At 37.4% G+C, this 66,064-nt stretch overlaps 1 pseudogene across 1 annotated transcript; it reads left to right on the plus strand.

The window, feature by feature from the left end:
* The first annotated feature begins 40,401 nt into the window (after positions 1 to 40,401).
* On the plus strand, positions 40,402 to 41,034 carry LOC308643475 (mediator of RNA polymerase II transcription subunit 28-like; annotated as a pseudogene). The gene has a single exon. The product of its transcript is annotated as a mediator of RNA polymerase II transcription subunit 28-like (transcript).
* Positions 41,035 to 66,064: the final 25,030 nt, after the last annotated feature.

The following is a 66,064-nucleotide window of genomic DNA, read 5'->3' on the forward strand; positions in this document are numbered from 1 at the left end:
TTATTTGGTGCATAAATATTGATAATTGTTACGTCTTGTTGGTGAATGGTTCCTTTTAACAGTGAATAATGTCCTTCCTTATCCCTTTTGATTAACTTAGTCTTTAAGTCGATTATATTCGATATGAGAATGCCACCCCTGCTTGCTTACGAGGACCGTGTGCGTGGTATATTTTTTCCCAACCTTTTACCTTGAGCCTGTGTATGTCTTTTCCAATCAGATGTGTCTCCTGGAGGCAGCATATTGTTGGATTTGTTTTTTTTTTAAATCCATGTTACCAGCCTATGTCGCTTTATTGGAGAGTTTAAGCCATTAACGTTTAGAGTTACTATTGATATATGGTTTGTACTTCCTGCCATGTTTGATTATTTATCTCTTTTTTTTTTCTAATTTAGTTTGTTTCTCCATGATTAGCTTTCCCCCCGTCCTCTGTCTTTACCAAGGCACTTCCCGCTGATGGTTTTGGTTATTGTTTTTCATTTCTTCCTCGTGTAGAGTTTTGCTCAAGATGCTTTGCAATGCTGGTTTTCTGGCTACAAATTCTTTTAGCTTTTGTTTATCATGAAAGATTTTTATTTCGTTGTCATATCTGAAGCTTAATTTTTCTGGATACAGAATTCTTGGTTGGCATCCATTGTCTTTCAGTGTTTGAAATACGTTGTTCCAGGATCTTCTCGCTTTCAACGTCTGTGATGAAAAATCCATTGTTAACCTTATTGGTTTACCCCTAAATCTAATCTGCCTCTTTTCTCTTGTAGCTTTTAATATTTTCTCTTTGTTCTGTATATTGGATATCTTCATAACAATGTGTCTTGCCGTTGGTCTACTGTGATTTTGTGTGCTCGGTGTCCTGTATGCATCTACAATTTGTATATCTGTTTCCTTTTTTATTTCTGGAAAGTTTTCTGTAATTATTTCATTCAGGAAGTTACTCATTCCCTTGGCATGACTCTCTGTGCCTTCCTCTATCCCGATGACTCGTAAGTTTGGTTTTTTTAAGTTATCCCAAATCTCTTGGATGTTTTTCTCGTGATTTTTTACCAGCCTATCTGAGTTGGCTAGACTCTTTTCAAGATGATATATTTTGTCTTCATTATCTGACGTTCTGGCTTCTATTTGCTCCACTCTGTTAGTGATACTCTTGATTGAGTTTTTAATTTGGTTTATCGTTTCCTTCATTTCTAGAATTATTGTTTGATTTTTTTTTATAATCTCTATCTCCTGATAAAGATGCTTAACTTCTTCTTTTATCTGTTTATGTAATTCATTTTCAATGTGATCTTTAACGTTCCTTTCCATCTGTCTAAGGTGTTCCTTGAGTTCTTTATATGGCCATTTTTCTGATGACTCCAGGTCCTCCTGAATATTTATGCTGTCCTTCATTGTTTGTACTCCTTTTCTTCCTTGCTTTTTTATGCTCATGATACTTCTTGTTTTGTTTGACTGCTGAGTTACTGTTTACTCTTATAAATTTATCTGATGCTTGGGAGGAGAGGTATTAGAAGGGAAGGGAAGAAGTCACAGCTTTGCAAACTCAGGCAGGCAAGTAACTCAACTGCCCTCAAGCTCAGTCTCTTCATCTGCGCTGAGCCGCTCCCGGAGCTCCCGCGTTGCAATCAGCTGCGCGGCAGCCACCACATCTCCCAGCAGCAGGTCCCACCCGACCCTCCCCAGCAGCTGCCGTGTCCTGTGCTCTGGAATACAAATTTTCAAAAGATGAAACTAATCACTATCTCACTCAGATACCCACACCTCTAACCCCCACCTCTCTGTCCCATATAAATTTAATACAGAATGGTTAGTGAAATAACCCCAAGAAATGTTTTTATTAAGTATATCCAGCCTTTCATAGAAAATCCATAAAACTCATTAGACATCATTACTTAAGAATCTTTCCTTGCAAATATCATTAGTTGGTCACTGTATAACCATTGTTAGGTAAGTTTTATTTTGTGAATACCTTAGCTTTTTTGTAGAATACCTTGTAGTATTTAATTTCACCCCTTCCTTTTTCACCCAATTCCTTCCATTAAATGCATACCCATTTAAACTCTTATGAACTCTTACATGTAAATCAGTACTACATTCTACCTTACTAGCCATGAATATGAATTTATTCAAGGAATATTTATTATAATTTATTAGAAATATAAATCCTGTCTCTTTTACAACTTTCTTTAGAAATTGAACTTACTTCAATTTGCTTAATCATACTTTAATTGTTATTTTAAGACTCCAATGGTCAGAAACCTATCAAGATAAAAATTACAAAGTTAAAGCTTTTAAGATTTATTTTCTGGCCAAAAAAAGAAAATAAAGTCTTTACATATTAGCAAGCTCTAATTCAAGACAATAATAATCAACTAAGCATTATTGACAGCCCTCTCCCCAGGGTGGGGTTTCCTCTACATCCAAATATCCACGAAACTAAAGACTAGAGAGTCCAGTTGGTAATTATCTAGATAGTAACACAAAATATTAATCTATTATGATGAAAGAAATATGAGTTTTATTCTGACATTTGCACATTCTAGGCTTTCACCATTAGTCTCAAAGAGGCGATACATGACTGGAATAGGGCTAGCTGGAGGGCAGTGCTGAAAAGTACTTATATTAGCAGTCAGTAGGCTGGATCTACTGCTTAATTTCAGTTTGTTCAAGTAATCAATGTCTTTTGGCCTTCAGCTCTTCATCTGTAAAATGGAGGAAATTACCCTGGATCTCCCTCTCTGTGATGTGAGGAAAAAAAAATGAGTAGAATAAAGTATATGGAAGAACTTTGAATTAAACAAACAAATAAATGGATAATGGTGTCCCTAAAGTAGATGTGGGGCATCTGGATCTGTGACTTTGAAAGAAGTTGATGTAATTAAGAAATATGTAGGTTTGGGGTTGTGGCTCAGAGGTAGAACACTTGCCTAGCATGCATGAGACCCTGGGTTCAATCCTCAGCACCAGATAAAGTAAAATAAAGACATTGTATCTACCTATAACTAAAAAATACGTATTAAAAAAAGAAATATATATTCATTTTTCCTCATCATAGTATTCTTGCCCTCAGGTTTATAGCCATGTTCCATCTAGTTCAGATTGTAGATTGAGCTCTTTTGAAGTCTTTTTAAGCATTAAACATATTTAGTGCCATGTTATTGGCCCTTTTCCACTTATTAAGGAGAAAATATATTCCTTTATTATTTTTCTTTATGGAGTGGCCTACTTACAAGCAAAACATTTCCTGGAGCTGCAAAAGTTCAAGTCATTGGTGGATCATCAATTTGAACAATGTTAGAAAAGGTATTACTGTATTAAATAATAAATTTTATTTAATGACCATTAAGATCCCATTTGTTGTATGATTCTATTATCTATCTCTTGCTTCTGGAAATTCAAAAACTCCTGTTTTTCTCTACATAGGTTGAAATTCTTTTCTCACTCAGGTATTTGTGTTTCACAGCTTTTCACTTTATATTCTTCACTGAACACAGAGCCTAGCTCTTACTACATATACTTTTTCCAACTGTACTTGAATCTCTACTGATATGTTTTGGTCAGTCTTTCTACAAAATGAGAATAGCATTAGATTTTTCTAAGTCCTTAATATTTTTTTCCTTATTTTCTTAGAATTTTTGACTTAGTATAACTCCTTCTCATGAGAACCACATGATAATATGGACATGTTGAGGAGATTTGCTGGGAACTCTGATAAGCTGAAAGGACTAACTGGTTGTTCTGAGAATAACTGGTTAGCAAGTAGTCTAGGTATTCAAAAAGTCACAACAAAATCCAGCTTACTTCTGGCAACATTCACAGGACATTGTCTGGGAGTGAGACTAGAGATACTGTTATGGTTTGGATGTGAGGTATCCCCCAAAAGTTCACATCTGAAACAATGCAAGAAGGTTCAGAGGAGAAATCATGGGGTGGTGAGAGTCTTAACCCAATCAGTGAATTAATCTCTTGATAGGGATTAACTGAGTTGAAACTGAAGCCAGGTAGGATGTGGCTGAAGGAGGTGGGCATTGGGGATGTGGCTTTGGGGTATATATATATTTTGTATCTAGTGAATGGAGTCTTTCTCTGCTTTCGGATCATCATGTGAGCTGCTTCCCTCCACCACAATCTTCCAGACATGACGTTCTGCCTCACCTTTAGCCCCGAGGAATGGAGCCAGCTGTCCAGGGACTGAGACCTCTGAAACCACAAGCCTCCAAATAAACTTTTCCTCCTCTACAATTGTTTCGGTTTGGTTATTTAATTGCAGCAGCAAAAAAGCTGACTAAAACAAATACAAACCAGTAAACAGCATTCAATATAAAGTGAATGTCATTATCTCAATTATGAAACATAAGTTCCTTCTGAGAAAGACCTAGGCCAGGTGCAGAAAGTGAAATGAGCATGATTCATTTCCCTAGCAAGCGTCAAGAAGTTTTTGAGACTGTAGCTAAAAACAAAGGGTTCAGTCAATGGAAGATGAGGCAGGTGCCCCAATGAAGGTGGCAGCCATCAAAGGAGACAGTGAGGTCTGCTAGGCACAGGGCTACACCCCAGTCACACTAGATGCCACAGATAGATCTATCCAAATTCCAATCAAGCATCTCAGGCTTATCATATACTCCTTCCCCTAGTGGAATTTATTCAGGGTCATGTCTGGGTCTGGGATGATGAGCATCTGTGACTATAGCTTTGCAGGATGTTTAAGAAAATGCCCTATAATTTCACATGTTTTCCAAAATCAGCTTTTGGAACACTCATTTTCTTTAGTTTTCAGGATTTTTCTAGGTCTTCTCTCAGAATCCCTGATTCCTGCTATTTGTGGTTGCTTGCATGATGATTATGTTCCCATTTTAAATCCTCAAGCATTTCCCTGTCTGAAAAAAAAAATGAAGAATGACATCTATCCCAGCTGGCATTTTTACAGGGTCTTTGCTGCACCATAGGGACTTACTAACAGGGTTTGTAAACTATGGCATTGATTTTCCACAAACATTCATATGGCAACCAGGCTCTCATCAGCACCAAGTTCTATGCCTAAGAGTTTCCACAAGCTTCTCTGAGAAGGCTGGTTCATTTCCTGCTTCCCCCTTTATAGTTTTCACATTGATTATAGATTACAACTACAAAGTTTCCTTTTTTCTATTCTTTTTCCTACCTAAAGTGGGATGCTCTGAACTTATTTCTTCGGTCTTGATATAAAACACAAATTTGTAAAGGATTAGTAAATTTATAAGTCACTGTTCTATTCCTTGTTTTAATCAAGTATTTCATTATATCTTCTACTCTCATATATTGACAAGACTTTAAATGTACATTGCTTAAATTCTTTACATAAAAATGTACAACCATTCTTCTAAAATTATTAGTGATAGTTTAAGCCACCAGTTTATTTTGCTGGTGAATTTTAACCTGAACATATCTTTGTTTTATTATCTGTAAAATGGGAATTTTATAGTAATGTACCATCTATAATTGCACCTCTCTCCCAGAGATGTCATTAAATGTTTAATAAAATAAAGTATGAAAAAAGGCTTATTAGCTGTCTGTAATCTGTATTATTACAATTAATACTGATTAGTTAGTTACTACTTATTGAACTAGTTTCTTCCATTCTGACCCTCCTCTCCAGTGAAGTATGAGTATGCATTTACCAACACATTGTGACTTTAAGATCCTGGTTTGAGTGTGCAAAGTAGCACTTTGTGAGTGGTATTTGGAAACCTCTCCTCTGGAGCCAAAAACCCAAGATATTTTTACAAGGTTACAAACTCAGTCCCAAACTCAGGCTAAACTATGGAACAGGCCAATATGAAAAGCCAAGAAGGGTATAGCCATGAGATGTTAAAGAAATCTGTTAAGCCAAAGCAGAAGCATATAGTCAGCTTATATAATCACAGCCCCAAAGTGAACATACACCTCAAGCCATCCCTTCTGCCATTACTGAAAGATTATAAATACCTTGGACTTTTTAATCATACAGAGAATAATCATGCAAATTTGTGTGACCTAGAATGGGCTTAGCCAAGGTTACCTTATAAGCTAACCCCAACTTGGAAATAGACACTTTTCATGTTTAATTTTCTATTTCATTTGTGCGAAACTGTTGGAGACTTAAGAAGCACTCAGCAGGCCTGAGGATTGTTGATGGATTTCAAGATTGTGTTGAGTGCTTTAAACTGCAATTAATTATAAGTCACTGTTCAGAAATTGTTGTACCACACCATTTTAGTAATTGATTTGTATAAACATATATCCAAATTTATATTGTGTTTGTTTTTAGTGGACTATAAATTGTTTAATTGCCTAACATTTTTCAAAGATTTCACCTAAGATATTAATATCAACTTACCCATATCAAGATTTATAGTTTAAAATGTGTTGTATACAATTTGATTGTTGTCCTCCTCACCATAACCTATGCACAAATTTATCAAGGTTATTTTAATAATTGGCAGAAGAATCAAGATCAGAACCAGACAAAAATATCCAGTCTTTTTCCTAAAGCCACATTTATTTGCTTATCACATTTTTTTTTTGTACCAGGGATTGAAGTCAGGGGCACTCAACCACTAAGCCAGATCCTCAGCCCTATTTGTATTTTATTTAGAGACAGGGTCTCACTGAGTTGCTTAGCACCTGGCTTTTGCAAAGTCTGGCTTTGAACTAGAGATCCTTCTGCCTCAGCTTCCTGAGCCACTGGCAAGCACCATGGTGCCTGGCTGCTTATCACATTTTTGTTATCCATAATATAAGTAAATTTGGGAAATACATGTACTCAGATACTTATTTATCTCATCATATTATAAATGTCTCTCTTAAATTGTCCCCATTAATCTATGGGATCTTTGAAAAAAGAATCTTAATCTAGGCCTAGTAGCATATCTCACTTAATAATTATTCAACAAATGAATTAGTAAATTTAAAGTGCAATAGGGAAAAATGGTTTCTAAACTATAAAGTATCATTTAAATATTTGGAAGTCTGAAATGGATTTATTATATATATAATATATTATATATAACACATATAATATATAATATATGTGTATTATATATTATATATAAAATATATAATATATATGTATACACACACACACACACACTGGGAATTGAACCCAGGGGCAGTCAACCACTGAGCCACATCTCAGACCGCTTTATTTTTACTTTTTATTAAGAGAGATTCTTGTTAAGTTGTTGAGGGACTCACTAGTTGCCAAGGTTGGCTTTGAGCTTGCAATCCTCCTGCCTCATCCTTCTAAGCCACTGCACACAGTTTATAATCAGAATCTTGAATTGACAGGAAATCAAATTATTTATCTAAGACTTGCGTTGTTTGTATTATATATGCTTAAACATAAAATCAGAAAAAGGTACTTACTGGAAAATATATTTAAAAAAAAAAGACTTTCTTTCAAGTACTTCAAGAAAGTTTTCTTTTCCATACTTTTGCTTGAAATTATTTCTCATAAAAAAGCATCTCAAACAAAACTAGATAGAGAAACACAGAGAATTCAAAGATACTCTTGCTGTTCTCTCAGCTGCGTACAGACAAGGATGCCAAGGAAGATGGAAGAAATAGAATCTTCCTGTTGATATATTAACCCAGTTTCAACGATATCACTAGATAGAGAAATCAATGTTTTTTAGGTGAAAATGTGTTTCACCAGAATTGAATTAGATCGAAATGGAGACTAAAATGCCATAACACAGATTTTCTAGCTCTTAGCACCACATTGGCCATAACATTTGTCTTTTTAAGAGAAAAAAAAATGAGGTCATTTAAAATTAAACAATTATTTTTAAAAAAATTGTTCCTTCGGGAATCTTTTGTGACTGCAAAGGGTGAAGCTGACAGCAGTGCTTCCACATACTGGTCAAGACTGCCTTTTTGAGGTAAGCAGAAACTGCTCCCCTAGGGAGTTCAGCAGGGCCCCTCAGATCCCTCAGGAAAAGCTGACAGCACTGCAGCAGTTCCATCTGTATCACAGTCTTGCCTACCCTCTCTGCCCATCTTGCTTCCCTCTGTCCATGATGGTATGATTCCCAGGGCTCATCCCAGAAGGCTGCAAATAGTTCTCTATTTCTAAGTGTACAGCTGGGAAAATGCTCTTCAACATCAAACAACCCACATGTTCCCATTGGCAATAGAGATCATTCTGTCACTCTAGAAACAACCCATCTACCTTGTGGCAACCTGACAAGACTGGAAAAACTACATTTTCTGGCAAGTGTTAGGCAGATATTAAGAGTTACCTAAGCTTTTTTGGCCAAAACCAATAAAAACATTTCATTAGTATTGACATTGCTGTCTTCATGTCAGGGATTTATAACATTTTGAAATTAAGCAACTTTGGAAAAACTTTGGAGAGTGTCTTTGAAGCAACTAATAAATGCAGAGCAATAGCAAACTCAGGAGATTGTATGTAAACTTGCTGACGATAGTGTTCATCAAACTTGGGAATTACAGGAAGACAACTGCCTAAATACTTGAGAGATTCTTCCTATAGTGTAAATGTGCTCTTTTATTTTCTGTGCTGTTTATAAATCTCCTTTTATTATATGGCATACAGTCTATAACATTAGGTAAAATGCTAGACATTTAGGGTTTAGTTCTCATTATGGATGCATTAAATTTACATACAGATGGAAATAATTTGGCTGTGTCTTCCAGCTATTGCAGGACCCTCTCAGCTCAGCACCAAAAGATTGCAGCATTACAGCCTTTTCCCCAGATAGACCACAGGAGGCAGGATCCTAAGGGAGTATTCTGGGAGGCAGAGAGACCAAGGGCTATTTGAGACCCCTGTCTTTGCCCTGGAGAAATAACAACAACAACAACAAAATGCTCTGGGATACAGCCATTGCCCGCAGTCATGTCAGAAGTCCCATGTATGGCTTAGCTTCCCTCTTTGACAATATCCTCTCTCCACCACAAACATATTTTACCTATATTTATATATGTCTATGTAGCCATTTCTCATTTTCTCTATTATTCTTTTAGCTTTTAATTTTATGGATCTTAGCTTTACTTTGTGGTTTATTGTTTTAAATTTTTATATTAATTGAAGCTTTTTACATTAAAATATCATCATGTATTTTAATATTGTCCTTGTTTGATTAAAATACTTGAAAAGTACATTTCTTCAACTTTTAAATTTTATCTTGCAGTTTTCTACTAATTTTAGCACTTACATAGCTCATTGTCACCCTCATCTACTTTACTTTCTTTACTTCTGTACTTTTACCAGAGCTTTTAGTTTGCCTTCTTTGAAACATGAAATAGTTTCTAATTTTCTTCTTAGTTTTAATATTTAAGTTCATATTAACCTTTAACTGTGATATAGGTTTATCAGTCTTTATTTGCTTTTATAAAAGCGTTCAGTAATTTAGGCTGCATGAATTCCAACTCTGGAAGCCAGGTCAGGAGAAGCTAGAGCATCTCCCATCTACCTAGTGACCCTAAGCAAGCCACTCAGGCTGCCTCTGAAGTAGGATCTTGCCATGTCTCTCACCCAATCAATCACTTGTCCAGTTAAAGGAACTGTTTCCAGATTCCCTCACCTTTGGGCACTTGTAGTCCAGACATATATTTTGCTGTCTAAGTGCTAGGAGCTAGCCAAAAGAGACAAGAAGAACCATCCTACCAGAATATCATTAAGAAAAAAGAAATAAGAGCTTTATCAATAATAGACTGTACTTTTTTCTTCATGTTATTTAATTCAATAATCATCATATATCTGCCATCATTTATTTAAATTCTACCTCTTCCAGCAAACTTCTACTAAATGAGGGCAGGAATCATATTTTTATTTATTACTGATGAATGCCTAGCTCAATGTTTGGCACAAAGAACAGGTGGAAAAATCATTGTTAAATGGGTAAATAAATAAACTGTCAGTTGAGCTAATGATGCAATAATTGAATTTTTCACAGTATTATCTTGGTTTGATAAGTGTTTGCTGCTTACACTAAATTAAGGTTCCCCTTTTTTTTTCTCTTGTTACATTTTCTACTTCCTTTCAGGTTTTACATTGATACCTAGATGGATAAAAAGATATTTTCTTAGTCTAACTTTAGGTGAATAATTAAAATTGTGTCATACTCACTAGCATATATCCCTCCTACAAACACTACTACTATTTTGAGTTTGATGTGTCTTTTCTTTTTGATATAATTTCAGATCAAACTCTAATGGAAAGTAGAGATCCTCATAATAAACACTGTGATATATTTTAACTCAAAACAAAAGTAGGATTTCTGCTTTCAGAACAACTTCAGTCTGAACACCTGAATGTCAAGTGTAAACCAGCATGCTCTTGCATACTATTTTTAATTTACTTTAAGGATTTATTTTTATTTACTTGGAAATATTTATAATACTTATAATAAAACTTTTGGAGGGAACACAAATGGACTATTCTGTAATTTACTTTTTTTGAATCATAGTTGAATAAGGTTGTAGTGCTTCTTGCAAAAAAAAAAAAAAAGTATGGTTCAAAAGATATTTTCCCTAAAAGGAAATTGGTGAGAATTTCTTTTTATATGAAAATAGAGTACCAAATCTTAAACATAGATCATTCTCAATATTAATCGCTAAATTCTAGAACAAATATTATCAATAATATAATAACATTAATAGTCTTTTCCTGGATCCAAGGGCCTAAACATAGATGCCTAAGGCATTCCGGATGCTGGGGCCTAAACATGGACCCATGAGGCATTTCTGGATCCTAGAGCCTAAACATGGATGCCTGAGGAACTTCCAGATCCTAGAGTCTCAACATGGACATGCGCCTGTGGAGCTTCAAGATCTGGGGGCCTAAACATGGACATGCACCTGAGGAACTACTGGATCCAGGGGCTTAAACATGGATGTGCGCCTGAGGAACTTCCAGATCCAAGGGCCTATACATGGATGCCTGAGGCATTCCGGATCCTGGGGCCTAAACATGGACACCTGAGGCATTTCTAGATCCCAGAGCCTAAATATGGATGCCTGAGGAAATTCCAGATCCAGGGGCTTAAACATGAACATGCGCCTGAGGAACTTCCGGATGCTATGGTCTAAACATAGAGGACTGAGGACCTTCCGGATCCTAGAGCCTAAACATGGACGTGAGCCTAAGGAACTTCTGGCTCCAGGGGCCTAAACATGGATGTGCACCTGAGGAACTTCCGGATCCGGGGGCTTAAACATGGACACACGCCTAAGGGAACTTCTGGATCCCAGGGCCTAAACATGGATGCCTGAGGCATTCTGGATGCTGGGGCTTAAACATGGACACCTGAGGCACTTCCGGATCCTAGACCCTAAACATGGATGCCAGAGGAACTTCCGGCCCTGGGGGCTTAAACATGGAAATGCACCTGTTGAACTTCTGGATCCTGCGGCTGTGCGCCTGAGGAAATTCCAGATCCTAGAGCCTAAACATGGATGCCTCAGGAACTTCCGGATCCGGGGGCCTAAACATGGACACCTGAAGCACCTCTGGATTCAGGGGCTTCCACATGGATGTGCGCCTGAGGAACTTCCAGATGCTGTGGCCTAAACATGGACACCTGAGGCACTTCTGGATCCGAGGGCCCAAAGATGGACATGCACCTGAGGAGCTTCCATATCTGGGGGCCTAAACATGAATGCCTGAGGAACTTATGGATCCTAGAGTCTCAACATGGACATGAAACTAAGAAACTTCCAGATCTGGGGGCCTAAACATGGACATGCACCTGAGGAACTTCTGGATGCTATGGTCTAAACATGGAGGACTGAGGAACTTCCGGATACAAGGGCCCAAAGATGGACGTGCACCTGAGGAACTTCCAGATCCTGGGGCCTAAACATGGACATCTGAGGAACTTCCGGATCCTAGAGCCTAAACATGGATGTACACCTTTGGAACTGCCAGATCCGGATCTGGGGGCCTAAACTTGGATGTCTGAGGAACTTCCAGATCCAGGGGCCTAAACATGGACTCTTGCGGCACTTCCAGATCCAGGGGCCTAAACATGGACCTGGAACTTCTGGGTCCTTGTGCCTATAAAGGGCAGGGTGTGACTCTCAGAAGGGACATGGCCCACGAAGCGGAGCTGAGTATGGGGCCTGTTGGGAGGCAGACTGAGCTGTCACACCCTGAACTTGAATGTGACGGTGGCCTCACTTCCCGGCCTTCCCCTGGGTGTCACTTCCTCCCTTCCAGTCAGTGCCGGGGAGGAAGTGAGACCAGACACAGGGGCCATGCCCTGAGGAGGGACACTATCTTTCTCCTCGCTTAGCCAGGCGCCCGGCCTGGCTGGGGACAGGGACGTCTTGTGACACTGGCTGCCTCCTGCATCCCTGCCCTAAGACCTCAGGGACCACAAACGGGGACAGTCGTGGACATGATTCTCCCCTGGCCGCTGACCCTCAGCCCTGGGGTCTGCCCAGGAAGAACACTGTCTCCCAAAGGGTCAGGGGGCCCCTGTGACCTGCTGCTCCTTACCCACTGTCATCCTGGGCGAGCACAGATCAGGACACCAGACACTACTGAGAGTGACATCTCCTGGATGAGCGGCTGTGGACTTTGCCTCTGTCCCCAGGCCTCAGACACCAGATGATCCCTCCCAGAGACAGAAAATAACCCCACACTGCCCAAGACTTATTTTTAAGCTTTGGATTCAGAAATTTTCCTGCTGCCACCTTCTTTGTGAAGCCAGTTTTTCAACAGAGACAATATTCCAGGGGAAAAACAACAACAACAACATGGAGTAAAGCAAACCAAGCTGACATATTTGGTCCTCCAAGAGAAATCTGGATTGGAAAGAGAACAGCCACTCTCAACTGGCGAAATAGTGAAGTTTCCTTGTCCTTATTTTGTGTAAGCAAAATAAATACTCTGATGTTAACTCTTCAAATTATTTTTGATGAGTGCTTGGCTCATAGGAAAACTGATTCTATTTTATGGAATGCAGTGTTACCTGATTTTAAAATTAAAAATGAAGCCAATTTAAAAAAATAATCTTTTCGTTCAAGATGACTATAGTCTTAAAAGTTTAATATGAACTGCTATGGATTGGATATGCGGTATCCCCCAAAAGGTCAGTTCACCCAAAATAAAATGTAGAAACTTTCACAGGTGAAATAATTAGATTAGAAGAGGTATAATATAACTGATGGATCAATCCATTTGATGGATTAATAATTTGAATGGATTAATGAGTATTAACTGTAGGCAAGGAAGTAGGTCACCAGGAATGTGTCTTTGGAATTTATATTTTATTTCTGGTGAGCAGAGCGCTCTCTAGCTCTCTCGCTCTCTCTCGCTCTCTCTCTTTTTCTCTCTCTCTCTCTCCCTCTCTCTCTCTCTCTTCTTCCTAGCTGTCTTGAACTGAGCAGCTTTCCTCCACTATGCCCTTTCACCATTAAGTTCTGCCTCACTTTCTGCACAGAGGAATGGAGTTAGCTGAAAATGTGAGCCACAGTAAGCTTTTTCTCCTTGAAGTTTTTCTTATTGAATACTTTGGTCACAGTTATGCAAAGTTGATCGAAAGGTGAGCAGTTAATAGAAATTACTTTTTTAAAAAATATTTAGTTGTAGTTGGACACAATACTTCTATTTCATTTATTTATTTTTATGTGGTGCTGAGGATCAAACCCAGAGCTCTGCACCTGGGAAGTGAGCACTCTACCACTGAGCCACAACCCCAGCCCCAATAGAAGCTACTTTTATGTAGCTTTTTTTATGTTTGGTAAGCTTTGTCTGTAAAATTTGCAGGTTTTTACCAGAGTTCCTCTATATTTTTCCTAGTTGGATATGGTTAAATATCCAGATTTCCTCAGTAACACTTTCTTTGTTTTGTCACAATGTATTCTCTGGAACTCTGATTATACTGATCAGCAGCTACCCTAGTTTTGTTAACTCAATAATAAGTAATGGCACAGCAGTGCATGCTCATTACCCAGTGAGTTGGGATGGCAAACCAGCAGGATCTCAAGTTCGAGGCCAGCCTGGGCAATTTAGCTAGATCCTGTCTCCAAAAATTAAGATAAAAAAGTGGTAAAGTGCCACTGTGTTTAATCCCCAATACTGTCAAAAGCAAACAAACAAACAAACAAAACAATAATGGCTACAAACTAGAAAGACTTGTGATTTCAGAGAAATGACGGGGGGGGGGGGTAATTGAGCAGTTTCTAAAACACGAGAAATCCAAACAGAACCTCTCTCTAGGACTTTTCACAACTTCCTAAACTTTCTTCAAGAACTGAACCATCTGGACTCTGGTTAGGATATTGCAATCAAATGATTTCTGTTTGAGATAGCAACACAAGCTCTGTGGAGAGGCACAAAAATACAAATGCCACCAGAAAAAAAGGTATCTTTTAAAAGGGGTCCAAGGGTGCTGGGATTGTAGCTCAGTGGTAGAGCATTTGCCTAGCATGTGTTTGGCACTAGGTTCAATTCTCGCACCACATAAAAATAAATAAATAAAATAAAGGTCCATTGACAACTAAAAAATATATATTAAAAAAAGAATGGCTCAAGGGATCCCTAAGAAAGAAAGGGGCCCTCCACTCAGGACTAGCAGGGTTTTTAGCATTCTTGGTAGAAAAGACATGTAGGCAATGACAGAGGTTAATTTAATAAAGCAGGTATATATTCAAGGGAGAATGGGGGCAATCTCAAAAGAGATGCTTTTAGATGTAAAGCAAGGAATATGCATTCAAGAGAGAATGCAAGCCATCTTGACAGTGAAAGATATGTTTTAGGACTTCCTGGCTCTTCTTTTAAAGAAAACTTGGTAAGGGATGGGTATTAAAGGTATGTGGGAATGACATCAGTCCACTGGTCTCAGGGTGGTTTCTGGGGTTCTGGAGAATCTTATATTCCTCAGACTGACATGATCTTTATAATTTGACCAACAGATAACAATGGAAAATCCCCTAAATGATAGGTTCCACAAGATATTATATCTTCAGTCACATCAGTGTTTATAGTAACACAACTCATAATCACCAAGTTATGGAACCAGCCCAGGTACTCATCAACAGATGAATGAATAAAGAAAATATAGTATATATACACAATGGAGTTCTTCTCAGTTATAAGTAAGAATGAATTTATGGAATTTGCTGGTAAACGGATGGAACTGGAGACCATCATGCTGAGTGAAATAAGCCAAATGCAGGAAGTCAAGGGTTGAATATTTTCTCTCATATGTGGAAGCTAGAGCAAAGTAAGAGGAAAAGGGCATTTCATCAAAATAGTGGGAGATCACTGGAGTGGGGAAATGGTATTGAAGGAGAGGGAAAAGCAATGGTAAAAGGCAGGAATTGCTGAATGAAATTGATGAAATATGTACATAAATGAATATACCACAGTGAATTCCATGATTATGTACCTATAAAGCACTAACTAAAGAGATAAATAAATGGAAGAGGAAGGAAAACAGGAAGAGGGAGAAAGAGAAGAAAAGAGGAAGTACTCGGGATTGAAGTGGAGCAAATTATATCCCATGCATGTATGATTATGTAAAAATGAACCCCACTATTATGTATATCTATAATGAACTAATAAAAACATTTAAAAAGAGATTGTCTTTCTATCATTAATTAATTTATTGAGGAATTAATTAATCATTAATTATTTAATCATTAATTAATTCCTCAGTAAATTAATGAATGATGCACAGGCTGATTTTCAGATTTCCCAGGAATTTAGGATTAGCAGATTTAGGAAACAGACTAGCTTGGAGAGTGACAGGCCTGAAAAAGTATACCAAACTTCTGAATTAAAATATTTTTTCCTTGTCCTTCTTTTACATCTTATTTCTACCTATATTTTAATACCTTCTCTTCTCACAAATGACCACTATTTTCTTGTATTCCTAGTGTTCAGGATAGGATTTAAAATGGAAGAGGGAAAAAATAAAACAAAAAGAGGATGGGTGAAAAAGCCCATAGGAAATCAATGGTGACAGTTAACAAAGTGATACCTCTAAATTATCATAGTGGTAACACCATGATGTAAACTACTTCTAGTTCTGATTAACTCAGAATAGTCATAATAATATCTATAGTTCCTATATATGCAAAAAACTGTGTATAATTACTAACATTTTGATAAATGGATTATGCTATCAAAATACAGTTATGCCAAATCTTATGTGATCATAATACAAAATCTTATGTAAATTAATTCACACTTCCCAGATTACTGAATACATGAAAAATATATATTCTATTCTTATAATATTTTGTGGGTCAGAGATCTTTTGCACTGGAGAGGACTAAACAGCAAGAAAGACCTTGTTCAAAACTGTTGCCATAGGGTCAAGACTGTTACAATGAATGAGCCTGAACTCTACTCCTCAAAAACAAAGGTCTGGAGAATTTTTAAACATCGGGATAAGCTGGTAGAAAAGTACTGAAGGACATGAGGTGCAAAGGATGTCAATGTGACTAGGGCATCTGTGTCTGCTAGTTGGCGATTATGGAAATTAGACTCTTCCCCTCCTACAGAGACATGGAGATAGGAGTTCTATCTTCCTTGATGATGACATTTCAAAGGGATGACTTCCTGAGAAAGATACTCCTAGGTTCTAAAACTGGCAAGAGGCTGGGGGAATGTTTACAGATAAAGAATTTACAATTAAAAGTTTTCTAAAGAAAATGCTCTAGGGGAAGTCAAGAACCTATGGTCAGGAAGAAAGCTGTCTAAAGTTAGTTAAGCTGAGGGGAATGTAAAAGTCCATCTTAGTCAGTAGACAGAGGAATGTGGTAAAAGAATCTTTAAGTTATGATAACACATGAAGTAAACATTTGCAAAATGCAAGAATAATATATAGACACTTCACATCAAAATGGCAGGGTCACTTAGCATTATCTTCTCTAACTCTATCCATTTAGTTCTATGTATGTAATAAGAATTATAATACATTCCGTTATCACATATAAATTTTTAAAAAACGACAGGGTCATGTAGAAATTCCTTTAAGAACCACTCAGTAATTTAAATCTTAAATTCCTTTAAGATCAAGCACAGGGCTTTGCAGAATGCTATGAAATTTTCTACCTCAAAATTATACCACTAGTGATTTTTTATAGTGATTTCTGAAAGATGGTTCAGGTGAGCTATTGGAAGAAGGGAAGTCAGAGGTCAGACTTGGTCATTATAGGTTGTATTAGTTGGGTTCAACCAGAGAACTAGAACAAGTAGGAGACACACACACACACACACACACACACACACACACACACATACACACAAACACACACAGAGAGAGAGAGAGAGAGAGAGATTATAAGGATTTATTTGCTTATTTATTACAAGGAGTTGTTTTAAAGGATTATAGGAGCTGACTAGGCAAATATGAAATCTATAGGGCAGACTGCCAGGAAGGGCAGGCTAGCACCTCCAAGACATAAACTGCCATACACAGGAAGAATTTCTTCTTTCCTGTAAACATCATTGTTCTACTCTTAATACCCATCAGCTTAAGGAATCGCCCACCCAGATCTTCTAGAATAATCTCCTTAAAAGCTGTTGATTGGGGGTGTTAATCGCATCTACAAAATACCTTCATGGCAACACCTATGTGTTTGACTAAGCAACTGAAAAGCATAGCCTAGCGCGGTTGAAACTGACCATGACATTGTCGCGACCCCTTGCCCGCAAGGAAGACGCAACAACAGGAATCTTCTTTCAGCCGTTTATTCAGGCCCCTGATGTTTCTTCTTCTTCCCCTCGGATGCCCCTCCCAGCCTTAATAAAGCATCCCAAGCCCCAATGCGAAGCTGCTACGTGGAGCTTTCTCATAGGGTGTTAAAAAACCCTGTGCCAACTCTCCCAAATAAGGAGTTGTTTGTTACAGACCACAGTGGAGCCAGCGCCATCTTGTAATGGCGACCACAGTCCGCAGAAACGGCTCACCACAGTTCCCCCTTTTGTTTTCTAAGAACAACACAGGCGAGAGTAGAGGTCCTATCCCACTGTGCAGAAGTGGCTGCATAGTATGGCTCAGCCCCAAGGAGGCGCCTTCCCCAGATCCGAGGCCATATCAGCCGACGCCTTTTTCCGTGGGACGGGGCGTGGACGCGTCTAACCCGCATGCAATAGGACATGCTCTCCTTGAGGTCCACTTCAAGGATCACTCAAGTGCAGTGCTTTGCCTCGCATCCTGTATCGTGACGATGGTGGACGAAGGGGGATAGCTGAGGCTGAACTGTGGCTGTATAGAAATACAACGATAAACAAATTGGTAACACCCTAAAAGAAAGGCACGGGTCTTAAGGCGATAGAAAAGCACTAGTGTGGAAACCCATCTGCGTGCAATGGCAGTAAAGCCGGCAGAGTGCAAGGGCTTTCCAACACTAAGAGAATAACAAAGAAAGACATGTCGATCCCAGCGCAATGTTCATAAAACTTGGGGTGCAACGACCATGTCAAAGATTTACTGTTTAATCTGCGCAAGCCAGACTTGAGGTGAATTGCCATTACTCATACTAAGCCTTCAACCAGGAACCTTATCAGACCCAAGCAGGTCAGGACGTTCCCACATGACCGTTATTGGCTGAATATGAAAACAGACACCACAAATCTTACAAGGCCCTGTGAGCTGGCTTCCTTGACGTGCATAAAATTCAGGGCTGGATCCAAGCCCTGGGGGCCGGGGGGAAACCACTGCCAGCAGTTTTTTTCTTTTGTTTGTTGCACGTCAAAGGGAATCAAGTAGCCCCTGTCTTAGGTCGTTCACTGTCTTTACATTGCTTACCCGTCTTTGGGGAGGCCCCATTCCCCTGTCTTAGGTTGCAGTGTAAGCGTGAAAGTTGCCCGTCTCTGGGTACTACAAGATCAGCTCGTTGTTGCCAAGGCGTTTAATGGTATCTACTCAGCCAGTCATCATTAGGTCTCTAATTGGTTTCGGTTCAACAAGGCATAAAGTCAGAGGAGAGGAATAATAAAATAAAGAAGAAAGAGGGTGAAAGGAGGAAGGCATGAAGCAGGGATTATTGTAGAAAAATCATCTTCGAATTGGTCGGAGACAAACTTCAGCAAAATCATCCTTGGTTTGTAGGCGTTGATAATGAACCTGTATTGGCTTAGAAGTCAGAATGTTAATTTGATCTTTAATAAATTGTCACTCTCTTACCTAGGCAGGGGCCTACAGCAGCTATAAGGAGGAGACTGAAAAGCGGTCCCATTACAGTGGATATCAAAGGAGTTAACCATGGGGTATTTTTAAACCACTGTTCAAATCATCCTTGTTGTGCTTCAAACTCCTTTTGTCTTTTAGCCAATCTTTCCGTGACCTTTTCTATAGTTTCAGGATTACCCCAGTGTGATCTGCATAAGCATAACACTGTTCCTATAAAGCTATACATAGTTCTCCTTCCCTTACGAACAATAAATCTAGTCCCCTCCTATTTTGTAACACAACTTCTGAGAGGGAGGTGAGGGACTTTTCCAAGGCGGTAATTGATTTGGCCATGGCTGTTAAATCCTCATTCATAGCCATTTGTAGATTTAGTAATTGACCTCCCTGGACATAGGTGGCTGTCCCTGTTCCTATTTCGGTTGCTATTCTGCCTATGCCCAGTAGGAGGGCAATAGTCATAGTTATGGGTTCTCTGGGGAGCCGAGTATGTCCCTCAAGGTGTCCCAGGGTGTAGTCTGACCCATGATAAGATATCCTCGGCCATAATTGTATCAGCACACAGAAATCAGTAGTTGTATTTGGGACTGCCATGGAAACACAGGGAGTTAACCCAGTATTGCAAGCAAATTAGGACCCTTTGGGACCCCACAAATAATCAGATTGGGATTGATTTATAAGTCGGGTGATGTTGCAGAAATGTTGGCGTGAAAGCGGCACCTTTCCCAAGCAAACCCCTTGCCCCATGACCTCCGTGATAGTCAACTTATAGCTGGGCAGAGAATAACATTTAGGATCTGCAGTGGTATTAGAGGATAAATTAGACAGTATCGTTACCCCCTCATAATAGGGCGGCCTGGAGGTCAAGCATAGCCAGCAATCTTGGGTCCTGTTAGGATTAGTGGCATTGAGAGCGAAGAAGGCTCCTTGGACTAAATTAAGAAGGCGATCTCCAGTTCCAGGGTATATGGGCTCAGGGGCATAATCAAAGGTTTGATAGCCCATAGTTTTTGTTTGACCGCTGGGGGAAGGTTTTACTGTTGGGGCTATGGGCTGCTTGGGTCCAGATGGGGCCTTTTGGTCTCCGAGCACCTGATTAGGTCCTATTAGACTTCCAGTAGGCTGTTCTGTGGTCAATTTGAGCCGAAAAAGTAGGCCAGGATTGTACTGTCCGGGGGTGTAAATACTCAGCCCCCAGAGATATCCTTAAGTCCAATCTGGTTGTTGTCTTCCATTGGAAGTAAACTGAATAGTAATATTTGTTTGCCAGAAATGGGCATAGTCATTCCTAGGTGAATTCTTAAGTCAATACCCATTACTAGAGGTTTCACATCCCCAGGAGGCACAATAATAGGCCTTAGGTCCCTGGCAGCATCTATATATTTTCCCCTCCTTTATTTTTTGTAGATAAATTTTTAAATGTTGATGGGCTCGTTCCACAATAGCTTGTCCCTGGGGGTTATAAGGAATACCTGTTTTGTGTTCAATCTCCCATTGGGTGTAGAACCGTTGAATTGTTTGGCTTATATATGTGGGTCCATTGTCTGTTTTGAGACAACGTGGACTGCCCATGCAAGAGAAAGCTTTTAAGAGATGTCCAATAACATCTTTGGCCTTTTCCCCAGTGTGTAATGTAACAAAGATATAGCCAAAGTATGTATCAATAGAAACATGTACAAAAGACAGCTTACCAAAACTAGGGAAGTGGGTAACATCAGTTTGCCAGATATCATTGGGGTGTAAGCCTCTAGGGTTAACACCCAAACTGGGAAAATGAAGAAATGGAGCACATACTGGGCATAGGGAAACAATCTGTAAAGCCTGATCACGCGAGCATCCTGTGCGGAAGCGTAAGGATTGTGCATTTAGATGGAATTTAGCATGGAGTTGTGAGGCCTCATCATACTTGGTTATAGTGTATACTAGGCCCATATTATGAGTGGCGGCATCTGTTTTAGCATTACCTTCCGCCAGAGGCCCAGGAAGCTCCGAGTGTCCTCGGATATGTCCAATGAATAAAGGATCTCGTCTAGCCCAAACAAGGAGTTGAACCGTTTGTAATTGTTCCATGATAGTGGATTGCCTGCCAATATAAGGGGCTGTTTCAATAACTGAGGCTAACTTAGCAACATAGAGACTATCAGTATACACATTAAGTGGGATGGAATTGTATAGTTTAAGGGCCATAATTAGAGCCTCAACTTCTGATCTTTGGGCAGACAGTTTAGGAACAGGGTGTCGAATTACTTGAGATCCATCAAAAACAACAGCAAACCCCCCTTTTTGCTCCGTCTGTATAAACAGTTTGAGCTCCCGAAATAGGCTCTCTTTTAATAATTTTAGGAAAAATGATAGGACATCTCTTAAGGCCTTCTAGAAGTTTATGTCGGGGAAAGTGATTATCAATTTTACCTTTGAAAGTACAAAGAAAAAGACACCAAAGATCATGTTTCTGTTGCAATTTTAAAATCATATCTTGGGTATAAGGTTGAATGAGAATGTCAAGAGTCTTTCCAAATAGTGCATCACCCAAATATTTGGCTTTCCAGAGCAGATTTATCACCAGTTCATAAAAGGGAGTTATCACCCGAGAGTTAGAAGCAGGTAAATGGACCCAATAGATGGGACTAGTCTGCCAAAACACTCCAGTAGGAGTTAATTTTGATGGCAGGATTATAAATGATAGGGGTATAGAATAATCTATCTGGGTAACCTGCATCTCTTGTAAGGCTGTTTCTATTAACCTGAGTGCCTTCAAGGCTTTGGGAGTAGGTTTTCGCAGGGAGGTGGGTGAGGGGCCTCCTCTCAAAAGGTCATACAGGGGTTTAAGTTAGTAGTTTAATATACTTAATGTTTAATCAACAATGTGAATTTATTTACCAAAATTAATCCCTATCTTAAACAGTAAGAATTGTTAGGCAACAAGGATCTTTCTGTAAAGAAATAAACTCACATTCTAATAGGTGTTTGTCATGTCAAAATATGGACAAAATTTTAGCTCACATTAGTATGGTTAAATTAGGAAAATAAACTGAAATATCTTTAAGTTAATTATAGTCAGTTTAGTATATGAAATTCTTTCTCTCTTTTCTGTTTAGATAACAATATAAAAATCTTTTTACTTAGGGAAATGAATAGAAAGACCTTATTTTACCCAAAGATGATTTCTTTCTTCTTCTTAGGATCCATGTGTACTTCTTCTTTGTTGGAACATCTTTTTCTTAAAAAAAAATATACTTTGGAACAATCTTTGAACACCTTAGGATCTATAAACAAATTATTATACTTTGATAAGAAATATCAATGAAAATATAGTTAAAACCCTTAGATATTTTGTAGAAATAATTATAATAATTTATCATCTTATGAGTTTAAATAGTAACTTTGAGAATTAGAAATTATTTGATTGTATTTTTACTTAAAAGCAAATTTATAGTAAACACATTTATCTCAAATATCTGTAACTGAAAAGGCAGAGTATCTGATAAATGTAAATATAAAACATAAATTATGGGTTTCCTGTTGAAGAAAAACAATTAGGCAAATATATATTAATTAATCAATTAGGCATGTGCTAATTAATTTATAGATTAACAAATATAGGTTATTTAAATATCTAAAAAATATATATTAAGAATAAGAACTTAACTTATAATTGTATTAACTTTATGTAACCACGTGGTCTTAAAATATTTGGATCCATTTTAATTTATTTTTAACTAGGAGTGCACTCTTCTATGTGACGTCACTAGATGTACTGAAATAAGATCCTTGAGTATACATTTTTATTTTTATGGTTAGCAATGAAAATAAGGATTTTTTGGTCATCACAGGAACCTTGTCGGCTTGTTCCTGTGGCTAGTAAATGCATCCTCATAATCTCCAAAATTAAAAATATAAAGAAGCATATCTGATATCTCAATAGAACATTATTTAGTAACACAACTACAGAGAAAAGTCAGGTTATTTAACTTAGAACTAGTTTAAATTTAGGACTGTAACATAGAAACACGTGGAATTAAATTTTGTCTGAAAAAGATATCTTTCTGAGCAGCTCCGGTAGAAATCTGAAACACAGCAAAGCAGGTTAGTGGCTGGAAGGCGGGACCAGAAGTCCTGTCTGAGTGACTGTGGAAGAACCAATCGGAAGCCCGCAAAAGTGTGGGAGGTGGGACCAGGAGGCTGCTCTTCCGGCCAGGCACCCCATGGTTACCATGGTGATGTAAACAACATGGAGTCCGCTGCCCGTTCTCGGGGCAAAAGTTCTCCAAGTTTTCCTAGCCGATTGCCTTTTGTATGATTTTGTCTGCATTTTCCCCCGCCTGGCCAAGATCTTACTGCGGTAGCAGCTTGTTTTGTCTTTGGACCGTCCCGTACACTCTGGCATACGGGGCCCGGGGTGGGCCCTTGTTTCCGTTTCCCGGCTGCAGTGGGCGTTCCTGAGTATCAAACTTGGAACGACACTCGCTGCTCCAGGCGTGCCTTCCCGATCCCGTCTATCCCCCTCGGGACAATTTCATTTAATATGTCCCTCTAGCTGATTGGCAGAGAAAGACTCAAAGAGAGTCAATGTAAAGGGATGACACAGCAACAAAACAGACACAGAAAGCAAAAATGAAGGCACACAGAAAACAAAAATGAAAGTACACAGTGCAGCTGCAATAAAATATGAGGCTCTCTCTTTCTTAGTAGAGGAGCTGATTCCGCTTTGGTCGCGGGTCCCGCTCTCCGGGACGATGGGGTCCCGCTCTCCGGGACGATGGGGTCCCACTCTCTGGGACGATGGGGTCTCGCTCTCCGAGACGATGGGGTCCCACTCACCGGGACGATCTGGAGCACCACTCCTGACGACTGAGAGTCCTGGTTTTTCCCGGGTTTCGGCACCACTTGTCGCGACCCCTTGCCCGCAAGGAAGACGCAACAACAGGAATCTTCTTTCAGCCGTTTATTCAGGCCCCTGATGTTTCTTCTTCTTCCCCTCGGATGCCCCTCCCAGCCTTAATAAAGCATCCCAAGCCCCAATGCGAAGCTGCTACGTGGAGCTTTCTCATAGGGTGTTAAAAAACCCTGTGCCAACTCTCCCAAATAAGGAGTTGTTTGTTACAGACCACAGTGGAGCCAGCGCCATCTTGTAATGGCGACCACAGTCCGCAGAAACGGCTCACCACATGACATAAGTCAAATTTAGGCATTACTAGGGAGATGCAACAAAGGAAAAATCAACTCCAGTCAAAACAAAGCAGATCATCTAAAGAGCCCAATTAGTATACATATGTAGAAAATTAGAGTATTTTAATCATTAATTTTACCATTTGGCATACCATGTATGCCAATTGTTTTATTCCAGAGCTTTATTCCTTCAAAAATATATACACATACACCAATATAATATGCAATTTTTAATATATTCTTAATAATATTAAATATTATCATTTTAAATATGCTTTTAATTGTGAAATTCTACAGAATAACCTAAATGTTAAGAATTTTAAAATGTTTATATATTATAAATATATATGTATAAAGGTTTATATATATATGTATATAAAATGTTTATATATGTCCATATATGATATGTGTATATATACAATTTCAAAATGTTTATATATATATATATATATATATATATATATATATATATATATTTACAAAAGATTAGTATGGAATTTGAAACAAAACTTATTATATAAATGAAAAATGAATAGCTGCTATAGCATCCCAGGAAAAATGATATCCACCTTTTACTTTAGAACAGCAATTATAACTGCTGAACAATACAAATATAGATGTTTAAATATTTATTCTCCCATATAAGTAAATCACCTTAATGTCATTTCTCAATCATATTAAATTTTTTTCATGAGAATTTGGCTTAAATATAACCATTTGCATGATTTTATATTTTACTTTTGAGTATCATCTTTTCTTTTAAGATTTTTGAGATGTAAAAATGTGATTGACTTGATATTTTCTTTTACTTTTAGAATGCTTTTAAGTGCTAAAAACAACAATAATAAAAAGCTATCTGTATAATAAAGATTACAAGGAAAAATAATGTCTGTATCCATGAACTGCTCTTTTGTTTTTCCAGTCTGTATTACTTCAATACAATCCAAATACCTCATATTTGCATAGGCAGGTCTGACACCAGTGAGTAGCTAATGACAAGAACTCCACAGAGAGATGCCACTTAATCAAGTGCATCTCTTAGCGCACAAGGTGTGTCATCCAATATTTTCCAGCCTTTCCTGCTTGCTTTGGTGTTCCTATCCAACTCATCCAAAATTGAATATTTTATAAGATGGATTTTAGTGAAACCTATTCTTTCCTGTATGAGAAAATTGCCATTTTCCATGAGCTAAAGTTACGTAGTCAGATTTCTGATAAACAAAATTGGCACTTCTGTTAAGTGGTGCTTCCAGCAAGCTGCTTGCACTTCTATTTTATGTTCTTCAGTCTCAAGCATTGCTAAACTCCCAGATGTGCACATAGTAGGAGGAGAGAAGAGTTGGAAGGAATGAAAACACACACACACACACACACACACACACACACACACACACACTGCACATACTTTAAAGGGGAATAATTAACTCTAGTGACTCAAGGAATAGGGTGAGGAAGAGAGCAAGTTCACATATGATGGAAGTAAACAATCGGTTGCATAAAGGGGATGAAAAAGATGGTTGTAAAGCTGAGGTTGCATTCTTTCTGACACTCATTGGAAAGTTGCCAGTGGAAATGAGGAAATTCATTTGAATCACTTTAAACCTCTCAGAGGAAATGTGCTATAAAAATTCAAGACAGTTTTGCCATTATTAAAGCCATTATTGCTAACATTTCAGATTATGAATACAAAGTCAAGAAAGGGAAAAAGCTGGTAAAGAAATCAGGATGGATAATGGTGAGGAAGGCTGAAAATTAATATCCAGAAGGTAATGAATCTGGTAATGTCTAACCCATATAATACGATTGCTGTTACAATCTTTCTTAGATGGAGAGATGTAACAATTTTTAATATAAATTTAGGCATTTAAAATAAATTACTATCTCTAAGGCTTAGATTTTAAGTTTAGCTCTCTTATGATCTATGCTACAATATAATGTGTACAGTTTCCATTTTAAGAGATTATAGAGGGTGCTTTGTTCTGAATGTACAAATAAGTATAATGAAAATTTTTTTAAATCCCATGTATATGTCCACTGTATTGCACTTGAGTCACAATAGATATGTTTAGCTATTTAAAAAGACTCATATACATATGTAAAGGTCAAGGATGCAAATGTTTTCTTAAAAGATTTCATTTTGAACACCTAATTCAGTATAATTTAAAAGCAAATAAAATATTTAGAGAAAAATAAAATATTTCATAAGTCTAAACACATACATGATGACACTATGAAGACAAGGACAAAAAATAGCTTACTGAAAGAATTTTGTGACTATTCTTACCCAAGTGAAAAAAATCCCTGCTCAATTGCTGCCCTAGCAAGATTTTCTTGTCTGTCAGTCATACTCAACCTCTCTGAAACTGATGGTTTGAAAGAAAAAAGGTCTAATGGGGAAGAAATACATATCACTCTTTTTAGTTATGTTTTTAGTTAACAGTTTGGGGAGTTGAAATCATCAAGTTATCCCTTCACCTTTCTTCCTCTAGAAAAACATTTTCTGACTACAGAGTGAATAAAAGTAACATTACAATCACCCACAGTAAGTTTCCATTTCTAGGTCATTTTATATCTAAGCAGAATGTGCTTGCTCATCAAGGCACATTTTGAAAAGCCTTGTCATATGTAGTAAGACAGCAGTGAATCAAGTGCAGTAGCAGACATTGACAGCATTCTCCTTTCCTGTCTCTCCCATTTGTCTCCATAGCCAACACCTTCTCATTTTGGACACTATGTCCCTCTCCTATCCTGGACCCCATGACTGGGTTAGGACACCTGTCTCTGGGCTTGTGCTTCCCCTTGCCCGCCAAAGCCAATTATTTGTTTGTGCATATTTCCACTAGACTGTAAGTTCTATGCCTTGTCAACCATATGCGGCACTCTATAAGGATATTTTTGATTCATAAACAAGTCTTTCACATTTCATAATGTCTATTTGAATCTATCAAAATATAGATTTTCTACCTACATGCTTAGTTTGTAAACTGCTCCTTCTCCTTTATTCAGTTACATAAGTGGACTATATAATTTCTTGCATATTATTTCATCATATTATCTTAGTTCTCCCATGTTCTTTCAAAATTTTCTGTCCTTTTAAGTGTTAAAATTTGATAAGAAGCCATTTAATATTATGATAAGCAATAACAATGAGTTTCAGGTGACTGAAACTATCATCTGGATTGGAGTGGTTGTTCAACTCTTATTGTTCATGCCTAAAATTGCCTAATTGAGCCAGGCTTAATAGCAGAAAATTAAATTTCTGAAATTTTTGGTTAGTTCTAAATTAGACCAGCTATTTGGGCAAATGATTGTTTGGCAATCAACTGTCTCTGACAGACTTAAAATTTTAATAGAGTAATTGAATGTTCTAGAAATGAGGGATATGAAAAATAACCCTCATTTAAGAAATACAGAAAGACTGAGTCACAGTATATACCACTAATAGCAAAGTTAGATTTCAGGACTTACAATTTTAACTTATGACTTAATGCAGTTTTTATATCTATTAAGATCAAATCCATAGTTAGATTAGTTGCTATACTAGTTCAATTTTTCCTATCAAATTCATGATCTAATTGTTTCTTTCCTATTTCTACCTGTTGTATGGTTATGTCAACATGAATTCCTCTATGGCAGCCAAAATGCTCTATTTTGTACCCTGGTCTATAGTCATTTAGCACATCTTAAACTCTTAGGTGATAAGAGAATGAATAAATGACTATATCTATTAACCTGATTTTTTTTGATCCATCCATTCCCCTACCCAACACAGGCACAGACAAGCCTTCTTAGCACAGAAGGGAACAAAAGAACTTATTCAAATATCTGTTCTTAGGAGCAAACAGACCTTCCAGATCATCCTACCTCATTCCACAGTATAACACCTACGTCTCACAATGCCAGGTGAACAACTAGCCCACCTCTACCACCACCACTTGATAAAAAAAAATCAGTCATTTTCAACTATTAACACAGTCTCTTTAAAAACAGCTAATGAAAATGAAAGTTGTACATATTCAAAGTCAACACTGGGATTATTTGATATATCTATATATTGTATACTGATTACCATAGTCAAATCAATTAACACATCTACCACCACTCATAATTAGCAGTTAACATTTGTGTGTTGGGGTGGGGTTGGTGAAGACACTTAGAATCTGTTTTCCTATTAAAATTCAGGTACATAAAATCCTATTATTAGCTTAATTTACCATTTTATACATTAGATTCCCCTACAGTACCCTGATTCATTTCCAGGTCATTACTCTGATCAAAAATTTAGTTTTCAATGAACCCAACAGTCATATATCAACAAATCCTGGAGATTATGTGTGTGTGTGTGTGTGTGTGTGTGTGTGTGTGTGTGTTTGGAGTTATACATGTATTTGCACAACTTGTTTTGTATGTCTAGTTAAAACTCCATGTTAAACTAGCAAATATTAGAATGTTATTATATATGATCCTGTCAAACTCCTGGTCTTTCTGTATTTTGACATATTAACTGCTTGTCCCAGTTTTATGTGATCTGCAAATTTGATGGGCATGTCATAAATGTCTGCATCAAAGTAATTGATGATAATGTTGAACCAAAAGGAAAAAAAGGAAACTTTAATTTATGTTCTATAAAGTTGCAAGGATAGGTGCTAGTCACTATGGATAGAAGGCAAAAATCATCTGTCACTGATCAAAGAAAATAGTTATTTTTTTTTAAAAAAACCTGCATTTTCTATAAAAAGCTATATTTCTTTACTTCTGGCTGATTAAAACTTTCTTATCAGTCTACATGTAGTAATATAATTTATAATCCCACATCATTCAAAGTAGTCAATGTTATTTTCAATGTCACCTTAAATAAAATATACCTCTCACTGCCTTCAAGGACAGCACACAGAAATTCTGGAGAGCTGCCTACAAATCTGAAGTTCAGAGTGTCAAGATATACTGAATCTGGGCACTCAAAATATCAAAATTTTCAGTCAATCTCTCAGCTAAATCAGAGAACCCTTGGTGCAGGACCCAATATGTACTGATTTCAGAATATAGTGTTTCTTCTACTATTCTTTTTCTTTGAATAAATATACATTTCATTCTTACTAGGTTCTTAGTACAGTAAATGTTCTTGGCCCATAGAATGTGCACTTTTTAAAAATGCCCTAACTACATTGATTATATCTCAGTGTAGTTAGATACATGTAAATAAATAAATTCAATTGAATATTATACATATAAGTATCTGCATGGAAATGTACAAGAGAAAAAATATTTCTTAAGAAAATATTAGAAATACATTTATAGAGACAAAAACACTTTAATCAAGTTCTATATAGTAGCAATAACATCATCAATGGTAGGTTAAGTATATTACACCCTCTGGCTTATTTCATTTAATCTTAACACTTTGTGCTATACAGTGTTATTATCCCAGCCTTACAAGTTAAATATTGATGTATACTCTTACTAGTTAATGGATCTAGGAGCTCCTTGTTAGTAAATTGCAGATTGAGACTTGAATCAAGGGTTTTCTGACTCAGAAGTGTGCTTTCTTAACTGCTGCACTGTCAATAATATTTTAGATGAAACCTGTTGTGGGAGAGGGAAATACAGGATATTGGGGGCAAAAAAAAAAAGTAACATTTGGGAAACTGCAAAAGGTTAAAAAAAAACTACAATATTTTCCAGAACAAAAGTAGATGACCAATAAGAACATCAGGCAGAAACTACACTGTGATTGACCTTTATGGTATGCAATGACTTTCTTTTTTAAAGTCTAGGTGTTACATATTCACCAATGTGGCCAATTGGTTAAAGTGGGGTGAGGAAGAGCAAGGAATTCAAGGTAATGCCAGATTTATAGCTTGGACCTAGTGTTGGTGGTAATATCCTTATCAGAACATGGGAAGAAAAGGAAAACAGTTTTTATTTTTTTTTATTTATTTATTTTTTTATTTTATTTATTTATTTATTTATTTATTATTTTTTTTTTATTTTTTTTATTGATTATTTAAAGCATTACATAGCTCATGATATATCATCTTTCATACATTAGACTCAAATTCTGTTTTGAACTCCCATTTTCACCCCAAATATAGATTGCAGAATCACATCTGTTACATATTCACATTTTTACATAATGCCATATTAGTGTCTGTTGTATTCTGCTACCTTTCCTATCCCCTACTATCCCCTCCCCTCCCCTCTCCTCTTCCCTCTCTACCTCCCCTGCTGTTGTTCAGTTCTCTCCCTTTTTTTCCCTCCCCCTTGCCCCTCATAACCTCTTATAATTTTATGTATCATTGAAGGTCTCCTACTATTTCCATGTGCTGTCCCTTCTCTCTCCGTTTCTCTCCCCCCATTCGTCTTTGTTTACTGTAGTCTTTTCCTCATGCTCCTCCTTCCTGTTCTGTTCTTAGTTGCTCTCTTTATATCAAAGCAGACATTTGGCATTTGTTTTTTAGGGCTTGGCTAGCTTCACTTAGCATAATCTGCTCTAATGCCATCCATTTCCCTGCAAATTCTATGATTTTGTCATTTCTTAGTGCTGCATAATATTCCATTGTGTATAGATGCCACATTTTCTTTATCCATTCATCTATTGAAGGGCATCTAGGTTGGTTCCACAGTCTAGCTATTGTGAATTGTGCCGCTATAATCATTGATGCAGCTGTATCCCTATAGTGAGCTCTTTTAAGGTCCTCAGGGAATAGTCCGAGAAGTGCAATAGCTGGGTCAAATGGTGGTTCCATTCCCAGCTTTCCCAGGAATCTCCATACTGCTTTCCAAATTGGCCTCACCATTTTGCAGCCCCACCAGCAGTGTACAAGTGTACCTTTTTCCCCACATCCCCGCCAACACTTGTTGTTGTTTGACTTCATAATGGCTGCCAATCTTACTGGAGTGAGATGGTATCTTAGGGTGGTTTTGATTTGCATTTCTCTGATTGCTAGAGATGGTGAGCATTTTTTCATGAACTTGTTGATTGATTGTATGTCCTCCTCTGAGAAGTGTCTGTTGAGGTCCTTGGCCCATTTGTTAATTGGGTTATTTGTTATCTTATTATTTAATTTTTTGAGTTCTTTGTACATTCTGGATATTAGGGCTCTATCTGAGGTGTGGGGGGTAAAGATTTGTTCCCAGGATGTAGGCTCTCTATTTACCTCTTTTATTGTTTCTCTTGCTGAGAAAAAACTTTTTAGTTTAAGTAAGTCCCATTTGTTTATTCTGGTTGTTAACTCTTGGGCTATGGGTGTCCTATTAAGGAATTTGGAGCCCGACCCCACAATTTGTAGATCGTAGCCAACTTTTTCTTCTATCAGATGCAGTGTCTCTGGTTTGATATCTAGCTCCCTGATCCATTTTGAGTTAATTTTTGTGGATGGCGAGAGAAAGGGATTCAATTTCATTTTGTTGCATATGGATTTCCAATTTTCCCAGCACCATTTGTTGAAGATGCTATCCTTCCTCCATTGCATGCTTTTAGCCCCTTTATCAAATATAAGATAGTTGTAACTTTGTGGATTAGTCTCTGTGTCTTCTATTCTGTACCATTGGTCCACCTGCCTGTTTTGGTACCAGTACCATGCTGTTTTTGTTACTATTGCTTTGTAGTACAGTTTGACCTCTGGTATCGCTATACCTCCAGATTCACACTTCCTGCTTAGAATTGCTTTTGCTATTCTGGGTCTTTTGTTTTTCCATATGAATTTCATGATTGCTTTGTCTATTTCTACAAGAAATGCCGTTGGTATTTTGATTGGCATCGCATTAAACCTATAGAGAACTTTGGGTAATATCGCCATTTTGATGATGTTAGTTCTGCCTATCCATGAACAGGGTACATTTTTCCATCTTCTGAGATCTTCTTCTATCTCTCTCTTTAGGGTTCTGTAGTTTTCATTGTATAAATCTTTCACCTCTTTTGTTAGGTTGATACCCAAGTATCTTATTTTCTTTGAGGATATTGTGAATGGAGTGGTTTTCCTTATTTCCATTTCAGAAGTTTTGTTGCTGATATATAGGAATGCCTTTGATTTATGCGTGTTGATTTTATAACCTGCCACTTTGCTGAATTCATTTATTAACTCTAGCAGCTTCTTTGTAGACTCTTTTGGGTCTGTTAAGTATATTATCATGTCATCCGCAAATAGCGATAGTTTAATTTCTTCTTTTCCTATTTTTATGCCTTTAATTTCTTTTGTCTGTCTAATTGCTCTGGCTAGTACTTCGAGAACTAAATTGAATAGAAGTGGTGATAGAGGGCATCCCTGTCTTGTTCCAGATTTTAGAGGGAATGCCTTCAATTTTTCTCCATTCAGAATGATGCTAGCCTGAGGCTTAGTATAGATAGCTTTTACAATGTTGAGGTAAGTTCCTGTTATCCCTAGTTTTTCTAGTGTTTTGAACATAAAGGGATGCTGTACTTTGTCAAATGCTTTTTCTGCATCCATCGAGATGATCATGTGGTTCTTGTCTTTAAGTCTATTGATGTGGTGGATAGCATTTATTGATTTCCGTATATTGAACCATCCTTGCATCCCAGGAATGAATCCTACTTGATCATGGTGCACAAGTTTTCTGATATGTTTTTGTATTCGATTCGCCAGAATTTTATTGAGAATTTTTGCATCCAAGTTCATTAGAGATATTGGTCTGTAGTTTTCTTTCTTTGAAGTATCTTTGTCTGGTTTTGGGATCAAAGTGATGTTGGCCTCATAGAATGAATTTGGAAGAGCTCCTTCTTTTTCTATTTCTTGAAATAGCTTGAAAAGTATTGGTATTAATTCTTTGAAGGTTTTGTAGAACTCCGCTGTATACCCATCTGGTCCAGGGCTTTTCTTAGTTGGTAGTCTTTTGATGGCTTCTTCTATTTCTTCTTTTGTTATTGGTCTGTTTAAATTGTGTGTGTCTTCCTGTCTCAATCTGGGCAATTCATATGCCTTAAGAAATTTATCGATATCTTCGTTATCTTCTATTTTATTAGAATATACGGTTTCAAAATACTTTCTAATTATCTTCTGTATTTCTGTAGTGTCTGTTGTGATATTGCCTTTTTCATCCCGTATGTTAGTAATTTGAGTTCTCTCTCTTCTTCTTTTCGTTAGCGTGGCTAAGGGCTTGTCTATCTTATTTATTTTTTCAAAGAACCAACTTTTAGTTTTATCTATTTTTTCAATGGTTTCTTTTGTTTCAATTTCATTGATTTCTGCTCTAATTTTAATTATTTCTTGTCTTCTACTACATTTGCTGTTGTTTTGCTCTTCCTTTTCTAGATTTTTGAGGTGTTGTGTGAGTTCATTTATTTGTTGGTTTTTTCTTTTTTTGAGGTAAGAACTCCAAGAAATGAATTTCCCTCTTAAAACTGCTTTCATTGTGTCCCATAAATTCCGGTACGTTGTGTCTGTGTTATCATTTGACTCTAAGAATTTTTTCATCTCCTCCTTTATGTCTTCTATAACCCATTGATCATTCAATAACATATTGTTCATTTTCCATGTGATGTAGGATTTTTCCTTCCTTCTTTTATCATTGATTTCCAATTTCATTCCATTATGGTCAGATATGGTGCATGGTATTATCTCCATGCCTTTATATTTACTAAGAGTTGTCTTATGGCATAATATATGGTCTATCTTTGAGTAGGATCCATGTGCTGCTGAGAAAAACGTGTATCCACTTGATGATGGTTGATATATTCTATATATGTCGGTTAAGTCTAGATTATTGATTGTGCTGTTGAGTTTTATAGTTTCTTTATTCAGTTTTTGTCTAGAGGATCTGTCTAATGGCAAGAGCGGTGTGTTGAAGTCACCCATAATTATTGTGTTGTGGTCTATTTGACTCTTGAACTTGAGGAGAGTTTGTTTTATGAACGTTGCAGCTCCATTGTTGGGTGCATACAAATTGATGATTGTTATGTCTTGTTGGTGGATGGTTCCTTTTAACAGTATATAGTGACCTTCTTTGTCCTTCTTGATTAACTTAGGTTTGAAGTTGATTTTATTCGATATGAGTATGGCCACTCCTGCTTGCTTCCGAGGGCCATGTGAGTGGTATGATTTTTCCCAACCTTTTACCTTCAGCCTGTGTATGTCTTCTCCTATCATATGAGTCTCTTGAAGGCAGCATATTGTTGGATTTGTTTTTTTGATCCAGTTTACTAGCCTATGTCTCTTGATTGGTGAGTTTAGGCCATTAACATTTAAGGTTACAATTGAGATATGATTTGTATTTCCAGTCATGCTTCTTTATTTATTTATTTTAGTTTGGTTAGTTTTGCTTTTTGGTTATTTTCCTCCCCCTTTACTGAGATACTTCCTGCTGTTAGTTTTGGGCACTATTTTTCACATCCTCTTCTTGTAGTGTTTTGTTCAAAATGCTTTGCAGAGCTGGTTTTCTTGCTGCAAATTCTTTTAGCTTTTGTTTATCGTGAAAGATTTTAATTTCATTGTCAAATTTGAAGCTCAATTTTGCTGGATATAGTATTCTTGGTTGGAATCCATTATTTTTCAGCGTTTGAAATACGTTATTCCAGGATCTTCTCGCTTTCAAAGTTTGTGATGAGAAATCTGTCGTTAACCTAATTGGTTTACCCCTGAAAGTAATCTGCCTCTTTTCTCTCGTAGCTTTTAATATTCTCTCCTTGTTCTGTACGTTGGCTATCTTCATAATTATATGTCTTGGGGTTGGTCTATTATGGTTTTGAATGTTTGGGGTCCTGTAGGCTTCCAGGATTTGGCAATCCATTCCATCTTTCATCTCTGGGAAGTTTTCTAGAATTATTTCATTTAATATGCTGTCCATTCCTTTGGTTTGAATCTCTGTGCCTTCTTCTATCCCTATGACTCTCAGATTTGGTTTTTTTATGACATCCCATATCTCTTGAATAGATTGCTCGTGGGATTTAAGCATCTTTTCTGTGTTGACTATATTCTTTTCAAGTTGATAAACCTTGTCTTCATTATCTGATGTTCTGACTTCTACTTGATCAAGTCTATTTGTAATATTCTCGTTTGAGTTTTTAATTTGGTTTATAGTTTCCTGTAATTCTAGGATTATTGTTTGATTTTTTTTTAATATCTCTATCTCCTGGTAGAGCTCGTTCTTTGCCATTTGAATTTGTTTGTTTAATTCATTTTCAAAATATATTTTTATTTCTTGGACTTGCTGTCTCATGTCTTCTCTAATATTCCTTTCCATTCGAGTTAGGTATGCCTTGAGTTCTTTCCCTATACCTGTTTCTGAAGTTTCTATGTCCTCCTGTAGAATTGAGTAGTCTTGCATTGTTTGTAATCCTTTTTTCCCTTGTTTTCTCATGTTGTCCACGTTACTTTCCAGCTCTTTTTGATTGTCGTGTTTCTGCTCTCCTCTATAGATTTGTTTTGTTTCTGTATTACTCTGATGTCTCTCCTTTGTGTTGTTGAAGTATGACTGCTAACGTGGATTCCGCTGGGAAGGAATTCCGACGTTCGAGCTCCAGTGACGACACTACTCTGCTATGACGGGCCCCAGTCTCCTTGCCGGGGTGCCCTAATGGGGGGGTGTGACTGGACTGTCTCTGTGTGGTTTCAGCTCCCGGTCGTGGCAGGCGGGTAGACTCCAGCCGCCCAGTATCACAGGCCGCGGGCAGGTGATCCGTCACCAAAGGGAGGGCGTTCTCCTACCGCCCAGTTACGCGGGCAGTGGGTGAACTGTCGCCGGTGGGCCTGCAGTTTACAGCTGCCCAGTCGCGAGGGCCTCGCCTCTAGGCTCCTGGTTTCTCCTGCTAGCCTTGGTTTCTCCTGCTAGACCAGATTTCCCCTCAGTGATGATTCTCAGCAGTTCAAACTGTACTCTGTGCCTGTTTTGTTGTTGTAATCTGTCGGACAGTGGCGGTGAATACTTCAGCTGTCCAAGATGGTGGCCGCTGGTTACCTTAGTGGAGTGTCCCTTGTGGGGGGTGGGGCTGTACCGCTTCCGTGCGGGCTTGGGCTTGGCTGGTGGGATACCACCGTGTCGCAGCCACTTAATTCCCTGCTGACTAGTTAACCCCTTCTCTGGGGCGCCACGCCTTCTGTAGCCTCGGGGCAGGCCGCGCGAATCAGACAGCCTGGATCTCCGGGGTCACACCGTTGGCTTTTGGGATCCCCGGCACTCTATGGTTTTGATTTTTTCTGCTTGCCCCTCCCCCAGCGCTGGCTAGACAGGTTTTGTTTTGGCCGCTGATGGGAGTGGGGGGTTGGGGGTCAGGTGCCTCTAGCTCTCCTTTAGTCTTTATGCAGGCTCACTCTGATAGTCCCTCCCCCTGAAAGTCTAGGAGAGATTTTAAGCGAAATCCCCCTATGTATGGGGGCTGAGCTGGGTGACACACACCTGTTTGTTGTTGCAATCTGTCGGCGAGTGGCGGTGGTTACTTCAGCTGTCCAAGATGGTGGCCGCTGGTTACCTTGGTGGAGTGTCCCTTGTGGGGGGTGGGGCTGTACCGCTTCCGTCCCCGCCAACAATCCCGAACTCAGCCCGGGGGTCAGTGCGGGCTTGGGCTTGGCTGGTGGGATACCACCGTGTCGCAGCCACTTAATTCCCTGCTGACTAGTTAACCCCTTCTCTGGGGCGCCACGCCTTCTGTAGCCTCGGGGCAGGCCGCGCGAATCAGACAGCCTGGATCTCCGGGGTCACACCGTTGGCTTTTGGGATCCCCGGCACTCTATGGTTTTGATTTTTTCTGCTTGCCCCTCCCCCAGCGCTGGCTAGACAGGTTTTGTTTTGGCCGCTGATGGGAGTGGGGGGTTGGGGGTCAGGTGCCTCTAGCTCTCCTTTAGTCTTTATGCAGGCTCACTCTGATAGTCCCTCCCCCTGAAAGTCTAGGAGAGATTTTAAGCGAAATCCCCCTATGTATGGGGGCTGAGCTGGGTGACACACACCTGTTTGTTGTTGCAATCTGTCGGCGAGTGGCGGTGGTTACTTCAGCTGTCCAAGATGGTGGCCGCTGGTTACCTTGGTGGAGTGTCCCTTGTGGGGGGTGGGGCTGTACCGCTTCCGTCCCCGCCAACAATCCCGAACTCAGCCCGGGGGTCAGTGCGGGCTTGGGCTTGGCTGGTGGGATACCACCGTGTCGCAGCCACTTAATTCCCTGCTGACTAGTTAACCCCTTCTCTGGGGCGCCACGCCTTCTGTAGCCTCGGGGCAGGCCGCGCGAATCAGACAGCCTGGATCTCCGGGGTCACACCGTTGGCTTTTGGGATCCCCGGCACTCTATGGTTTTGATTTTTTCTGCTTGCCCCTCCCCCAGCGCTGGCTAGACAGGTTTTGTTTTGGCCGCTGATGGGAGTGGGGGGTTGGGGGTCAGGTGCCTCTAGCTCTCCTTTAGTCTTTATGCAGGCTCACTCTGATAGTCCCTCCCCCTGAAAGTCTAGGAGAGATTTTAAGCGAAATCCCCCTATGTATGGGGGCTGAGCTGGGTGACACACACCTGTTTGTTGTTGCAATCTGTCGGCGAGTGGCGGTGGTTACTTCAGCTGTCCAAGATGGTGGCCGCTGGTTACCTTGGTGGAGTGTCCCTTGTGGGGGGTGGGGCTGTACCGCTTCCGTCCCCGCCAACAATCCCGAACTCAGCCCGGGGGTCAGTGCGGGCTTGGGCTTGGCTGGTGGGATACCACCGTGTCGCAGCCACTTGGAAAACAGTTTTTATTGCAAAGAGATGACCATACTGAATTTTAGTGTCTGAGATATTACACAGAAGCAGTGCCAGGAGGCAGAAAGTGTGTCAGAGTTTTGGAAATAACACTAAGCTCAGAGATGGAGTTCACCCTGTGGGTCCTGGCTGTGATTCATCTACAGGTAGACTCAAGAAATGAATATGATTAAACTGTTTTTCCAAGAAGAATGTGTAGTAGAAGAGGAGGAGCAATAGCCAGGCACAGTGGCACACACCTGTAATCCCAGCAGCTCTGGAGGCTGAGACAAGAGGATTTCAGGTTCAAAGCCAGCCTCAGTATCAGTGAGGCACTAAGCAACTCAGTGAGACCCTGTCTCTAAATAAACTACAAATTAGGGCTGGGTATGTGGTTCAGTGGTTAAGTACCCCCCTGAATTCAATCCCTGGTACCAAAAAAAAAAAAAAAAAGGACCAAGAATAGAGATATCTAAATAAATAACATTATTTAGGCTAGGGTAGTAAGTCAAAATTCCCTCTTATGAGCACTTACATTCTCTATATGCTATTCCTTTAATATCTTACTATTAGTGCAAATTTACAACTGTTATATATATATATATATATATATATATATATATATATGTATGACTGTTTTATATATATATTTGAATACATATATTATTGTCAAATTTGACTATATGTATATATTACAAGTACAATAAGAACCAATACAATTTTACTATATGTATATATATTACAAATACAACCAACCAATCTGAGATATATATATATATATATATATATATATCTCATATAATTTTCTGGTGAGAAAAAATCCCAATTTGGAGGCTATGAAGCAGAAATGATGGCTAAAATCGTGCTGAAAAGCTCATCTTATGAAGATACCTTTGTCCCTGCCCTGGGTACAGATGCCAGAACACCCAGTGCCACCACTGTGAATTCCTCTATCTGGATATTCATCAGAGAACAAAGGCCACTGATGCTCCTTGGACAGGGGTACAGCAGTTGCTTTCAGCACCAACTCATAAGTGGCCCCAAGCTTGGCTACATAAAAAAGTAGATTACCCAAGCATAAGAAGTGATTTCAAAATTTAATAAGTGAAAAGTGACCAAGTGCTTCATATTTCTCTTATTACATCTTAAATATATGTATTTGGCAGCTAATTTTGGCCATCTTTTAAATCTCAAAAATGTCCTCTTTTATAATCTCACGTGCCTTTATGAATCAACACTTACTTCCTCTAAATGAATGCCTCTCAAATTTGTGCCTCTGGTTTGGCCCTTATGGGGTAGAACATTGGGTGTTCAAACAAGTCTCAAAGTGGGTTCATTTTCAGATAAAATATTGCTTCTATAAAATACCCATAACCCCTCCTTCTAAAAAATCATTCCTACACAGTTTTATGATGGCTTTTCCTCCACAAAATATCTTGTCTACTTACACACTCATATTCAGAGGGTACAGATCTCCTGTCAAATACAACAGGAATTGCCTGCATTTTGTTCTCATTGGATACCTCTGCCATAGCTAATCTACTATCTCAAAAAACGTGTCTGAGATAGCTAATATTTGACCAAGACATTCTGAAGGATAGACAAATATTCATTCTTCAACATTCCCCAGCCATTCTCCATAAACTACACTAGCTATCATACTCTGGTCTCTTGAAGTAAATGTTCTTAATAGGCTGATTTTTAAATAGAAATAAAAATAATCACATAAGGAAATAATTAAATTGATTCCATGACCCTCACATAAAATTTCTCCAGATAAATTTTTCACAGAATTTCGAGGAATATTGGTTATTTCTTTTAATGACATTTTTGCCCATTACCACAACACCATGAGAGCTCAGAAACCCTGTTTACTCTGTTGGCCCTGTTCTGCATTCATTTTTAAGTTAGACTGGTGTTGCCCACCAGTTATGCTATTTGTGTATCCTGCTCTTCCTTTATTTCATGGTTACTAATGTTAACTTCTTACTCATTTAATCAAAAATATTTACAGAAAATCTACTATAAGCCAAGCATTCTTTTGGTTGTTAAGTATAGAGTGGGGAAGCAAAAATAGACCCAAATTCCTGCCACTATGGACTTTACCTTCTGGTAGGAGAGGATGGAAAATAATTATGTAAGTTATATAATATATGAGGTGGTAGTAATTACTATGGGGAAATATAAAAGCAGGACAAGAGGCTTAAACATGCAAAAATTGAACAAAGTTTAAACATAGTGGTCAAGTTAAATGTGACAGTGGGAAAAGGCTAGTGTGGCAAGAGTGGAGAGAGGGGGAAGGAGTAGCGAGAGATAAGGAAGGACAGCTCACATGAGGTCTTCTACTTTCAGATAGGAATATTATAAAGTGCAGGGTTGAATAGAGAAGTAACAGATAAGACTTGAGCTCTACAATTATCTGCTTGGCTGGATACTGGATTGAAAACCATCAGTGGGACTCCAGACATGGAGGCTCCACTGGGCTGTATGTTCTCCAAGCAGCTGCTGTGGGCCCCGGCCACCTGCTCCAGGACTTCCAGGCCAGGCCTTGCTTCTTCAAGCATCACCTGCTGCACCAAGAACTTCTAGCAGCACCCTGGTAGGCGAGTTGGAGTTATCATTTGAGGCTTGCTTTGCTTCTCTCATGAGTCAGGATTATGCCAATGCAACAGATCAGGAAGAAATTTGAACTAGTGTTGATCACTGTTTCCAGAAGTTTCTGGATATAGCAAGACAGACAGAATGTTTTATTCTACAACAAAGATTGCAGTTGTCTGTCCAGAAACGAGAGCAAGTTATCGAAGAGGACATCTCAGAACTCAGTAATGAATTGCAGTGGAAAGACTCGCTGGTGCAGAAGTACTTGACAAAGCTGAGTATAGGCAGCAGGTGCTGGAGGACATCAATGTGTAGCTCCAAAAGCTGGCCAGAGTCCCTCAGGGTTCATTGGTCTACCTGGAGCAGGCCTCTGCCAATATCCCTATGCCTCTGAAGGAGATCCAGGAGGGGTCTGGCATACAAGGAGGCCCCAGCAGACAGTTTTCCCAAACCTGTCTTTGTGGACATGGCATTTTAGTAGAACTCTTTGCTGAAGAATGAGTTGGTGTTAATTTCGCTTCCACCTAAAAATTTCCCCCAGTTTTTAATGAGGTATTAATTACTTGAGTATTTTATAAAATGCCTATAGCTTGGTAAATGAAGTGAGGTTTTGTTTTGTTTTTGTTTGTTTTTTCTTGGTAGCAAAGTTTAGACTATTAGTTTGATGACACAGATTCTTTCTTGTGTTTTGGCTTGTATTTAAAATTTTGAAATTTTGTATGACTTTGTATATTTTTTTCCAGTTGTTAGTTTGTTATGATCTGAGGGGAAAAATTACAATATTCAGAATCAAGGGAGAAGGAGTTTGGTTTTAGGCTTATTATGATAGCTACCCATCTATGGTAGTGGAGAAAAATATGTAAATTTGCCATCTCAACTCTAAACTACTTCAAGAAGAGGAATCTATGAAATATTTGTAATGCTTCCAGAGCAGAACAGAGTGCAGATATTTTGTAAATGGAGGGTTAAAATATAATAGGTTAGTGTAGTAATAGTACACTAGATCCTCAAGTTGATGCTGCCTTTTATTTGGGTAAATTTATGTTTTGTGTGGTGCTACTGTTTTGAGAGGAGCTTTATTAGGAGCATGATGTGCTAGATGCCTTGCAGTAATGAACCAGTATAAGTCACAAAGCAGAACCTGTCTCTCTATTGTAAAAGCTGGGATACAAGTAAAGTATAAGGGGTCAAAACTTGGTCTGATTCCTTATCTTTTGAATTTTGTTTTGTTTGCTTGTATTTCTTTAACTTTTTGGAGAAAAGGTAGTTTACATGAAGGAAAATTCTTATGCATGGATTTTGATTTCAAGGGACTAGGACCTTGGGGTAAAGAGTGAACTGCTGAGTGATCCTCAGCTATTTTACCTCCACAGAGAGCATGTAGATCCTTTATGGCAGAGGTATTTTGCCCTCTTGTCGGAGGAGGTTTTAGTTTCTCTGTTTTATACATCTCTTAGATTACATCCTTTCAGTCAGTACAAACATTCCACTGTCTTCTGAATAGTCAGTAGGTCTGTGGCTATGTCTTGGTTTATTCTGTCCTCTCCGGTCCTTGAGGTCCCTCCCCACTTGCCTTAATATCACTCATGTTACTGATCTGTCCTGGATGCCATCTGGTCCACAAAGCCTCTGCTCCATTCCAGGGCACAGGACTTTTTATTCCTTCCACTGTCCTTGCAGGTTAGTGAATGGTATCTGTTTCTGTGCTCCTTGCTGCATTGTATACCTGTGGGAATTAGGCATTACTGCACTTAAATATACAGGAACATGTATATGATACTTTGTATATACTTATTACTCATTTTTTGTGTGTTCTGTGAGGATGTTATCTGACTTGTGGACCCATGACCTGTGACGACCAGCTTGAGACCAGCAGATCCCCTCCGTTAGATTGTACAGGTTAAAACTTAAAAGTTATTTTTAACTCATAAGAATTTAACCAGGTCATCTAATGCTAATTAGAAGGTCTGATTGGCAGCTTTATGTTTCTTAAGTAAAATTCTAAATAAACTCAGTTTGAGGCAGTCTTTCAACGATAAAGTTATTTTCAGTGAAAAGATCAGAAACTGTTCTATTGGTGCTTAGCAAAAAATGTTTTGAATTAGTGTTTATACAAGTTATTGTAATTTCTTTATATTAATTCAGAAGTTATCTGTCAAATAAAAATTTTAAAAACTGGAAAAGAAAACAATCAGTGACTGAAGAAGAGAGATTAGCTACTGAGAGTGGTTTGGATCACACAACAAGATAAGATCAAAAGGAGAGCTGGATAAAATTCTAAAAATACTTAATGAGAATTAAGGGGTAATTTAAGGACTAGTAACACTTGATGGAAGAGAAAACATCAGAGAATCATAATGGCATTAGATTTCTCTATAGCACTGGATTCTAGAAGAAAATGAAAAAATGACTTCAGAATTCTGGAGGATTGTTTTTTTCAAACTAATATCAACACAACCTGAAAACAGAATACAAGATGTTAGAACTCTCTTGCCACTTCTCTTGGGAAGCAGCTGTAGAATATACTCGAGGAGCACAAGACATCAAAGCTATAAAGAAGGAGACACACAATTCAGAAAATGATAATTGAACCATAAGAAAGGTAAAGAAGACCTACAATTTAACAGCAGTGCAGTAGGCAGAAAGCAAGGAGGCCAAACTCAAACAAGAGGGAGGTCAAATTTGCAGGAACATATAAACTTGATCAATCAATGTTACGATAAGCAATATTGTGGGATGTGTACAACAATCAATGTGAAACAAATTAGGCAAACAAAAGCATGACAATTATTACTGCAAAAATATTATACTTCTTAACATTGTTTACATTATCATAATGATTACCCACTAAATTAGTGCTAGAACTGCATTAAGCAGATGAGATAAGAAAACTTAGTATCTATTCTCTTAGCAATTTTCAAATATATAACACATTGTGTTAGTTTCAGGCACCATGTTGTACAGGAATCTATTAACTTGTTCCAGGAAAAATATGTGAGGTAATGCATATGTTAGTTTGACTTAGCCATTCCACATGTGTATGTATTTCAAAACATTATGTCCACATCAAAATTACATATAATTTTATTTGTCAATTTAAAAAACAAAACATCATTGTTTTGTTTTTTAAATTGGCAAAGAATAAGAAAGGGGGTAAAAGTACAAAGGAATTAAATAAATAAATAAAAAAGTAATCAACATGTAACAAACAAAACTATAAAGCAGTAGAAACATTTTATATTTTTAAAAAATATGGAAATCATGGGAACAAATAAAGAGCTAAAAGCTATCAACATTGAAATCTAAAATTAGATGGCCAGTCAAAGGAATACACTGATTTTTGTTATAATCACTTTTGGGTATTATTTGATTTATTTAAAACCATGAATCTTAATTAAATAAAACTTATAAATTATATTTTAAGTAGTTTTTAAGAAATCACACTTCTCAGATTTATTAAACTAGGATATGATTTGAAATATGTTTCTTGTGTTAAAAATATTTCATGTTCATACACATACAAATTCATGAAAATATATTTACACACATACAAACCACACATGCACACTCAAGATATGTATGTTAATTAGGCTATCAGTGTAATGGGTGCACCTAGATGGGGTAGTACTATTATGCCCGCCATACACATAGCATAAACTGAACAAATGAATTTGATTGAGGTTTTCCCATTAACCATCTTTCCACAAGAAAATAAGTGCTTTCCTATTCTGAAAACCTGTAAGCTTTTTTTAAATCTCCATATGAATTTCCATTACCCTAGCATGAAATATTGAAAATGGGAGACTATTATAAAAATTCTACATGACTTTCTCCTATCCAGCAGTGATTAGATATTTCAGAAAGATTTTTGAAGAAAGATATTACACTTAGGTCAGCAAACAGAGTCACCTATTAAATGCAAATGCAACTAAAAGTCTTGCTTTCTCCCTTTATTCTGTGAGGAAAAACATTTAGTAAGCCTCTGTAACACATCTGACAATCATTCAATGCAAACTTGCAATATTTCTCCATTTCTATGGAAAATTAATCCCTTCCAAATAGACCCTGTAGGTTTCACACTGTGGTTTTGTAAACGTTAGAACAGCATGGCTGAAAACAACAACAACAGGATGTCTAAGAACAACAAAAACAAATGAGCAACAATAAACAGACTTAAAGAATAAGAAAACATGTGGTTCACATAATTGAAAGCCAAAGATCCACAAGATTCAGAGTAAACCTAATGACTCTAATGCTTTTGCAATTCTCTTTGCCCACCCAACTCTGTGCCTCAACCTCAGCCTAGGGGTGGTAGTGAGATTTGCAGCATTGCAGTTCCAGGTCTCCCAGCTCAAAAGGGAAAGACAGGAGAGTTCTTCCAAAGCATTTGTAGAAGCTCTAGGAAAAAGCTTTCAGACACCTATCATTTCTGATGCTTTGACATTTTAGGGCCTTGCTTACCTGGTAAAACTGCACCTTCCAAGGCTGCCAATTCTGGAGATAATAAAGGTTTCTCCTAAAGTGTGCCTTTGATATGCAAATCGACATGCCCATGACTGCCTCCAGGCTTCTCTCCACCTGTCCTAATCCCCAAGGACCAGGTACCAGATAAATAAGATGGGGAATGGTCAGCCCTTCTACCCAGAACCTATTGAATTTACCCAAAATAGCCAAATCTAATCCACTTACTCTGCCTTGTCCTTTCCTTTCCATGGAAACCACAATAAAGGCTCAACATGTGCTCCTGTGGCCTCTGCCTCCAGACCAGTCCAATATGATGAGACTTCCCCTTTAACATTCATTTTTTAATGAATTGTGACTTTGAACTCTCAAAACTAACATGATTGTTTTACAGTTCCTCTCTATTGATCAGAGAATTAAATTTGGAGTTTTTTGTAATGTAAAAGAAAGAAAATACAACTTCAAGTCAGAATGACCATATTTTTGATCCTATGCTCTCTGTTAAATAAGGTTCTAATTAATTAAACTATACATGCTTCATAAGTAAAACTAGGGATAATACCTACCTTCAAAGATTTTTATGACCATTAAGTAAAACACTCATATTGAGGAACAAGATTGATCAAATTATACTATGTGTATGTATAAATATGGCAAAATGAATCCCAGTATCATGTACACTTACAATGCACCAATGAGGGGGAAAAAACACTCCTAATGCAGTCAGCACCTAGCATTTCCTGGTACTCAGTAATCAGGCCATATAGATATCATGCTTGAATATATTACTGGCACAAATTATGAAATGTTATCAAAAGAAAACATGAAACTTTTGTAAAGTTCAGAAAGGAACATAAAACTAAAGATAGAATTTGTCTGTCTTTAATTTAGTCAAAAATCATTTACTTTGTACAAGGCTGGATGCTAGGAACACATTTTCCAGACTAACCTCAAGGTGAAAATGTAGTTATAGGAAGAAATTTGTGAAGATAAAATAAGAAAATGCAATAAAAATCTCTTTTCATTAAATTGATTAGATACTTTATATTATGTGGGTGTAGACATGGTCATCTTTCTAATTCAAAACTGCTTTATTTATGTGTAGTTTGTGCAGAAAGTTGGTTTTAAAATCCAGCTTCTAAAGAGTCAGTATGTCTCTAGGAAACAGTGGAAAGGAATAACTGTTTGGAGTCTGGTTCCTTCCTTTTCACCTATCCCAATGCAAGCACAAGAGTCCTGATTTTATCATATTTATACAATGTAATTCAAACTAAGAGTTTATTGATAGAAAATGTTGTCCAGAGAAAAAGAATGAAGCTTGAAAGTCACTGATAAAAACAATTATTTCACTAGCAATTTGGTTCAATGAACAATTCAAACTATCCTACTCAAATATCATATAATTATGCACGTAAAATATCTAAATTTTACAAGGGTGCAGGGGACAGATGATTTCTGAGCTGATACCTAGAGAAAGAAAACAAACCAACTATTAAAAGACCTGAAGGAGCAGCATCCAGGTAGAAGGAAAAATCAGTGCACAAGCTTTGAATCGGGATAAAGAGATAATTTCAAGGAAAAAAAAAGGCAAAAAGGATGACTCAAGTATGGTGAATTAAAACGGAGGTTGGACAAGATGATTTGGAAGAAAAGGACAAGTTTGCAATCTTGCAGGGCCTTGTAGTTCATGAAGAATTTGGATTTTATTCTATACATGATGAAGTCACTGAAGAATGTGACTGGGAAGTCTTGTAAAATAACTATTATACATGATGATGGATTCTGCATGATAATGGAAGGGAACAAGCAAAGAAAATAAATCAAGTTTAAAGGCATGTATTAGTAAAGTAAAGAACAGAGGTCGTGGTGTCAGGATCAGGGTAATAGCATTGGTCAGGATCAAGGTAATAGCAATGGAGTTGCAAAAATATAGATATGGTTTGACGGTATAATCTTCATACCTTTGCCAGGAGATTGGATATGGTAGGTAAGGGAAAGAGAGAAATTAGAGATAATGCCCCTAATTTTGTAAGCAACAGGTGGTGCCATTTACTGATACAGTGAAGACTAGAGGAGAGAAAAGTCTGGGGGAAAAACCCAAGGATTCTGTTTTGGATAAGCTTGATAAACTTGTATAACAATGCTGTGTATCCAGTAGGTGGTAGATATTATAATAATAACAACAAAAAAAATCTAAGAACTATTGAGTGTTTGTTTTACAGAGGAGGTACTATACTAAGTGCTTCGCATCTACTAAATAATTTACCCCTTAAAACAACTTATAAAGTATTGTATTATCTTATTTTATCAAAGAGGGAACTTAGGCATAGAGAGAGTAAGTATTTATATCACACAACTGCTAGTTTAGAGCTGAGAGCTAAGTTTCTGGTCTGATGCTCAGGCTCCAGAGCCCAACATCTTAACTTCGACTCTCCATAGCTTCCAGGACCCTGGGGTACAGGAAAGCAGACTCAGTGGTAAATTTACAGTTTTGAGGTATTTGATAATATATAAACCTTGTATAAAAAATATTTTTATGGAGCATCCGCTCTGTGCCTTCAGAAAGTTCACAGTGTGTTGCATGTAATAAATGTTATGAAGAGAACAAGAGTGTGAGGAAAGTAGGAGGGCCTGAAGTTTCAGTGAATATTATTCTACATACATAAAATAACCAGGGTTGGTCTCTATAAGAATGTGGCATTTGAGCAGAAGGAAATTAAGGTGCAAGCTGTGTGTCTGATAGCAAAAGTGTCACAGACAGAATAGTATATTCAAAGACCCTGGAGCAGAAGTATGTAGGGCATGTTTAAATATTAGCAAGGAAGTCAGGGTGGCTGGAGCAGAATAAGATAGGGAAACAATAGGGTGAAGCCAAAAAATTAATCAAAATACTGAGTGATCAGAGAAGTGTAGATATAATTTAGAGGCATCTGATCGGATAAGGTGGTATATGGAGAGTATTTTGAAAAAGAAATCATAGTTCTGACACATTTATCATTTAGAAGTCAGATAAAGGAAGAGAAAGCTGCAAAGAAGACTTAGAGGAAACAGGTAGCAAGCAAGAGAATATCAGAAGAGTTTTATGTCAGAAAAGCGAAGTGCAGAGACTATTTTAAGGACATGGCAAAATGTTCAATACAGCTGAGAAGCAAAAGAAAAATGTGGACAGAGTCAGGTTCACTAAATTTGGCAACAAGGAGGTCATTGGTGACCTTGAAGGATAGTTTCATTGAAATGTGGAACCAGGATGGACTTTAAACTTCATGTACCTTTGACAAGTTCCTTAACTTGAGCCTACTTTGTTATTTGCAAAGTGAGTATAAAATATTCCTTTTACATAGTTGGATGATTAGGATGATGTGTATAAACACAATGTCACACCCTGATCTTAGCCTTTTTGCATCAGCCTTAGTAAGAGGGCTTCCGCTTATTTCCAAGGGCCAATTCTCATCTTAACTAGTAAGAGTGCCTGCTCGCTCCAGTGCTAGGGAATAAACTCAGTATCTTACACATGCTAGGCAGGCACTTTACCACTGAGCACAACCCCATCCCTCTTGTAAATTTTTATTTTAAGACTGGGTTACACTAAGTTGTCCAGACTCTCCTCAAATGTGCAAAGCTCCTGCCTCAGCCTCCTGAGCAGCTAGAAATGCAGATATGCACCATAAGCAGCCAGCTAGTAGGAGTGAAAATATGGTGGTATAAGATTAAAAACCCAGAAATTTCCAAATATCATCATTGGCTAGGATCCTGAGAAAGACATCAAAAAGCATCTTATGAGATGCAGTTCTGAACTCAAACCAAAAAGAGGAGCACAGTGATTTAGATGCCCCTGTTGAGTAAGCTCTATCTCTTAGGCCACACTGACCTGAAGGGCAGTGAATAAAGCATGGGACCATTGATGGTCCCTGTGTTTGTCCAAAGAGAAAGAATTCCAATATACACTCCAGATAGAGATGTAAAGGAGCAGGGGAGAGACAGGAAAGAGTCTCCCTTGTGCCTCCCGATGGCTGACTGGGGCAGCACTGATAAAGGGGAACAGGGAATCCAATTCTCAAAAGGAAGTTTGTTCCAAGCCTGTGACAGAAAAAAAGCATCAGAAGAGGAAAAAAAAATAGCCACAGGTACCTTGAAAAAGCCTATGTTTTGTCATTCTGGAAGGAAGACACATGAGTATCCATATCCACCTGTGTTCTGTTTTCAACCCTTTAGAATGTTCCTTCTTCTAACACTAGGACATAAGTCCATCCCTGACAGCATTCTTCCTTAAGGACAAAATTGAAAGTGGGTATTTGAGTGTGGAGTGTAGGAGATTGGGGGCAGCTGGAAGAATGCAAGAAGAGAAAAAGAGCCATGGGCTCTCCCCAAGAAATAATCTGTATGCCTTTGGCTTAACCAGGTTTCTACCTTGTTCAGGAACTAAGGATCTACTTTAATAATATTCTTAGATCTAGAAGCCTGCCACACTCTTTCCACTCTTTTCCCCTTCTAACAATCTTAGATTAAACTCTCCCTTATAGTGGAGCTATGATGCCATGGCTTGCTCACCTTAAGATTTACTGGCAAATTTCTTGGATGCCAACTATCTACCTCCCTAGAAAATTGAGTTTATTGACATTAAATTATCTCTTGTTGCACATTCTCACTTATTACTGTTAGGCTCTCCAGAAAGGACTGTTTGCTTACTAATTTACAAAGATTCTGGATATCAATTTTCCATCCTTGGCGGGATTTCCTCCCAGCACACTCTCCAATATAATTTCAGATCTCTAAATTGTTTAATCTAATTTCATATTTCTTTTCTTCCTATACAGTGGTGTCCTACTACACTGGATGGACAAAAGTTGGCCATATTATAAGCTGAATCTAGGTCTTTTCTTGAAATTGATTTGAAAATGTTATTTATCTTAAATGAAAATGTAAAGAAATTAGACTTTAGAATATGAAATTATGGAAAACTGTATGTCTTTTTTTAACCATACGATTTATTTTTATTTTTTTAGTCATACATGACAGCAGAATGTATTTTGACATATAATACATACATGGAATGTACATACATCAATCATATTGTCTGTTCTATTCTGCTGCCCTTCCTATTCCCCCTACTCCTCCATTCCTCTCCCATCCTTTCTCTCTATCCAATCTAATGTGACACACTTTTTTTTTCTTTTTCTCATCACAACATCATATATGTATTCTGTATAACAATAAGGTTCTCCTTCCATCTTCCGTGTGTTATGTCTTAATTGTCTTTAACCCCTAGTGCATAGCCTACCACCTGGAAAATAGTAGATATTCAGGAAATGTTATTTTAACAGAATAAATAATGACATGTTCAGGCGTTTATAAACTAACCTGAATGCCACAGAGTTCAGAGTATAGCTCTCATTAGCTGACTTTACTTTTGAAGTAGTTAATGTTAAGCCAACAATATTTCCAAATTTTTGTCCATCAAGATGATTTACTATAGGATTTTGCTAGTGACCTTTCTAAAAAGATAGGCAAGAGTAGCCAATCTATGATTTAGAGGTTCAAGACTAGTAACTAACATCCTCTAAGGATGGGTCATGGGTCAGGAGGCAAAAGGAACTAAATAAAAGTGGGCACTGAATAACAAAATTACTTTCTTCCCAGTGAAACAGAGGCTTTCTTTAGGGTAGTAATGCCTTTGGGATATTCCTCAGGTACTTGAACAATATTTCTCTATGCCCAGGATTTCTCAAAGTGAGTAAAAAAGGTCAATATCAGAGTTTTACCCACTTAGTAATACATAAGTAGAATTTCATATAGGTATTTGTATTTAAAGTGTAATGGTTTAAAAATAATAATTTTAAGGATTAATGTGAGTTCCTGATAGAAAAGTAGACATATGTACTTAGGGTGATTTGTAAATTTATGTCACAAATCATGAGGATAAACATCTTCCCTAAACATGACAAAAATAGCAAAGGAAAATGCATCTACTTAAGAATTACTGTAGGTATTAAACTTCATAATTTACATTAGCCACTTATGATTAAAAGTCATTAAAAGAATGAGTTGTCATGCTTTTAAACAAAAGACAACTGGTCTGATTTTCTTTTTACTCTGCCTTATCCATCAATCACTATTGAGAGACAACCAGTAACAATTATTTGGCTAAGGGCTAATAATACAAAAAGGAGAAAGAGTACTAATCTGAAGAGTACTCATCCAGGTTAAATAGAAAATATTATGATACAATGCAATTTTTATCTTGTATTTTACTAAATTACCAAGGTAACCAGCTAGTTTGGTGTTAAACACAACCGATTTACTTATTCAAAAATTTGTTATACAACTTATGAATTATTTATATAGTTTCTTTCTCCTCTATTTCAGTCCTGCTTCTCAAGTTTGTTGCTTTTTTATAGTAACATACGTACGAGAAAATGAACTGGAAAACTAGAAGAGGTTAGATAAATGATTCTTCAACTGATAGATTTAGAAAAGAGACTTGCATATTTTACTGATAAATATAAATTACAAAATGCTTTTGTATATCCACAACAAAAAGTAACAACCTAAAAGAAATAAAAAGAAAAATGTAAATCAACAATTCACAGAAGAAAAGATGTTCAAGTCTGTGGTTGTGGCTCAGTGGTAGAGTGCTTGCCTAGCATGTGTAAGGTACTGGGTTTGATCCTCAGCACCACATTAAAAAAATAAATAAAATAAAGGTATTATGTCCATCTATAACTAAAAATATTTTTAAAAGAAAAGATGTTCAGCCTCATTAGTAGTAAAACAGATATAATCTTAAACAGTAGCATGTCATGGCTCACTTGTTGCTCTGACACTTTTCAAGATTAATGTCTAGATGGTACAGCAGGAACAAGATCTCATATCCACTATTGTAGAAACCAATAAAATAATGTTTTAGGAACACATTTTGACATTATTTATCAAAATTGTAAGCCCACATACCTTTTACCCAATCATTCGACTTTTAGAAAACAACCCTACACACAATATTTGCACCAGCTCTCAGAGAAGAAAGATGTTCATTTAGGCTTTGTTTCTAAAGGAAAAACTGTAAATACCTTGAATTATAATAAAAGGAGGATGTATAAATAAATTATTGCACATACCATAAGATACTATGTAGTGTTAAAAAGGAATGAGGTTAAATTATGTGTACTGACATGAAATGATACCCATTTATAGCCAAATGTAAATGGGAAGCAAATTGCAAATGTGCAGTATATTCTATCTTTATTGTAAAAAGAAACCAACAAGCCTATGTGTGCAAGTGCTTGTTTATGCTTATAAAATGTTTTGGATGATTCTGACCAACCAAGATGTGCTCCTTCTGTAGAAAGAGAGTGTGAAGTGAATGGGGTAATACCATATATCTGCACTGTTTGAATTTTTAAAAATACTTATTACTTTAATTTTTAAAAATGTTTTAACCACTCCTTTCTCCCCTATTAGAACCTCTGTAAAAATCTCAGTTTCCTTGTCTGTTACAAAGCTAATAATAGTTCCTCCTTTATCCAGCTCTGAAGAGTCCTTGAGAGAATGCAGACCTGGTATATAGTAAATGTATACTAAAGAGCTATAACAACTCCTTCAACCACAAAGTGTAATTGTGCATTAGCTCACACAGCATATTGTATATTAGTTACTCTTGCTCTTGAATAAGAACATATTACTATTACACTAAATGAGAGTTGTTTGGAAAGAAAAAAAAACATCTTCAAATTAGCTGACTGTCTAAATGCTTCAAATTTCTAAATAAATAAATAAGTCTGGATGCTAGCCTCTAAAAGCTTACATTTTGGCAGGAGACAAAGTGATGAATAGCCAGATCTTATAAACTATACAATATCCCCATTCATTCTGACTGATTTACATGAACCAGGTTTTGATATTCTCACTCGCTCCCCACAAAGTCCCCAACTATATTCTCAGTGGATCCAGATTATGAAGAAACAAAACAAAACAGTCAAATGTAAACCAAATCATAGAACAGAGCTTATTTTCTTCTCCAAAACCTAGTAATAAATGGGAGTTTCCCTCCAGCAACAAGCCCAGTGATGTTCACCAAGATAGATTGTTCCATATTTCATGAGCATGGGGTAATTGCTATACTCTCAGAAAGGAGGCCACAGCCAAAGAGCTCCATCATCCATTCAATGCTACCAGAAACGCAGTGAGTAGAAAAATCAAAGATCCCTACTTCTAATCCTTACCAGATTTGAGAGCTTTGCACACAAATGCATTTTTTAACTTAGGGAATTTCCCTATTTGAATCAAATGTATGATATGTCAGGATCATTGTATTGTCTTGAACAACTAATAAAAAATAAATATATAAATAAATAAAACACTATAACTTAATTCCTTTCATGAAGTATTCCTTAGGTTGTTAGATATTTTTCCCTAAAAATAGTTACTTATGAAGGCAAAGATAGGAAAACTGCAAAAATTCTTCCTTTAGCATATTTTCAAAACGTCACATGCATATTTGGCCAAGTTTTGTTAAATTAAATGACATCATCCTTAAAAACCATTATTTGTCAATTATGAGACTATTGTTCCACATTCACCTTCTTCTTGAGAGCAGCATGAATAATCGATATATCTCTTGTAAAGAAAAGTTAAATATCTTCCAGGATTTTCTTGGATGTGTTATAGTAATTATAATGAAAATGGTTATAGTCTTAATATTTATTATGAGATTATTGAACACCAAAACCATCCTAAGGGATTTACATAAATTATTTAATCCTCATAACAAGTCTTACTAAGCAGGCACTGTTACAGTCCTGTTTAACAGAGGAAAGAAATGAGGTCCAAAAAGGTTTAGTAACCTCCCACAATTATACATACAGATGGTATCTTCAGAAGCTAGGATTCAACCCTCAAAAGTCTGGTTCAGCATATGCACTACTAACTTCCAGGCCATGTTGCCTAGATACCCATAAACAAAAAGTGTGTGGAAATAAAAATCATGTGAAATATGCCCACTACAAAACTTACATTTTCTGGATAGTATATACACATTTCTCCCTCCTAAAAACATAGTAGTAGACATATATGGGTTCAATGAAAAAGAAAATTACTTAAAGTTTTATAAAATTCCAAGATATGAAATTTTATCTGATGTATTTTGAAACTGTAAAATAAGAGTAGTGTTTCTTTTTTCAATCTTTTTTATTGGTTGTTTACAACATTACAAAGCTCTTGACATATCATATTTCATACATTAGATTCAAGTGGGTTATGAACTCCCAATATTTACCCCAAATGCAGATTGCAGAATCACGTCAGTTACACAACCACAATTTTACATAATGCCCTATTAGTAACTGTTGTATTCAGATACCTTTCCTATCCTCTACTATCCCCCCTCCCCTTCCCTCACATCTTCTCTCTCTACCCCATCTATTGTAATTCATTTCTCTCCTTGTTTATTTTCCCATTCCCCTCACAACCTCTTATATGTAATTTTGTATAGCAATGAGGGTCTCCCTTCATTTCCATGCAATTTCCCTTTTCTCTCCCTTTCCCTCCCATCTCATATCTCTGTTTAATGTTAATCTTTTCTTCCTGCTCTTCCTCCCTGCTCTGTTCATAGTTGCTCTCATTATATCAAAGAAGACATTTGGTATTTGTTTTTTAGGGATTGGCTAGCTTCACTAAGCATAATCGGCTCTAGTGCCATCCATTTCCCTGCAAATTCCATGATTTTGTCATTTTTTAGTGCTGCGTAATGCTCCATGGTGTATAAATGCCACATTTTTTTTTATCCATTCATCTATTGAAGGGCATCTGTGTTGGTTCCACAGTCTAGCTATTGTGAATTGTGCTTCTATGAACATCGATGTGGCAGTATCCCTGTAGTACGCTCTTTTAAGGTCTTCAGGGAATAGTCCTAGAAGGGCAATAGCTGGGTAAAATGGTGGTTCCATTCCCAGCTTTCCCAGGAATCTCCATACTGCTTTCCAAATTGGCCGCACCAATTTGCAGTCCCACCAGCAATGTACAAGTGTACCCTTTTCTCCACATCCTCGCCAGCACTTGTTGTTGTTTGGCTTCATAGTGGCTACCAATCTTACTGGAGTGAGATGGTATCTTAGGGTGGTTTTGATTTGCATTTCTCTGACTGCTAGAGATGGTGAGCATTTTTTCATGTACTTGTTGATTGATTGTATATCCTCCTCTGAGAAGTGTCTGTTCAGGTCCTTGGCCCATTTGTTGATTGGGTTATTTGTTACCTTATTGTCTAATTTTTTGAGTTCTTTGTATACTCTGGATATTAGGGCTCTATCTGAAGTGTGAGGAGTAAAAATTTGTTCCCAGGATGTAGGCTCCCTATTTACCTCTCTTATTGTTTCTCTTGCTGAGAAAAAAACTTTTTAGTTTAAGTAAGTCCCATTTGTTGATTCTTGTTATTAACTCTTTTTTTTTTTAGACAGTGAGAGAGGGGAGAGAGAGAGAGAGAGAATTTTCAATATTTATTTTTCAGTTCTCGGCGGACACAACATCTTTGTTGGTATGTGGTGCTGAGGATCGAGCCCGGGCCGCACGCATGCCAGGCGAGTGCGCTACCGCTTGAGCCACATCCCCAGCCCCTTGTTATTAACTCTTGTGCTATGGGTGTCCTATTAAGGAATTTGGAGCCCGACCCCACAATATGTAGATCGGAGCCAACGTTTTCTTCTATCAGACGCAGAGTCTCTGATTTGATATCAAGCTCCTTGATCCATTTTGAGTTAACTTTTGTGCATGGCCAGAGAAAGGGATTCAGTTTCATTTTGTTGCATATGGATTTCCAGTTTTCCCAACACCATTTGTTGAAGATGCTATCCTTCCTCCATTGCATGCTTTTAGCCCCTTTATCAAATATAAGATAGTTGTAACTTTGTGGATTGGTCTCTGTGTCCTCTATTCTGTACCATAGGTCCACCTGCCTGTTTTGGTACCAGTACCATGCTGTTTTTGTCACTATTGCTCTGTAATATAGTTTGAAATCTGGTATCGCTATACCGCCTGATTCACACTTCCTGCTTAGAATTGCTTTTGCTATTCTGGGTCTTTTATTTTTCCATATGAATTTCATGATTGCTTTCTCTATTTCTACAAGAAATGCCATTGGGATTTTGATTGGCATTGCATTAAACCTATAGAGAACTTTTGGTAATATCACCATTTTGATGATGTTAGTTCTGCCTATCCATGAACAGGGTATATTTTTCCATCTTCTAAGATCTTCTTCTACTTTTCTCTTTAGGGTTCTGTAGTTTTCATTGTATAAATCTTTCACCTCTTTTGTTAGGTTGATTCCCAAGTATTTTATTTTTTTTGAGGATATTGTGAATGGAGTGTTTTTCCTCATTTCCGTTTCAGAAGTTTTATTGCTGATCTACAGAAATGCCTTTGATTTATGCGTGTTGATTTTATATCCATCCTCATATTGAATAAAATCAACTTCAAGACTAAGTTAATCAAAAGGGATAAGGAAGGACATTATATACTGTTAAAAGGAACCATTCATCAACAAGACATAACAATTATCAATGTTTATGCACCAAATAATGGTGCTGCGACATTCATAAAACAAATTCTCCTCAAGTTCAAGAATCAAATAGACCACAACACAATAATTATGGGTGACTTCAACACACCTCTCTCACCATTGGACAGATCCTCCAAACAAAAGTTGAATAAAGAAACTATAGAACTCAATACCACAATCAATAACCTAGACTTAACTGACATATATAGAATTTATCAACCATCATCAAGTGGATATACTTTTTTCTCAGCAGCACATGGATCCTTCTCAAAAATAGACCATATATTATGCCATAGGGCAACCCTCAGTAAATATAAAGGGGTGGAGATAATACCATGCATTTTATCTGATCATAATGGAATGAAACTGGAAATGAATGATAAAAGAAGGAAGGAAAAATCCTACATCACATGGAAAATGAACAATATGTTACTGAATGATCAATGGGTTACAGAAGACATAAAGGAGGAAATAAAAAAAAATTCTTAGAGAATAATGAAAATACAGACACAACATATCAGAATCTATGGGACACAATGAAAGCAGTTTTAAGCAGGAAATTCATCGCCTGGAGGTCATTCCTCAAAAGAAGAAAAAAACAACAAATAAATGAGCTCACACTTCATCTCAAAGCCCTAGAAAAAGGAAGAGCAAAACAACAGCAAATGTAGCAGAAGGCAAGAAATAATTAAAATCAGAGCGGAAATCAATGAAATTGAAACAAAAGAAACTATTGAAAAAATTAACAAAACTAAAAGTTGGTTCTTCAAAAAAATAAATAAGATCGACAGACCTTTAGCCATGCTAACAAAGAGAAGAAGAGAGAGAACTCAAATTACTAACATACAGGATGAAAAAGGCAATATCACAACAGATGCTACAGAAATACAGAAGACAATTAGAAATTATTTTGAAAACCTATATTCCAATAAAATAGAAGATAGTGAAGACATCGATAAATTTCTTAAGTCATATGATTTGCCCAACTGAGTCAGGAGAATACACACAATTTGAACAGATCAATATCAATAGATGAAATTGAAGAAGCAATCAAAAGACTACCAACCAAGAAAAGCCCAGGACCGGATGGGTATACAGCGGAGCTTTATAAAACCTCTAAAGAAGAATTAATACCAATACTTTTCAAGTTATTTCAGGAAATAGAAAAAGAGGGAGCTCTTCCAAATTCATTCTATGAGGCCAACATCACCCTGATTCTGAAACCAAAGACACCTCAAAGAAAGAAAACTACAGACCAATATCTCTGATGAACCTAGATGCAAAAATCCTCAATAAAATTCTGGTGAATCGAATACAAAAACACATCAAAAAAATTGTGCACCATGATCAAGTAGGATTCATCCCTGGGATGCAAGGATAGTTCAATATATGGAAATCAATAAATGTTATTCACCACATCAATAGACTTAAAGATAAGAACCATATGATCATCTAGATAGACGCAGAAAAAGCATTCGACAAAGTACAGCATCCCTTTATGTTCAAAACATTAGAAAAACTAGGGATAACAGGAACTTACCTCGACATTGTAAAAGCTATCTATGCTAAGCCTCAGGCTAGCATCATTCTGAATGGAGAAAAATTGAAGGCATTCCCTCTAAGATCTGGAACAAGACAGGGATGCCCTCTCTCACCACTTCTATTCAATATAGTTCTTGAAACACTGGCCAGAGCCATTAGACGAAAGAAATTAAAGGCATAAAAATAGGAAAAGAAGAACTTAAATTATCACTATTTGCGGACGACATGATTCTATACCTAGAAGACCCAAAAGGGTCTACAAAGAAACTACTAGAACTAATAAATGAATTCAGCAAAGTGGCAGGATATAAAATCAACACACATAAATCAAAGAGTAGTGTTTCACATTGATTATTCTGATTCGTACAAAGGCTCACTGTGCCCCCTTCCCAAGATTTCAGACAATCTTTGATACCTTGAAAGGGTCTAAAACAGAGTTTGCTGATTCTCATGCTTATAAAGTCCATTGAGGTCTGCCTAATATATAAATCCTATGAGTATAATATGAGTAAATTGGTAGTGAGGAAACCTGGAGTTAACTGAACAGGATACATTCCACCTATGAACATGCAAGTTCAATTTTTTAAACACTATGCTAGTCACATAAAATATGCTCTACCCAAAAAGAATAGCATAGAAATATGCTCCTTAGCCAGTCCAGTCAGGCCAGTTTATTCCACTTTTGGGACCACTCTTTCATGTCCCTACTCTCCCCATGACCTCAACTTAACACCAACCTCTCCACAAATTTTCCCTGACACCCAGTAAATTGGATTAGATTTCTATGATATGATGTACTATCCATTATAAGTATTTTTTTAATATTTATTTTTTAGTTTCAGGTAGACACAACATCTTTATTTTACATTTATGTGGTGCTGAGGATCGAACCCAGAGCCCCATGCATGCTAGGAGAGCATGATACCACTGAGCCACACCCCAGCCCCATTATAATTATTTTGATAAATTTCATTTGCTTAACATAATTTTTCTATTATAATACTGCTTATTCATTTCTTTTTAAACTATTAAGATCTTCAAAATAAATTCCTCAGAGACTAGAAGAGTCCATCTCTTTCACCTTATGGTTATTCAGTCATTCAAAGAATATTTATTGTACTCCTATTAAATACTAGGTACTAATTATCATTTTAGAACTTGGGGATGTAGAAGTGAGAAGAAAACAGAGAATATCTTTACTTAGGCCCCTTGATCTTATTTTATTGAGGAGAATTATTTTGAATGAACAAATGAATGAACATAGAGTATGTCAGATATTATAACAAATGTGGTGTATAAAGCAGCTAGGGCAGAGGGCTCACAGAGTGGGAGTGATGTTGGCTATTCTATAAACATTAGCAGGAAAGGTCTCTCTAAGAAGATGATATTTGAGCAAAGGCATAAAGCAATGGTGATTGATCCATGTAGGTGTCAGGTGAGAGCTATTCAGACAAAAGGAACATGGAGCACATGACACCAAGGCAGGAAAACGCTTTGCCTAATTGAGGAACAGCAAAGAGCATTAGTTTTTGGAATGTATTCAATACATCTTTGATAAATGAATGAAGCAATTAATGTGTCCTCACAGACAGAGCTCTTGAGATGCAAAATAAAATCATTTTAATCTTAACTTCTGTTCTGTCCCTTATGATAGAAATGCCAATAAAGAATGAAGTGACTGAAAATAAGAGAAAGGGGCAGACAGAATCTAGACAATACATAATTAAGTAAGGACTGATTGCACAATTAGCTCTTTTACATTTGTTTATTTACATAAAAGCCTAAAGTTTGGTATGTTTGAATGTGTGCAACGGAGTTCAGATTTATTTAAAACAAGTATGTACACCATTCCCCACTGTCCAAACACAACTGTTGGACTGTTATGTTCATTTTCAAAAATTTTTGCTTCACATGTATAACCTCATACATTAATTGGAGTTATATATTACTAATTGATTTTTTCCTATTCTTTATGTTTGTTATCATTTAAAATGCTCTATTTACTATGGAAGCAATGTCATCAACTGAGGGCAAATTTTGGTGACATCCACCAGTGAAATATAAAATCAATTACTATAATGGTTTTTCAATTTATACTAGTTACTTAGAAAGGGTTTTACTGATCTGATGTGAATAAATATTATAGAATGAGGGGGAAGGTGTTGTCATCTCTCAGATATTTTTTTTCCTCCCCAAATTTCAGGTGAGTTCTATCATCAACCAACTTCCTAAAATTTATGTCTTATTTTTGATACATTTTGCCACAGAAATAACTTTAAAATGGTCTATAGTTTCAGCTTTCCTGAGAAAAGAGGGGAAGTAAAATGCAGAAATCCATAGTCTGTGCATTGCTTTTTCATCCAAAATCCTTGTTTCCTTCCAGCCACCCCTATGCTGAGTCCTAATTTCTCTACCTAGTGACTCCTTTATACCATATGAGTCTATCTCAGCTTAGGTAGACAGACGTCACTCAAGTGGTGAAATTTTAGAACACCAAGAAAGTCTCTCTATAAAAGATTACCTCTTGCCTAGGGTCTCTTTTGCATAAAATTCTAACATTTATTTCTGTTTATTGGGTATCATCTGCCCCAGAAGATCACTTTTATACTGAAGAACTGAAGAATTTGAATCAAGAACACATCTCAAATTTTATAGATGAGGAAACTTGAACACTTCAGTGAGGAAGTAGTTTTCTGGGGTCCAATATCAAGTAAGGAACAGTGTTAAATAAGAAAATTCTTTTCTCCTAATTCACAGTAATAACCCTGGGGCACTAGGATCCTGGAAAAGGGATGTAGGGAGAAAAGGAGAAATGGCTGAAGGTAGTTTATTTGGAATGAGATCCCAGGGAAAAGGAATGGGAAATCATGGAGAGTAAAATAAATAAGGGAAAGCCAATATAGGAATACTTTCTAAATGGTTAAATATGAAATACTATACAACAGTAAAAAAGACCCTTTCAGTAATACCTTCAGCAACACAGGAAAACCCTCCAGCATAATAGTGCAAGAAATCAGCCCTTGAACAGGATATATGGTATGAATCTCTTTATAGGAAGTTCAAAACCTGGATGGGCACAAAATACCCTTCTGAGGTGCTCAAAATATTCTGTATTTTGATCTTGGTGGTGATTATATAGATGTACACGTGTATAAAATTTCATAAAGACTTCCATTTAAGTTCAATAAAATTTTCTGAAAGCTCTGCCTCAATGTTATTATCTTTTATTTGAGAAATGTTTTATTAAATTGGTGAACACTATAGGAAACAGATACACAATGTTGTCAGGACCTTCAGGGAATTATTTAGAGTGAATCTCAAAACTGCTTACCTTTGGTATTAATTCTTCTGTTGGCATGGGAATGCAAAGTGTCTCCCTGGGTGTCCACACTGTGACTTCGGAGAAGCCCCAGGGCAGAAGGCAAAAGATGTGCAGCTTAAGCTTGAGACAAGAACTTGGCAGCATAAAGTTGAAAGCTCACTCAGAACTGCTCACCAAGAATGTGGCTGGACAGGGGTAACCTAGGAGGATATGAAGCAATGATTAGAATGTGTCCGTGAACTTTTCATACATGCCAGGAACATTGTACTCCAGGTATAAATCTCAAGTCCTGTTGGGTATGAAAAGTGTAATTGTAGTGAAAGCAAAGAAAAAATGATAGTGTAATTATGTCTCAAATAAAATGTAGCCCACTTGGTCTTGTGATATTTTAAATTTATTGATTGCCATAAGAAGAAAGCATTTTGTGTAGGGGATGGTTATGGAGGAGTGAGGGTCATGCTGCATGCTCCATGGGCTTCCCAACCCACAGTGAGACACTGGTAGGCTCATAAATGGATGGATCAAGATCATTATCAGTGGAGATAAATTGAACAATGAGAAGATGCCTTTAATGATAGACTTGGAGAGCTAAGAAGGAGTTTGGGATTAATGTGAAGATCTTCCAATAATCAAATACCCTGCAGTGCAGGCTCTGAAGCTTCATTAACTACTTATGAAAGTTCCCTTTGCAGCAAATAACTTTGAGCACTTTGTAATCTTTTTTTAGAAAAGAGGAAAGGATGAGAGAATGTGTTACTTAGCAATAAAATTAAGTACATTTATATACATTAGTGTCTCTAAGGAACCTCAATTATATCACTGACTTGACTCTATCAGGGTTCAGCTGCTAAAATAACACCTTAAATTCTCTACAGGAAAAATTTCAATGCTCAGAGAAAGTTAACAAAGGCTGTTATTCATACAATTCAATGTTATAGGTATTGTTATTGCCTAACTTCTACCAAACTTCCTTCATTCCTTCCTATGTCAGAGAATCCTTCCACAAACAGTATATATGACTCATTTCCTAAGAGGCTCTAAACTGGCTTAAACCAAATAGAGCTCTTCATTTTACTAGCATCTATTATTGTTTCAAATTATCACATGGGCAAGGTGTACATGCATTTCCTCTTCTTCCTTTAGGAATGCAGCTCATCTTATTTGTAGCCAGATAATAAATCAAACCTATGGGGGAAAAAAAGGAAAATGAAGAGAATATGGGTCAAAGCCACAATGAAGCTCACTATAACTCTAGACTTGTTGATACAGGAATCCAAAACTTTCAGTATTATTTAAGAGAATTTGAGCTGTTTTTTTTAATTGCTTGCTGATTTACTTTTTGTGATTTGTTTTATTTCTATTTTTCAAGACTTTGGACATTCACCCAATAAAAACTGGATAGACCAGTACCATCAGCCTCACTTAAACCCAAGCAAGACACCCTGGCATTTCCATTCTTTACTGAAATCCATCGTCATATTCCATAATCATTGTAGCTATAAAAGATATTTCCAAATTAATTAGAATAAGATGTTTCTTTTCAAATTGCTCACGTGCTTCATGCTTCAACCCACTGGATCTGGTTCTGTCTTTACCACTTTCATTAGTCATCAATGACCTCTTTGTTGCTAAATCCCATGTGCACATTTTCATTCTCCTGTCCTTAACTTTGGAGGGATTTTCCATTCTCTTATTCCAGAAAATATTCTCTTTCACTTGTCTTCTGTAGTGCTACTTTCTTCCTGCCTCTCCAAGGGGTTCTGTCTCAGTCATTTTGCATGAACCCAAATCTTTACCTCATCTTTCAATGGTGGTATTCTCAGGCCCCTGCTCTAGTCCCTCTTTTCTTCTGAACCAATATTTGTCTCAGTGAACATGGACAGTCTAATCCATTCTGTAACTTCAAGTTTTGTCTATATGCTGATGATTCCCAATGCTGACTGCAAAGAGCTGATATGACTTCAGATACTATCCTGTCAGTCCTTGCCTGGGCCCATGCAGTAACTGTCAACTAATTTCCAGATACACAAACTTCAGAGGGAGGAGAACCAGTTCTCTTCAAAGCCAAAATTGAAAAGAAAAAAATAAAATGTAATCTTTTATTAACACTTAAGTTTTAATAAAATAAGCATGAATCTATACATTAATTTATTTAATATCTTTATTCCTTTGAGCTTTTGATGGGAGGGGGGAATGCCATCTTATTTACTATCGTATCTCTATAGCATGGCACAATGGGTTCTCAATAAATAGTTGTTAAATATTGCTGGAATTCTATCTAGTACCTTTTACCTAAGTGTCACCATTCTTTCTGGGGATCTGTCATAACTGATTACATGCAGGTACACAGAAGTTCAGGATCTACTCAGAATATCCTGTCTCTTTATGCATGACAATAAGTTGTTGCTCCACCTAGACAAAATATAACCCACAATTATTAATCCAAATGCCTGTGTTGAGCTGAATTAATAAGCAATTCTAAAATATCAGTGCCTTAAAAAATTCACGATTATTTTTTGTTTATGTTACATTTCTAGTGATGTTCTTCACCAAAATACAAGAAACTGTATGCGATGTGTTATGTATGAACTAAATTGTGCTCTCTAAAATATATATGCTGCCAGGCATAGTGGCGCACGACTATAATCCCAGGGACTGAGGAGTCTGAGGCAGAGGATTACAAGTTTGAGGCCAGCCTCAACAATTTACCAAGGCCTTAAGTTTAGTGAAACCCTGTGATAAAAAATAAAAAGGGCTGGGAATGTAGTTCAGTGGTAAAGAGCCATTGGGTTCAATCCCCAGTACATAAAAATAAAAAAGTTTGTTGAAGGACTAAATTCCAGAGTGACTATATAGAGAGGAAAAGCCTTTGAAGTGGTGATTAAGATTAAATGAAGTCAAAAGGATGAGTCCCTAATCCAAGAGGACCATTGTCCCTATAAAAAGAGGTGAAATACAAGGAGTACTTCATACACAGAAAAAGATATGTGAGGAAGCAGCTAGAGATAGCCACATGAAAACGAATGAGAAATGTCTCAGGGAAAATGAAAACCACAGGCCCTTTGATCTTGGACTTCCAACCACCAGAAAGTAAATTGCTGCTGTTTAAGCCACCCAGTCATAATATTTTATGATGACAGCCCTTGCAAACAAATAAAACATGTAAAAATCAAGTTACTGGTGCCAATCATTCTATTTATCCAGGTTGTTACCTCTCTCCTGGGAAGTTCCTTGGAGTAATCAAAGGATCATTTTTCACCCACTGCCAGTGGCAACTGTGTGCTGAAAGGCATGGTAGGTGATTTCACTGTCCAGATGGGACCCAAGTCCTGCCAAACAATCTCTCCTCCTGAGAGTGACCAGCCTTTTCCTGGGTGGATTGTTGAATGTGGCTGACCGAGTAATTGAGCAGAAGGTAAACAGGACCTGGCAGTAGGGCATGAACAGAGCTTAACGCAATTGCTAACCATGGAGGAACCAGACATTCTCCTTGAGAAGAGTTTCAAAAACTGTATGTCCTCAGAAACAGAGACAACAGTAGTGTTTGGCCATTAATGTCAGCCCATTTCATCCTTTTCCTTGTCCACCTTCTTCACACTTCCCCTTACTGCTCCAGCACTGCACTGAGACTAACTGCAGGAGTGTAATCTAGGGAGAGGTGCCTACCTGCCTCACTCACATTTTCCAGGTCTGCATTAATGACTTACTTTTTCTATAAAAGACTTATTAAATTACAACTCAATTCAGGACCAAACTTAATTCTGTCATTTGAAAAGCAATAAGTTATCACAAGGTACTATATCTTCTGTCATTGCACTTGTACCAAAAATATGATAACTTCGCATTTTGTAATATTTTAATATAAGGCAGAAATGATTCTAATTATGTTATTAAGTGGAATAACTCTACATAAAACAACAAGACACTAATGTTCTAACATAACTTTTTATATCCTATGGTAGATTGGCAATGAGTTTATTATAATTCATAATAGCAAAAAATGAAATCTTCAATAATGATTTTTATTCCTCAGTTATATAAAAGAGTCCCAGTCTAAGTCCTATGTACATGAAACTCAAACATAAGAAAGGTGACCAAAAGCAGGTATCATGGAGACTTTAGAGCAGCTCCGATCTGACCCTGATGAAGTCTCCAGTCAATCCAGAAGATATTTTTGCCTCAGGAAACTCCTAAACCAAAGAATCTACAGTTTTTGATGAACAGAAGCTCTGGGGGTGGGTTACCAGGGGAAGCACCAAGCTTCCCTGATAAAACACAAAATTTATCATCAAGCTATTATCAGCACATCTCCATCCTTTTGGAAATGATCCTAGACTTGCCTTCAATCCCTGTAGCTGCTGCCTCCCTCATTCCTCCTGCTTTTTATTTGCTTTTGCATTTTATTTACAAGTCCACATCACTGAGTGTTTCATTCTCCAGCCCATTTCCTAGCACTTTTATGAACTTTCTGTTCCCAAGATGTTGTCCAGTGTCTTCTTCAACACTCATCTTCTCACGACTGGCTCAGGTACCACCTAACCATTCACAAAGAATCTACTTGGCTCTAAAGTCATTGTCAATGCCATATTTCTACCAATTCCTGACCATGGTGTCTTGGACAGCAGCTATTCATCCCCATGACCTGTGCCCATCACCAATAT

The sequence above is a fragment of the Spermophilus citellus genome, assembly GCF_964194105.1.
Source record: "Spermophilus citellus genome assembly, chromosome: 3".
Classification (NCBI taxonomy): domain Eukaryota; kingdom Metazoa; phylum Chordata; class Mammalia; order Rodentia; family Sciuridae; genus Spermophilus; species Spermophilus citellus.